The sequence below is a fragment of the Zingiber officinale genome, chromosome 7A (genome assembly GCF_018446385.1).
Source record: "Zingiber officinale cultivar Zhangliang chromosome 7A, Zo_v1.1, whole genome shotgun sequence".
Taxonomy (NCBI): domain Eukaryota; kingdom Viridiplantae; phylum Streptophyta; class Magnoliopsida; order Zingiberales; family Zingiberaceae; genus Zingiber; species Zingiber officinale.
The window spans coordinates 1,526,055-1,597,534 of NC_055998.1; the positions used below are offsets into that span (position 1 = coordinate 1,526,055).

The 71,480-nt window shown below is 39.9% G+C and overlaps 7 protein-coding genes across 7 annotated transcripts; 3 read left to right on the forward strand and 4 right to left on the reverse strand.

The window, feature by feature from the left end:
* Window positions 1–2,155: 2,155 nt before the first annotated feature.
* On the reverse strand, window positions 2,156–16,752 carry LOC122000710 (mediator of RNA polymerase II transcription subunit 33A-like). Its single transcript, XM_042555142.1, has 12 exons — window positions 16,389–16,752; window positions 16,200–16,310; window positions 14,249–14,599; window positions 13,242–13,549; window positions 13,029–13,120; window positions 12,570–12,933; window positions 11,353–11,560; window positions 10,448–10,562; window positions 10,047–10,211; window positions 5,007–5,679; window positions 4,527–4,733; window positions 2,156–3,726 (listed from the first exon to the last, which is right to left on the reverse strand). Exons 1-12 carry the CDS (start codon window positions 16,745–16,747, stop codon window positions 2,633–2,635), a joined length of 4,047 nt encoding a protein of 1,348 aa, XP_042411076.1. The 5' UTR covers window positions 16,748–16,752; the 3' UTR covers window positions 2,156–2,632.
* A 1,686-nt stretch (window positions 16,753–18,438) lies between these two features.
* Window positions 18,439–21,259, reverse strand: LOC122000711 (60S ribosomal protein L10-like). The gene is made up of 4 exons (XM_042555143.1): window positions 21,121–21,259; window positions 19,044–19,545; window positions 18,856–18,937; window positions 18,439–18,744 (listed from the first exon to the last, which is right to left on the reverse strand). The coding sequence occupies exons 1-4, from the start codon at window positions 21,128–21,130 to the stop codon at window positions 18,664–18,666; spliced, it is 675 nt and encodes a 224-aa protein (XP_042411077.1). The 5' UTR covers window positions 21,131–21,259; the 3' UTR covers window positions 18,439–18,663.
* A 7,586-nt stretch (window positions 21,260–28,845) lies between these two features.
* LOC122001931 lies at window positions 28,846–30,954 on the reverse strand. The gene is made up of 4 exons (XM_042556930.1): window positions 30,664–30,954; window positions 29,385–29,447; window positions 29,101–29,297; window positions 28,846–29,005 (listed from the first exon to the last, which is right to left on the reverse strand). The coding sequence occupies exons 1-4, from the start codon at window positions 30,952–30,954 to the stop codon at window positions 28,846–28,848; spliced, it is 711 nt and encodes a 236-aa protein (XP_042412864.1).
* A 984-nt stretch (window positions 30,955–31,938) lies between these two features.
* LOC122001932 lies at window positions 31,939–33,263 on the forward strand. The gene is made up of 4 exons (XM_042556931.1): window positions 31,939–32,052; window positions 32,290–32,542; window positions 32,761–32,880; window positions 32,980–33,263. Exons 1-4 carry the CDS (start codon window positions 31,939–31,941, stop codon window positions 33,261–33,263), a joined length of 771 nt encoding a protein of 256 aa, XP_042412865.1.
* Window positions 33,264–35,161: 1,898 nt separating this feature from the next.
* On the reverse strand, window positions 35,162–36,878 carry LOC121999836 (cytochrome P450 89A2-like). Its single transcript, XM_042554469.1, has one exon. The coding sequence runs from the start codon at window positions 36,866–36,868 to the stop codon at window positions 35,336–35,338; it is 1,533 nt and encodes a 510-aa protein (XP_042410403.1). The 5' UTR covers window positions 36,869–36,878; the 3' UTR covers window positions 35,162–35,335.
* A 22,592-nt stretch (window positions 36,879–59,470) lies between these two features.
* LOC122001933 (fatty acid desaturase 4, chloroplastic-like) lies at window positions 59,471–60,490 on the forward strand. Its single transcript, XM_042556932.1, has one exon. The coding sequence runs from the start codon at window positions 59,471–59,473 to the stop codon at window positions 60,362–60,364; it is 894 nt and encodes a 297-aa protein (XP_042412866.1). The 3' UTR covers window positions 60,365–60,490.
* A 617-nt stretch (window positions 60,491–61,107) lies between these two features.
* Window positions 61,108–63,085, forward strand: LOC122000712 (polyubiquitin). The gene is made up of 2 exons (XM_042555144.1): window positions 61,108–61,189; window positions 61,473–63,085. The coding sequence occupies exon 2, from the start codon at window positions 61,473–61,475 to the stop codon at window positions 62,844–62,846; it is 1,374 nt and encodes a 457-aa protein (XP_042411078.1). The 5' UTR covers window positions 61,108–61,189; the 3' UTR covers window positions 62,847–63,085.
* The last annotated feature ends 8,395 nt before the right edge of the window (window positions 63,086–71,480 follow it).

Below are 71,480 nucleotides of genomic sequence, written 5' to 3' on the forward strand. Positions count from 1 at the left end.
GAGCTTGTGATGTGGTCGGCCATGATAAGGGTTAAAAGGAAAGTTTAATTAAATTTTCCTTATTAACCAAAGACAAAGAATATAAGGGAATTTTAATTATAATTAAATTTTCTTATTTGTCAAGACCAAGGAATATAAAAGAGGGGGTAGAGGTGTCTCACCGAAAAAACAACTCTCTTCTATTTTTCCTCTCTCTTGTCTTCCTTGGTGGTGGCCGACCATATCATCTCCTCCTCTTCCTCCTTAGTGGCCGAACCTCATCAATCTCTAGGAGCTTGTTTTGGTGGCCGGATCTAGCTTGGAGAAGAAGAAGAGAAAGGAGGTTTTGTTTCCTAGCTTTTCCTTGGAGCTTGGTTGGTGGCCGAGACTTATAATCTCTTGGAGAAGGTTGCTTGACCGAATCTTGGAAGAAGGAAGAAGAAGGGCTTGGGTAGTTATCATCTCGGTAGATCATCGCCCACACGACGCCCGAGATAAGTAGAGGAATACGGTAGAAGATCAAGACGTTGTTGTTTACGAAAAAAAGTATAACTAGTAATTTCTATTCCGCATCATACTAGTTTTCTTTGTATAGTTTTTGAAATATGAAACACAAGAGGCATATGATTCTAGGTTTCGAATTTGTGATTCGAGTTTGTGTTTTTTTTCGAAATTGTGATTCGATTGTTCCTTTTGGTTAAACCTAGGGTTATATAAGGAAATTAAATATTAAATTTCTTTAAAAGGCTTTGTCTAGGTGGTGGTGGATGATCCTATACCTAAGAAAACCTAGTCCTCGCCATGCAGTCCTGGAAGCCAATTTTAGAAATTAATATTTAATTGAATTTATAACATGGGTGGATTTGTATCAATAATGTTAAGCATCGTTTGCGATCCAAATCTAAACCACTAAGAACAAATAAGTTAAATTTGGAATCAATAATATTAAGTTCCGTTTGTGATTCCTAATGTAATTTCTAAAGAACACAATAGGTTGTTAGTAAAGGTTCAGGACTTGTGCAAAATTTCTGTGTAGGGGAACCAGTATGATATTCCGCATAGCAACCAACACTCGGACAGTCACCCGCTCGAGCAGCCTCTCTGTCAGTCCGCTCTGCTGCTTTGCCGATCTGCCCGCTCAGCAACACAGACCTGCAGCTTAGCCGATTTGCTCGCTCGGCAACACAGACCTGCTTCTCGGCTGACTCAGTCTGCATTGCTGTTTGGCCGACCTGCTTGCTCAGCAATACAAATCTACTGCTCAGCCGATCTATCCGCTCGGTAACACAGACCTACTTCTCAGCCGATCTACCCACTCGACGACTTAGTTCGCTCTGTCGCTTTTCAACATGTAGTAGAAATCAGTTCCTGTTATTAGTCTGAGATTATCGATTCAGATCATCTCGGCTGTAAATTAAATTTAATTCAGTATAATTTAAATTTAATTAATATCCGTGAATATCTGAGAACGTATTATTTCTTCCAACAACTTTTTGTAGGTCAAGTACACGTATTTAAAAGTAAATCATTTTTTTTTTTAAAGATAGACGTATATTTTTTCCTAATTAGGACGATAAAAAAAAATCTATGACAGCTTTAAGTTTTTTTAAAAACATATTTAGGATGAATAAATTATAATCTACGCTTCAATTTGATAATTGTTAGTCAAAGTAATAATAAAAATTAATATACCAAATAAAGCAAAGAAAGAAAGAATTATAAAATTAAAATAACAAAAAAAACAAAGAAAATAACATAGCCACATAATAAGAAAACATCATTAAAATAACTTGCACCTTTGATATATTACTGGCATGTTATTGATGTAGGCGACATGCACCTTTGATATATAACTGACGTAGGCTACTTGCACCTTTGATACGAGGTTTATGTATGTACATTGCAAATGGGGAGGAGGTATATCTGACTTAGAGATCATTGAACCTGTATTAAATTGCTTTGTGGTTTGCTTCATTCTAACAATGTTGCAGAAACATCATAATGCAATCCAATATGTACAGAACTAGTGGTGACCAGGTTAAAAAGTACGTCAAGCGGTCAGAATAAATGGATAGTATTTGCATCCATGTCGTGTTGGATGATCATCAGGTGAATGGAAACATGAATTTTCTGTATACTATTTAACCAAGGCATTCGTTTTTTTTCAATGCAATGATTTCAACAACAAACATATTCAGATACAAACATTTGGGGTTTACATGATCAAAAGTGCCTTTCAATATATGTTTTTTAATAGTCTCACATCAGTAAATTTCAATACGTACTGTTGGCTAGGATCTACACTTCAACGACTGGATGCTACTCCATAAACAATATCCATAAGATCGTTGACCTTATGAAAAATTAAACGGGTATAATCATAAATTGCTTCTTTTAGACCTGAACAGGTCCAAAAACCAAGGCGTCAGCAAATCTTGATTTGGGTTTTCATCCGACACAAACTGATCTAGGTTTTCTTTTAGACCTTGTTATCTGGTGAAGTTTCCTTCTGGTGACTCGTTCTTTACACAATCTTGAACTAGACCAGATGTTAGGAGACCATGAACATGTGTCCCAGTCTGCAATGAGAATAAGACCAGGCAAACTAGATATTTACAGGATTAGTAGGCGAAAACAAACTAAGGAAAAAGGATCACAGCACAGACTCCACCACTGCCGTCATGGAAGAAGGACCACCTAACTCAAGGAGAGATAGAGCCAGATCACACTCCTGCCACCCTTTCAGACCACTGGCCAACTTATGCAAGGTCTCCTGCTTCACCTCTGGAATCCAAGCGGGTGCAAAATTCACCAGCAAGCCGACAAAGCACAATACGTATGCCTTCCATGTTGCTGGATCACACCCGAGCATTATATTTCCCTCCATGCCATCAGCTATCAAGTCCATATGGATCCCAATAACCCGGGCTCGTCTTGCGGAGAACACTGATGTGTGTGGGCAGGAGTTTCCTAATCCCCAAACCAAAGCTCCGCATAAGATCAACATATAGGCTAGAGCATAGCCTATCAGAATATTTACTATTGGTCCAGCACCGCCAAGTTTCACCGCTTCATCAGGAGACAGCAGCAGTGTTGGCACTGTTTCCTCATAAACTACCTGCACTAACTGCACCCCACCTGCAATAAACAAAAGGCTTGCCCCCAGTGTTGCTGCTTGTTGTATTCCTAATGCTGCAGTAGCAAGAGATGTCCTGCTTGATTTTAGGCGGGCAGGCTCACCAGAGCCCCATTCAATTGCTAGTTTGTGAGCATACTCGATGACCAGCTTGAAAATCACCTCATTGAAGAAGTGAGGGGCATGAAAGTTTCGGCACGTCCGGAGATAGAAGAAACCTGGGGCCATTGGTAGTCGAACACCTTGGTCAGCCATAAACTGACCCAAAAGACCAGTAACTCCCCGCATGGTGGTAGATTGAGAGTCTCGGGCACCCAATGGACCTAAGAAGGAGGAGAAGCAGCTCCTGATCAGCTCTACAATAGCATCCTTCTCCGTGGAAAAAGGAGAGCGTGAGCAGGATAGGACAATGAAGTCGTGCCACCTCCGCACCTTTTGAGTCCACAAAGCTCCTATTATTGGCATGCTTGGCCAGGTGCTGGCTGTTGCACAATTCTCAAGGGCTTGGCCTGCAATTCCATTGATGTACTCCAAGCTCTTGTCGAGCTTAAAAGTTATTGTTAAGCTCACAAGAGCAGCCATCGGTAATGGGAGCATTGGTGGCAAACCATCTGTGAGATAAAGTTTGTAACTTAGGATTAGAAAACAGACAATTGCAGAATAGATCTTCAATCAACAAATCTAATCTAATCATAAGGAAGTTTATAGATTCACAATGACAAATTTACCAATCTAACCTAGAACCTCATTCACATGAAAATGGTAACAGAGAAAATTACAGAACCGAAGAGACAAAAAAAGTTTAGGGCAATAACAGCACATTTATCTAAGTTATGGTTTTATGATCTATTAGTTTTCCATTTTGCATTTTCTGTTGGAGGCATGATTTTTTTTTTAATGTCTACATAGTGATCAATCACTTGACATAGGGGATTGCATCTGGTATCTCTAACCTCTTGAGATAACAAATCAGTGGTGCCCATTCAACAACCTGTTCGAAGGTTTATTTTCTTTTGCCAACATACACGGTTGACATGGTGATGCCCAGAAATATGGATCACTATCCTTTGTGATCCAGAGTTGCAAGAGTTGCAAGAGTTGCATTATATAAAGACTAAGAAGACAACTGGCCAGTCTAGCTTTAAGAAGAGTTGTGAAATCCCTCTTGCTAAATAACAAATGCAGTGCACCAAGAAAGACAAAGAGATCGTTTGGGCATCCCATGATAGCATTTGCCAGGATGTTTCAACTTATCACAAGCGAAATCAATTCTTAACAACTTTCCAGGGAAATAGACAAATTAAAAGGAGAAACACAAAAGTAGAGCAAGCTGCAGTGCTTATAACAACTAACAATAAAATTTAGAAATAGCAACAAATCAAGAGCAAATAACAAAGGATAGAACACATACGAGGATAAGAGCTCTTAATATGCACCCCAGCAGATGCAAGGATTTCCTTTATCTCAGACTCAATAGAAAGGAGTGTTGGAGCAGGGCTGGGCCAATCAGTCCCATTCATTGGAACTGGTTTCCAAATTCCACGAGTAATCTCTGCTGAAAAGTAGCTAATGATGGTAGCAAGAGAAGCTGGCAGGAAATCAACAAGGTCTCTCAAACCTACAGAAATTTGCAGTAAGTGTAGAGGAATAAGATGAAATGAAAACTTCAAAAAGGAAAAAAAAAACTAGTAACCAATTTACTGTGATATAGAAAATTTTAAAACAAATGTGGTAGTGTCATAACTTCTTTTTTCAGTACTTTCAATCTATTGCTACTAGACAGGATGAAAAAAATAGTAATAGCCTAAAGCACCAAGAACACTGAGAGGAAATGCAAACAAAAAAAAAAATGGAAAAGAAAAAGGGTGAAAAACAAATAAGTATATTAAACCTGTAGTCAAATCTCGGGATGAAAGCCTTCCATGGGCACATGCAGTCAAAATAGCTTCAAGAACAAAGGGAACAGCTTCCAAGATATCCCATGCAGGAACCATTGGCCTCTGGCAAGATTCTTCTGTTGTAGTTATAGTGGAAACATTTATGCTGCTGCTGGTGTTTGGTGTGGAATTACCAGAAACTGATTCACTTTTTGATGATTTCCCATAAACCATGTTCAAAATCATATTGGCAACTTGATGTGCAGGATTTTTACTACACATGCCAGAAAGAGTGGACGCTATACAGGCCTGATTCTGAAAATACCAAGCTCGAAGTTTTGGAAATGAGTCAATATAAACTGGTTGACTTTGTAATGATTTAAAGGGATCCAAATTATTATCCGCCCTTTTCGTAGAAGAAGAGTTTTTCAAAGCAATACGACTATTGCGCATCAAAAGAAGATAGTCCAGAGTTAATTCCATTCTCACAGAACCTTCACGACCTGCTACACAGTACTCCTGAGATGGTTTATAGAACTTCCAAAGGCGGAGAAGAAAAAGGAAAGCACATGAGAAGACAGAGTAAACAGAAATTTCCTCAGAATTGCTTGATCGATGAGTGGAAAGGGGTGACAAGGATCCAAAGGTCTCACAAAGAGGCATTAAAGCTGCAGCAACCTCTGGAATCTGAAGCAATCATGAACTTACGTCAGTGGAAAGGAGTAGATTATAAGAGATACATTTAGGCAGAAGCAATTTGAATGATCTCTGAACACAATCCTCTTTATAACCACAAAAACCAAAATACAGTGTACATCCCTTAAATTATACAGAAAAATGAGCTAAAAGCGAAAGATTCTGACCAATGTTCCATAGTTGATGGTTCAATATTTGCAAAGAGCCAAAAATACACTCCGGAGACATTATTTTATCCATATTAATAGAAGACTAAAAATGTAACCACAGATACATAGATTATGCTAATGCGCAATGAATATAACAAGCAGTAAAAGAAACTAACACTTAAAAGGGTGGAAAGGGAGGGTAGGGGCCAGCACATACTGGGAAACAAATATTTCAAGGCAGTATGGTTTGCCCCAAAATCTCGTTCTCTTATCAATCCCTCAAGCTCTTCATTCACCTGTCATTTCTCATTATCAATAGGCACTTTCACTAATCCCTCATTCTCCCCCTCCCACATCCCTCATGCAAACACAATCTCATTTTCAAATCTATAAGCTCTTAATTCTCCTGTTCATTTCTCATTCTCCCATAAGCTTATTTTCTATCTCTCACTCTCATAAGCTCAACTCCGCCCATGATGACCAGTCATGGCCGGTCCCAAGCCCGGATAAAGGAGGAGGGTTGCGTTAGGTTGCCAGCCAGCGTCAAACTATGGCAAAATTTCATGAATGAATCCATTAAACTATTGTGCTAATGCTAGGTTGTTCCCCGGAAGGAACGCGTTGCAGGGTCCGACTGTAACGTCTCGGCAAGGACCGCTACATCTCCAGAACTCGGGTGTAGTGATAAATATGCAAGAGTTCGCGTTACAGGGTCCGACTGTAACGTCTCAGCAAGGACCGCTACATCTCCATGAGAACTTGGGTGTAGTGTTAAATAGGCAAGAGTTCTCACACCATAGGTTAGATAAGAACAAATATGATAGGAAAACTAATAATCTAAGATTTGGAACATGGAATATAGGAACTCTCACTGGTAAATCAATGGAGGTAGTAGATATGATGATTAGGAGAAAAATTAATATTTTATGTGTACAAGAGACAAAATGGACAGGTGAGAAGGCAAAGATGATAGAGAACTCGGGTTTTAAGTTATGGTACACTGGAAAAAGTAAAACAAGAAATGGAGTGGGTATTATTGTAGATAGTTTGTTAAAGGATGAAGTTGTAGGAGTAGTTAGAAAAGGGGATAGAATTATAGCCCTTAAGATAATAGTGGCGAAAGAAACTATGAACATAATTAGCGTATATGCACCACAAGTAGGATTAGATAAAGCTACCAAATCAAGGTTTTGGGAGGACTTAGATGAAATATTACAAAATATTCCACCAAATGAAATGATTTTAATAGGAGGTGATCTAAATGGGCATGTCGGAGTGAAAACTGAGGAATATGAGAGAGTACATGGGAGTTATGGGTTTGGAACGAGGAATGAGGAAGGGAAAACTATATTAGATTTTGCGATAGCATATGACCTTATATTAGCTAATACGTTTTTTAAGAAAAGAGAAGAACACTTAGTCACATTCAAAAGTGGGAATAATAAATCGCAAATTGACTTTCTTATGGTTAGGAAGAAGGATAGAAAGATTTGTAAAGATTGCAAAGTCATCCCTGGAGAAAGCTTAACTACCCAACATAGGGTAGTAGTGTTGGATATACGCCTCAAACATAGTATCAATAGAAAGAAAATATATACAATTCCTAGAATTAAGTGGTGGAAGTTAAAGGATGGGAAGCAACATATATTTAAAGAGAAGGTAGAAGTACAAGCATTAGGTGAAATATACGATGACTCTAATACAACATGGGATAAGATGGTATCAAAGTTGAAAATAGTAGCTAAAGTCTTGTTTAACCTGAACTATTAATTAGATTTAGCGCTTTCAGCGAAAAAATTAAACAGTCAAGAGAAAGTGAGGAAAAACGAATAGCTTATAAGGAATTATATATTTGTAAGAACGAGGAAAACTTAAAAAAATATACAATAGCCAAGAAAGAAGCTAAGAAAGTAGTGAGTGAAGCAAAAAATGAAACTTTTGAACGCTTATATCAACAATTGGATACAAAAGAAGGGGAAAGAGACATTTATAGGATAACTAAAGTGAGAGAAAGGAAAACAAGAGATCTTAGCCAAATAAAATGTATTAAAGATGGATGTAATAGGGTATTAGTAAATGATGGAGAAATAAAAGAGCGGTGGAAGAGGTATTTTCATCAACTTTTTAATGAAGGTTTAGGTGACCAACTTAACTTAGGTGATTTAATTAGGTCAAATGAGTATAGAAATTTTAATTTTTATCGTAGAATTCAAACTTTAAATGAGATGCACAATGGAAAAGCCGTTGGACCGGATGATATTCCGATAGAGGTATGGAAGTGCTTAGGAAACAAGGTATTGAACGGCTTACAAAATTATTTAACATGATATTGAAAAAAAAATGCCCGATCAATGGAGGATAAGTACTCTAGTTCCCTTATATAAGAATAAGGAGACGTACAAAATTGTGCAAACTATAGGGTATTAAACTAATGAGTCATACTACGAAACTTTGGGAAAAGTAATAGAAAAAGATTAAGGAAGGAGACCATAGTGATGAAAATCAATTTGGGTTCACGCCTGGAAATATAAGCTATATATCTTCTTAGACAATTAATTGAAAAATATCGAGAGCAAAACAAGATCTACATGGTATTCATTGACTTAGAAAAGGCGTATGATAGAGTCCCAAGAGAAATTATATGGAGAATTTTAGAAAGAGAGGTGTTAGCAGAACATATATGAACTAATTAAGGATATGTATGAGGATGTAACGACCGGAGTAAAGACTTCAGTGGAGTAATCAAGCATTTCAATAAAGATAGGGTTACATCAAGGATCACTCTAAGTCCCTATCTTTTACATTAATTATGGATTAACTCACTCGAGCATTGAAAAACTGATGTACTTCTTGTTTCAGATGATATTATTTCGTAGATGAGACACGTGAAGGAGTAAATGCTAAGCTAGAATCTGAGGAAACACTAGAAGGAAAGGTTTTAAGCTTAGTAGATTAAAGACGGAATATATGGAATTTAAGTTTAGCAATATTAGAAGTAATGAAACAATTGTTAAGATAGAGAGGACGAGTTGCCTAGAACCGAGAAATTTAAATATTTAGGATCATTTTTACAAAATGATGGAGGGATTGAGAGAGATGTCTTACATAGAATACAAGCAGGATGGGTGAAATGGAGGGGAGCGTCGAGTGTTTTATGTGACCGTAAAGTACCTCTTAAACTTAAAGGTAAGTTCTATAAAATCGTAGCTGAATGTTGGGTTATGACTCGAGCACATGAGCAGAAGATGAGAGTTGCAGAGATGAGGATGTTAAGGTGGATGTGTGGACATACGAGGATGGACAAAATAAGAAATGAGAGCATTAGAGAGAAAGTAGGAGTTGCATCTATTGAGGAAAAACTCAGAGAGACACGTTTAAGATGGTACGGACATGTACTTAGACGACCAATAAATGCTCCAGTTAGGCGATGTGAAACTATGATAAACATGCATATAAAACGAGGAAGAGGAAGACCAAAAAAGACTTGGTTAGCAACAATAAAACAAGATAAAATTTATTTAAATATAGATGATGATATAATAGGAGATAGAGCTCAATGGCGTAAAAGGATTCATACAGCCGACCCCACTTAGTGGGAAAAGGCTTGGTTGTTGTTGTTGTTGTTGTACTCTCATAAGCTCTTAAAGTTTTTTTAAAATAATTCTTTCACGTTTAAAATAAAAAAAACATGTATTTATTTAAAAAAACATTTTTATTTTATAGTTCTATTTTTATGTTTTTATTGTAGTTTTAAATTTTTTAAAAAATATTTTGTTTAATAATCAGATAGGTCAGCCTAAGCATGGCCTCAGCTAAACAAGCCTGTGCCTAGGCTAGGCATAGTCCATGATCGATGCGAGCAATGCTCAGCCCATTGACAACCCAACGAATACTATGAACCACCAACTCTATGACTTAAAAGGTCAATATTTGTGTGGTTTAAGTTATTCATAGCTAGATCTTCATCGAGAAAACTCATACGGGTACTTTTGACGCCCTAGTATAAAAAATCTCACAAGAAATTCTCTCCATTCTTCTCTCCAGATTGCAGTTGTCACTTATTAACTGAGGAAGAGCCAATGGCATTTAATATCATAAAAGACCCCTTTGTATAACCTTCTTAGTCATATTAAGAATTCAAGAGAATTAACAAGGAAATAAATTGATATACATGAGACTAGCAATAGGGAACAGAACAGCTTCACTCACCATGCCATATAGAGAAAGGATATGAACAGTATCCACACAACAAACTCCAAACAAAACAGCACTTAGCACAGGCATGTGATCTATAAAATGATTCCTGGCCCCAGATGCAGATGAATCAGGAGGAGAAGGAGTCAGCAATTTAAAAACAATGTGCACAACATGTTCCTGTAACAACAATAAAGAGAAATGTATGAGTGCGGATAAGTACAAACTATTATATAGTCATTCCACTTATCTTCAGCCAAATTTAGATGAATAAGGTGAAATAGCTATACAGCATTCACAGACACAAGACATCTAAGACAGGGAAACCATACACTGCCTCCTTTTGTCTTTATTATTATTATTATTATTATTATTATATAATGGTAATGGATAGGACAAAGGGATGCACCACAGACCTGGATATTCCAGCCACGGACAAGAGATGCACCACAAAGAATCTTTGCAGCTGCAGACTTTTCTTCATCTGTTCCATTGACTGCAATGTGGAACATTTTATCCACTTCTGACAAACTAAAGAACAACAATATTAAAATCACGAATCTCATTAACCAAACATAATTTGACTAAACCAAGATGACAAATGAAAATCACTACAAACAGGCTATAGAGCATAGACCCTAAATAAATTCAATATGGTTGAATTTGAAATTTAAATGCTACTTTATGCCACACACACACACACACACACACACAACAGACAATTTTACACATTGGAAAATGAAGCATATCCTTCCCATTCATTTGGTGTCCTTAATACTTCTGCTAACTTTATTTTCTTTGTTTCTTTCTTAGAACAGTATAACCTGTGATCTTAGTGTGACCAGAATAAGAACAAGTTTGATGGAGTCAAGTATACCAAAATTCATTTGTCCAAATATCATAATCAAGTTGTTAATAAAATGAAGAAACTCACTGCATTTGGCATATAAGCATTCCAAGAAAAAGCAGTTTGAGGTTTCCATGAGATCCATATCAGCTCAACATGACCGCAAGTAAAAAATGTGATGCCAAAAGTTATTTTAGGAAGTAAAAGATTATACTAAATAAATATCACGAAGATTGATAAAATTAGTTTGAAATGAAATAATCTTTCATATTCATGTCCATCTAACTATGAAATAAATAAACCAAATATTTCAAACTTTCATTTGTCATCATAGGCTAATTCATAATAAACTACTAGCAAGACAGACATTATAATCAGGGCATGGCTCTGACTTAGTAAAACAGTAAGACACTTTTGCTATTGTTAATTTAAGTTTTTCAATAAAGAATTTTTCTTTGTGCCCCATGCCTGTACCTTGATGCAGGGGTCATCATAAGGGAGTTTTTTAAAGAACTTGTCAATGGAGCTCCCTTAAGGAAGGTTGACCAAGGGGATTCTTGAAATGAAGTTGAATCTTTTGGCAAAGAAGATGGGACAATATATCCAGGCCAAAAATAAGCAGATGTATCAATCAATTTTCTTGCAATACAGGCTTCAATTATAAGGTGCAGCATATTCCCAACTGCATGTAAAACAAAATAGTATAAGATAAAATTGACAAAACATTACCAAGCTTTATCTGAACAACTCATTGGTCAGAGTGGTAGATTATCAGTAAATAGCATTAAGAAGCCAAATTGAACTTAATTAGAATAACCAACGAATAGGGAAAACATTTAATTACCAAACTTTCTCTAAACAGTTCATTGGTCAGAGTGGTAGACTATCAATTCATAGCAGCAAGAAGCCAAATTGAACTTAATTAGAATAACAAATGAATAGAGGATCGGCATCAAGCAAGATTAGCAAAGCCATATTCTTTGACACATTTTTCCATCTCAATGAACAGAAATTTGTTGAGAAGGCTGAAGAAACAATAACATATCATCAGACTCAGCATCTGTTCAAGCCAGAAAATTAACAAGAAACGGTTGTGGTAAAGTGGGCCAGTGGGCCAACATTAAACTGTATGGGATAAGCTAAACTTGATTAGCCCATCAGAAGCAGACCTTAACTTGACCTAGTTCAACTGAACAATATAGAGCTCAGGGATTATAAATCAGACTAGAAACATTAGGCCAAGCTGAACTTGAAAGAACATTGGGATACAGTCTATGTTCAATTCTAACTAACTTCCTTTTATATCTAGAAAAACACCTTTTCCAGTAATATCAAAGACTGTAGGTTGGATAGTATGGGCAACTGAGCAAGATGACATCGGTTCCTTAGGTAGGAGTTTGATCACCATTGGACCTTGATGTGCATGTGACCTATACTCTACTTAATCCCTGAAATGAAGAAAATTTATTTAAAAATAAATTGTTAAACTGTTTCCAGAGCATGCATAAGAATGAAGATGAAAAGAGAAAAAAATGCAACCTCAAGAACATGCATAAAAATGAAAATGAAAAGAGAAAAAAAAAAATGCAACCTTCTACTGCCAGATCAATATCTCGGTAAATGACATAGGAAGTGATTAAAAAGTCAGTTTAATCCTGCATTATTTATTTAGATAATCTAAAAATACCAACCTGCTTTTATAGAAGAATCAGTACGCCCACCATTATGATTGCTATTCCCAGACTTTAGGTTGGACACAAAAATGGCTGCTTTTGTAGCTGCATTATTGGCCGCATTTGCAACTGATGGAGGAGGTGAGAGAAGCACTGAAAATTGGCCCAGTATCTGGAGTGATGATATCAAGCCATGGCTTCTAGATGCAATCTTATTTTGTCTATTTCCATGTGAACTCAATTTGGCAAAGCTGTTGCCGGAAAGAAAAGATCCTTCATCCTCTTCCTTGACAACTGCAGCAATTGTCAAAGGGACAATGGAAAGCAGCATGCATAATCGTGCATCGAGGTGCGGAACAGGCCCTTCCACAGGCTCACGATCCTAGATATGTACAAGTAGGAAGACAATCATTTACAAATAAATTATGCCGAAACTTTAGCAACAAATAAATAAGTAAAAAAGACAAGTCTCTTAACTCGTTGTACAAGTCGGAGAGCAGAAATCCAAAGAGCTTGAAATGTTTCCTGCCAGCTTGCCTGGTTAATTTCTTGTAAGGTCTTCGCCAATTCTGTTTAATGAAACAGAATCAGAGAATGTAAGTGAAGATCCTCGTATATACAGATTAAACTAAGAGTAAAACGAAAATAAAGCAAGCATGCCAAATGGGAAAAAAAAGAAAGTAATAGTACCTGCAAGAATCTCAACAGCAGATACAGCGTATAGATTCTTTCCATCCATTGCATTCTCCATAAAGACATCAATAGGAATCCAACAAGCATCTTTACCAGCCCCAAAACTGTTGGAGGAATTCAAGCTACACGACCGAGCATCAACTAGAGCCCCAAGAAGTTTATGTTTGTCCAAATGGAGTTCCTTACTGATTGCCTTCTTTATATTGGTGGACAATTTGTCAAAAACATGCCTAGAAGGTAATGTTGTTGATAGATTGGCATCTATAATTTGCAGTCTCCGAAGCAGATCATTAAAATGCTCAGGCCTGTGCTCGCGACAAAATGCTTATCAAACATCAAGAAATCAAATTGAAATTGTTCCTCATGTAAACTAAGTTAAAATTTCTAGGTGGTTGATATTAGACATTCTAAGCCATTTGTTTTAAAACATCAACTGTGTATCAAACATGAGAGAGTCTGAGGTACGGTTCAGTTGATGCTCTTAAGCATAGATCACTCACAGTTAACAATTAAGCTATTTTTAAGAAGTAAGAAGCTATGATATAAATTATAGAACTGATGAACCCTTGAGCATAGCACAAGAATCATAAACAGGACAGCAACCAGGGAGTAAACTACACTCCTCTCTATTATGGTCTACAAAATTGTAACCTATTTTAACAGCAAACAGAAGCAGTATCTGAAATTGCTCTCGTGCACACAAGAAGTAAACTAGCTATTCTAAAAGATGCTATCATACAACCTACATGATGCTAGCATTTTCCATTCTCCTTATGCCAATAACACAAAATATGCAATTAAACTAAAACATTTATGTAATGGTACTAAAGAAAATTACAATTCACAGCAATAAATTCATTCTTTTTGCATGAAAAATCTCATCACCATTACCTAGTTCCAAAATAAGTTGTTAATAAATCTTTTTGTATTTTCTAGATGATAATAGACATACATGTAACATTCAAAGAAAAGAGTGAATCACAAAGGGCTTCAATCATACATACATGTTGATACTTATGAGACGCAGAAAAGCTTTGGACTTTTTGTTTGAAGTAACCTTTTCAGCCACTTCAATAGCCATTAAAGCATTGCTCTGGCGCAAATTATCACGGCGCTCATTTATCTTATCGTTCAAACTTTTAACATCTAACTCAGTGGCTAGTTTTCCTCCATTAACAAACGCACTGCCATGTTTGTCTGCTGACACCAGTAAGCAACCACAATCTTCGATTGAACAATCAATCAAGCTTGAGATGACACTAAAGTAGAATAACACAATGACATGGCCGAAATCCATTTCTTGAACCTTGTATGTCTCTGAAAGTTTCATAGCATCATCAATCGCTTTTGTAATTCTGTGAAATTTTTGCAAAGGATTAATTATAATGAAGGCTAGAAACTTTTACTCAATCAAAATCTAGATATACACTTCAACATGAGCCTAGGATACCAGACGAGAAAAATTAGTAAATGGAAACTAAGGACTATGAGAGCTATGTCTCCGTAATCTAGAAAAGGTTCTCTCTAAAGGACAAATGTTGCAAACTATATGAAATTAGAGCAGTATATACAGTAGTAAGTTTCTAGCAGTGAGTATCTAGCCAGCCTTAGTTACCTATCATTGTCTCGTTGTCTAAGTTTGAGATTTCATATGTTCTAGATGAAGATATCAGTATGTCTAAGTTTAAGATTTTATATTCAAGATTAGCAATCAACTGCTCTTACCCTATCTTTTTTTTACTTCTTAAGGAAACATCAAGTCATTGTTAACAGTGCAGAAATCACAACCATCTTTCTTTAGAAAGAAATAAGTTTAATGATTCTTTTCAGGATTGACTGGCAAAATACACTGAAGCGCTCTGCCAGAAGGCATAAATGACATCCAACTATTGAGATAATAATATGCTGGCCCTGAATGATGGTTTAGACAGGTAATAAGCATGGCTCAAATACTTTTCCTGGGAAAAGACCAGCCCAAAGTTAATAATGCAAAATCTTGCCAATCTTTAATGAGCATCAGGTTGGTTTTTCATTTCAAAATGTATCCATAGCATGCATGGGCACTCTGCAGAAGGCATTATTACAAATTCCAAAGTCAAACCATCCGTAACAGTTTTTATAGCTTGAATCCATATGACAAATAAAACATCACAAATAAATTGTATTCTTGAGCTAAAATTAAATTCATTGATGTAAACCATACATAGCAACTCTTTATCCTGAATCACTGCATATTACAAATAAAACATCACAAATAAATTGTATTTCTTGAGCGAAAATTAAATTTACATTGATGTAAAACATCCACAGCAGCTCTAGATTTACTTGATCATTGTACCCATTCAGCTATAAACATAAACTAATTATCCAGATCAATCCTGGAGGTGGAAACTCTTGGTAAATAAGTCCACTGCAGTTTATAAACAATCACCAAGGCATAAATAACATAATTATCTATTCTTAAGGGGATTTAATTTGACAATCAGTTTCAGAAGGGCATTTCTATAGTTACTTTCGATCTGGTTGCTTATGGTAGAAGTGAAATTGTCATGAAAGTATTAGCATACTAAAAATAGTGGCAAATATCATGAGGGAAAAAAAGGATCAACACACCTCAAAACATAAATTCCCTTATCATACCATGTTTGCATATGCTTACCTTTGAGGTTTTTCCAGAGTGAACTATTTATCTTATAACTCTAAATGAAATATGCTAACAACGTAACCACTTACGCCTATTAACATGGCAAAAGCAATAGAACAAAGGAGGGAAAACTGTAGATTATCTCTAAGATCTGGCTATCCAAGCAAAGGTAATTTGTCAAATTAAACAACTACGAGTGGGAAAAGACGTTTACAAAAGTTCTCACAAAAAAAATGTAAAATGTATGTAACCAAAAGTAAATAAATAAATAATCATGAACATCAATTAGCTAAAAGGTGTCAAGAACTCACTTGTCTCTACAAGTCATAGCCTCGAACGAGAGCGTGGAAAAGGCATAGCGGGTAAGGAGTTCAAGGTAAAGCCGGTAGGCCTCCGGTTGTTCCCGTCGGCAGGGGATCACCCTAAAACGAAAGCAATGCGCAATTCTTAAAATGCACCAAGAATGAGAACTCACAGGAGTCAAAGGATCGGATTATTGCCTGGGCATGAGCAGCGCGATGGTGTGGATGGGGGAGACGACGCGCGAAGCCATCGCCTGGTCTAGGAGCTTCCACAGCGACGGGTTGTTGTTAGCGAAGCACAGATTCGAGACGAGGACACGAGCCAGTTCAGTGCTCGGGATCCCAAGCCCGGACTCCTGGAAGCAACGCGCTGCCTCCACCGCCCGCAGAAGCGGCGGGTCGCCCCGCTCCTCCGCCGCCTTGACCGCTGCCATGACCCGACATTCCAAATCGGACGGCAGGCCTCCTGCCTCCACCACCTCCATCTCCGTAGACGCTCCCCCCTCTCTCTGTTCGCCTGCGGCCAGTCGTGGTGGCCAAAAAGAGTTCGCAAACATCAAGCGCCTGCAAAGGACCGGCAACAGAAACGACTCTAATCAATTCGACCGCTTCAAGGTGGGGCCCATGTGGATCCCGAAACTAGTTTGAAGTCGTGTCTGGTTTCGCTTCGGTGTGGCGGCCGTGTCACGCGGTGAAGCTGTTAGTTTGCCAGGTCAATCCGAAATCGTAGTGTAAGTCGTGACGAGATGAGTGGTAGTGGTAGAGGGCCTGGGGGGGGGGGGGGGGTAAGTGAGTCGTCTGTTTTCTCCGCACCTAATCGCATTGAGGACGATCATCCGAGGTCAAAGCTTTGGCGTGCTTGGCAATATTTTTTGGTGTCCTCCGTGCTATCGCGCACGTTGAATTTGACTCTCTAGAAGCATTGGCGCACGAAAAATATTGCCATATTTTCACTCAAGCGTTTCATTTCGAACCCTTTATTATAATATTCTTTTTACAAATTTTCAGCATAGCTAAGGTTTATTTTTAAGGCAAAAGCACTTTTCTTACCAAAGTATCCTCTATCCCTACCAATCTAACATTAAGAAGCAGCATTTGTTTTTGATACGTCAATTATTATTTTAAAGATTAATCATCATTTATAATTTATTTTTTTCATGTTGAACCTAAAATGAATTAATGAAGGTGAACATTTTATTTTACCAACTTAAAAAGCTAAACATTTTATATTATTCATAAAAACAAAATTTAATATTAGTCAAAAATATTTTAAAACTGATTATTTTTTTTTATATTAGTGATAATTACTTTAAATTATTCTAATTTTAATTGAAATTATTCTAATTTTAATTGAAATTATTTTAAATTTAGTTCCTACTAAATTTGACAGTTTTAACTAGACTTAGAGTATATATAAAAGGCGGAAGTGACAGCGCGAGTAGTTGCTGAGTGGCTAGACTTGCTCCCTCCATGTCAACTGTTAATTGCAACGATAATAAGCAAAGGTGAATATGTTCGTCCCAACGTCCTTGTCAATTCATCCCAAGACCAACATAAAGAAGGTAAATCATGATGATAAAACAAGTGGCATGTGGATTGAGTTTACATAGGTTACAAGGATTACGCTCCGTTAATTTTAAGATTCAACCTAAAAACTTCAAGTGACAATAACCTACTATTTTTACCAACTCAATTAATCCCGTGGATGCAAGCAAAATCAGCTCTATGATTAAGAAGATCATGATTATCACATCCATCTTATCTAATAATGTTTTTTATTTGACTAAATTTGCTTAAATCAATTGCAAATTTTAAAATAATTTATATAATCTTTATCTTTTACGATGATTTGATTTAATTTATATTAAAAAATAAAAATAAATTAAATAATTGATCAAAACTACCTTATTAATTCCCCTCGCGGGATAATTACTCTGGATATTCATTGAAATTTGAAAGCCATCATCTTCTAGAGGACGATTTATGCAGCCATTCAAATATTAAACAATACATCAGAGTCAAAGCTGGAATCTTTGCGTCGAGCATGGTCAGAGCTGAAACTAAAATGTGGCTGGATTCTCAGGATCTGGCACCAACTACTCTCATCGATTTAAACGGCTGACAAAAATAAGCTCGTTGAATTTTCAAAGACAATAACTTTTTATTTGAAAAAAGGGAAAAAAAAAAGATGGTAAAAAGTCTGCTTCCGTACACACATCCAGATACGAATGGCGAATTGTGGGTTCCGTAAAGAAACGTAAAGGGATATCTGTATATCTAAAATTGATTGTACAATACAAGGACAAGGAGCTGGAATTCTAAGATAGTTTCCCCTCATAGAAATATTGTCCCAAGACTATACCTTCCAATATACATGATTGGATCAAAACTCAAGGCCATTTCAATTTTATTTAACAGTCCCAATCAGACTTTTTGTTTTAATAGTAGACATACACCGAACAATAGATATATTCTAAGAAGCTTTAGCAGCTGACGGCTGCAGTAGAGCTTTTCCAGGTTCCCGACCAGCAAGTGGACCGTGCCATCCAAGTAGCTGCATCAACCAGACAATGAAGAGACGAGTTTTATTTCAGATGAGACATCAGATAGCAATGACGCTGCATATACACAGTAGTTACTAGTGTAGGTAAGAAATAGAAAATACCTTAGCATTGACACCATCTGGGACGATTCTGTTTTCACTTTTCCACTTCATATAATCAGCCCGGCTAAACTTGGTAAAACCCCTGATACAACATGAATTAAGAATGTCAATACAACATACTGAGTCCATATATCATCGTGCTAGATTTAGTTATAAGGGAGAGTATTTAATTTCATTTCTATGCATACCATTTGCCGCTGACAATTATCTTTTGGCGTCCGGGGAACTTGAACTTAGCTCGTCGTAGTGCTTCTTGTGCATGCTGGTTATTGCCATCCTTGCAACGAACGGATAGAAGAACCTGCCCAATGTTCACCCTGGCACATGTCCCCTGTGGTTTTCCAAAGGCACCCCTCATCCCTGTCTGGAGCCTATCAGCTCCAGCACAGGATAGCATCTTATTGATTCGCAGAACATGGAAGGGATGAACTCTGACTCTTAAATGAAAAGCATCCTTCCCTGCAAACTTTGTCATATACTTGTTGCATGCGATGCGTGCGGCTTCTAGTGCCTCACTAGATACATTCTCCTTCTCCCAGCTAACCAAGTGAACACAGAAAGGGAATTCATCAACGCCTTTCTTCTTCATCCCCACATCATAGATCCTAATCTTAGGATCTGGAACACCACGGCAGAATCTTGACTTTGGATATGGCTTATTTTTAATCTGGCGGTAACATCTTGCAGGACCTGTATGGACAGCAATCCAATCAGTTATTCAGATATTCCTATTTTTCAGTAAGAGAAGAGCACCCAAAAATAAATTCTTTTAGAATAAGTAGAACATTGATCTATCTACATGTACTACTGAAAACTGACCACATATTCACACACCAATACCATGGCTAATTCACTACATTTATACCATATCATGCATGTAACAAGGCACTTCTCATTCATTTGCACTGTTACATGGAGTGAGAATTTGGATCAATAAATAAGAGTGAGATTTTATAAGTGTCATATTGATCATATTCTATACAAATCAAGTCATTTGGATCAATAAAAAATTATAATATACTATTTTAAAAAATATGTATAAAATTAACTAAAGTTATTAATGTTCTATGAAATGCACTGGCTTCATAAACAGCTCAATTCGTGTCAACCAACCTATTATGTATTCAAGTCGTGTTGTATCACTTTCAGATTTCATCACCGTCATATTTTGGATTAAACCGGGTTTGGGACAGATCGACCATTACCAACTCTACCAATTAGCAACCAATATAATTAATGCATTCATTTCAGAGCTGTTCAGTTAAGATATGTGCTAGCAAATAACTACTTAGGTATTGTTTCTATATTTTGTTTAAAACCCCTAACCATTTAACTTCCTGTCTATTTAGATCTCGGAATCTAGTAAGCTGATCAATTCTTTTTCCCCTTCCTGATGATTCAGCAAATTAGATTTAAGATTCTAATTCAATGCAACAATATCCACGCACGCCTAGTCTTACTCGAACTTATCAAACGCCAACTATTGATGGGAGCACGCTCATTTGTACTCAAAAAAGCAATTTCCTCCCTAAAATACGCTTAATTCTAATCTTCACTAGGAAGACATGCTAGTACATCAACTACCAAACATGTTAGAGCATAATTTGTCAAAAAAAAAAAAAAACTAAATTTTTTTCAGAACAGTTAAGATATTAGAAAAGAACCCCGGTGTGCTTAAAATTCAGGAATACAAGGAACTGAAGCACCCATCTAAACTTGAGCTAGTTGCTTCATAAAGATAATGTACTAAAGCGCCAGTAATATTAATAATGTAAACAATCCTGTTCCTCTGAACATTTGTTGCACAGTTACCACAATATTGGACTTTTGCCAGAGGTAATCCATCTTCCATTATATGAATCCAAGCAAACTATAAAGTAGTAAATTGGTTATGCCAATCCATTTCAGAATGAGAAACTAGGAATCTATGAGCTATCTCTTATTTTTCATGGCCAATAAAGATGTAGTGATAAGTGCAAAATTAATAATAATCAACAGAATATGCCTTTACGAAGAAGACAAGACCAACGAAACGCATATGTCCGAATCATGGTGGCCAGAAAGTTAACTATGAAGGTAGCAAAAGTAATTAGGGAAAATGCATCATTTCAACAAAAAGGGAACGCTGGACTTTGAAAATCCTTCGATCTTGTTCAATAGACAGCAAAATCGTTCGACCTTATTCCATTGCCAAGGCAGGCAAAATATGACAATCTAACTCAAAAGGAAAGAAAAAGCTTAAGATTAGTGAGAAAGCCGACTTACGTCTCCCCATGGCCGCGCGCGAAGAGAAAACCGTGCTGCGAAAACCTTGCGAGATCAAAACACCAGCCTTCGCCTTGCCTGTGTATTTATAGACAGCGAACAGAAACGCGCAAGAGCGTGAACCGTCGAAATGGGAAATCATCTTGGAATGTTACGTGGACCGCGCTCCAACTTGTAGACTGAAGTCGAACCGAACCGGGAAAAATGTTTTATAAAACGCGTTTCTCAACTTGTCAAGCAGATGAATAAACGGTTCATCTGGACCGCTATTTCGGTTTGTTTCTCCAGACCGATTCCGAAAACTCAAGTTGACGTGAGTGCTTGCGTCACTGATCGCATCGGGTGTCATTGCATACGGTGCCGAAATCCTGCGGCTGTCGTCTCGTGTGGTTAAAAGTTATGTGGGACCATCGGTCAGAATTAATTAAGATGGGGCGGACTTGACTTAAAAGAGATTAAACTCAATCTAAAAGGATTCGGATCTAATAAAATTCGTCATTGATCAATTGCCAATATCAATTCGTTTCGGCTGCATTTTCTCTGTCTTAGATCCCAATACTCTCCCAAACTCAACATCCTTTTACTTTCTATTTGAATAAGGTGAGTGAAAGTTCATTAACAATTTCAATATTTTTTTACTTTTTAGGAGAAGTAAAATATTCATATTCTCCTTATTTAGGAGAGAGGAATGTTCACTAACATAAAAGAGAAGTAAGGAAAAGGAAGTATAAGTAAAATATTTATATTCTCTTTATTTAAAAAAAAAAGAAGGTTCATTAACATAACATATGTTATCATATTTGGGAGGAAAGGAAAAATAATAAAAGTTAAATATATAAAATTATCAAATTACCCTCACTTTTTAAAATATCATTTAAACTATAAAAATTATTTTATAATTTTTAAAATCATCCAGTATTATTAAATCAGTGGCAGTTTAAAATCTTTTATATTGATACACTAGTTTATGTTGCTTCTAACCAGTAGTAATTTTGTTGGACTGTAAAAGTTGTTAGAGTGTATACTAAAAGTCTAATTTTTTGTATAAACATTTATTTAGAAATAAGAATCACATTGGTCAAATGTCTACATTTATATGCTAAGTGTAGTTGTTCAATTAATTCATATTGTAGATAACATGGTGTGTGGTGTCATACGCAGAAGATCATGTTATCAATTCCTTATAAATTATAAACAGTAAATCACGACTAAAATGGAAAGGAACAAACCATTGGAATAGTCGTAGTGTAATTTGATATTAGTTTATCTTAACTATAAAATTACACTAGTACACTCTGAGTGTTTTGAGCAGGACCATTTAAGGTAAGTTCTTTTTATGCTGACTTAATAAAAGAACAAGACCTTAGTTATTATGGAAGTATGTGCTCTTAATCCTAATATAATAACAAACACATATATTTAGTATTTATTTCTATGACTTATCAAAGGGTGAGATTTAGTTCGATAAATCAAAAGGCCCGATAAGTTGAGAAATGATATTACTTATAGTGTGTGTTGTTGATTATAGAAGGAAACTGTGTCCTAGTAATCTAGGTTGATAATGTCTCCAAGAGAAGCTCATAAGGATTGTCATGTTAAACCCTGCAGGTGGACTTAGTCCGACATGACGATGAGGTTGAGTGATACTACTCTTGGACTAAGACATTAATTAAAATGAGTTGTCAGTAACTCAATTAATTAGTGGACATTCGATATTTTAAACACAGGGAGATTAACACACTCATAATAAGAAGGAGCACATAATGTAATTTGGGATTGGTACGGTAGTTCAATAATAATTCTTTAGTGGTATGAATTATTATTGATGAAATTAAGTTGGGTGTTCGGAGCGAACACGGAAAGCTTAATTTCATCGGGAGACCAAAACCAATTCCTCCTCTCAGTCCCTATCGTATCATCTTGTATATAGAGAATTATACCCACCGCATACCCACTTCTTACCCACCCTTAGGTGGCCGGCCAAGCTAGCTTGGAGCCCAAGCTAGGGCCGGTCAAAGCCAAGGGTGGAGCCAATTTAAGGTGGTCGGCCAAACCTTGGATCCCAAGCTTAGGTGGCCGACCACTAGAAAATAAAAGATATTTTATTTAAAATCTTTTCTTATGTGGATATCATGGTTTTAAAAGAGAGAGTTTAAAATTTAAATCTTTCCTTTTATAGCTTTCTACAAAAGATTAAGTGAAATATTTGATATCTTTCCTTATTTGTAGTTAAAAGGAAGATTTTAATTTTTGATAAAACTTTCCTTTTTTGTAATCATGTTCATGTTTAAAAAAGAGTTTTAAAATTAAATATTTTGTAGATTGAAAGAATGATTTTAATTTTAGAGAAAACTTTTCTTTTTGGAAATCATCCACATGTTTTAATAGAGAGATTTAAATTTATAAAATTTCCTTTTATAACCAACCATGAAGGGAAAAATTATTAAAGAAATTTTTATTAAAAATTTCCGAAAACAAATTAGGAAGTTTTAATTCTTGTGTTAAAACTTTCCTTGCTTGGAGCTATGAGGTGACTGACCATGTGGATTTAAGAAAAGAAAATTGGTTTTAATTAATTAAATTTTCTTTTTCATGGTAAAGAAAATAAGAAAGTTTTTATTTAAATTTTCCTTGTTTGCCAAGACCAAGGATTATAAAAGAGGGGGGTAAGGGTGCCTTCATGGGTAGCAACTCTATTCTATTTTTCCTCCCTCTCTTCCTTGGTGGTGGCTGGCCCTAGAACTTACTCTTCTCCTCTTCTCTTCTTCTTTAGTGGCCGGTTTCATCCCTCTCTTGGAGCTCTTGTTGGTGGCTAGTTCTAGCTTGGAGAAGAAGGAGAGAAAGGAGGCTTTGTTTCTAGCATCCCTTGGAACTTGGTGGTGGTGGCCGAAACTCTTCATCTCAAGGAGGAGTGCTTGGCCGAAACTTGCAAGGAGGAAGAAGAAGGGTTTGGGTGGTTCTCATTTCGATAGATCGTTGCCCACACAACACCCGAGATAAGAAGAGAAATACAGTAGAAGATCAAGAGGTTGTTGCTTACAAAGAAAGGTATAACTAGTAATTGTTTTCCGCATCATACTAGTTTTTTCTTTGTATGAATTTCAAACACAAGAGGCATATAATTCTAGGTTTCAAATTTGTGATTCGAGTTTATGTTTTTTTTTGTTTTTCGAATTTGTAATTTGATTGTTCCTTTTGGTTAAACCTAGGATTATATAAGAAAATTAAATATTAAATTTCATTGAAAGACTTTGTCTAGGAAGTGGTGGTTGCTCCCATATCCAAGAAGGTCTAGTGTCTCGCTATGTTTAACCTAGAAGCCGATTTCTGAAATTAATATTTAATTGAATTTATAAAATAGGTGGATTTGGATCAATAATATTAAGTATCGTTTGCGATCCAAGTCTAAACTATTAAGAACAGATAAGTTAAATTTGGAATCAATAATGTTAAGTTCCGTTTACGATTCTGAATTTAATTTCTAAAGAACACAATAGGTTATTAGGATAGGTTCGACACTTGTACAAATTTTTTGTACAGTGGAACCGGTACGATCTTCCTAAGACTAACCAACAAAAGTGACAGATTTGAGTAATCAAATTTAAATTTCAGGAACAGATCAACATTATATTCATTTTCTCATGTTTGAATTGTTTGCACCTGTGCCATCTCTAATTAATTGACAACAAATAAATCATCCAAAAAATACAAAGTACATAGCATCCAAAAAAACACAAAAGACACAAAGTATAGATAAATCATCCAAAATCAAATAATAAGTCTTACGTTACATAATAATAATCCAACAAGTATTCAAAATCTTCCAAGTACATAGCATCCAAATGCATAATACATAGCATCCAAATATTTATATCTCACATAACAAGTAAAAAAACTAATCATGTCATAGATTTTCTCCATCCAACATTTGAAGTAACAGGTCTTTACGATGTTCAAAAGGGCATCCAAGTAAAACTCTCAACATCTTCGAGCGTTGAACAAGAAACAAATAGCATATAGAAGTTATATGTTGCTCGATGCCTAATTGATTCAACAAACTCAACACTTCATGTTCAGGAATAAGAAGTTTATTTGACTTAATCATTTCATGTGTTGAACTCATAATGGCTTGAGCTACATGATCAATTGAATTACTTATATTCTCATCAACTCTATCTTTCTTTGCACTCTTGTTCTTTGATGATGATCCAAAAAAATGTCAGCTTGAGATTTAGATGATTCAGTTGGAATTTGGGCATCCTTATTAACTGCATCTAAATTGTCTAAATGAATTTTCTATTGAGAAATCATAAATTCAACTTCATCAATGATTTTAAAATTATGTCTACCAACATTATTCTCTACTTCTATGCTAGCTCCTCTTTTTTGCATTTTTGATGCAGTTTCAGCATATTGTTCTGTAGTCCTATCTTTTCCATATAATTGAACTAACTTCTCATAATTTTGAATAGGCTTGGTCTTCCATTCGGCAACTACTAATTCTATCTAGAAGTTACAATATAATTGCATTAAACATTCATTTATAGATAGTATCATAGAAGAAAATCAAATATAGTTTTCCAATGCATATTATGAAATACACCTCAATTAGTTGTTGTTAAACTTCAGGTTCAACAATGAAGAATTTTGTGATCGGATCCCATCCAAAATCACTCATACTATTCTTGAATATATCATAATATGAAAACCAGTATCTTTTAATATGTTTCATGTGATTTTGAATATTGTCCTTATCGATAAGTTTGTTGGGAAATTTTACTTTCAATTCACTCACAATATTTTCAAATGCATGTGTAGTAAAGGTTTCACCAACCCTATTGCCTATGTTATGCTGATTCAAATATAAATCAATAAGAGCATCATCCATTACTTTAATCCAAACACACTGATTATTCACCTTGCTTGCACTAGCATTTTGCAAGTCATTTTTTCGCATCCTTAAAAACAAAAATATATTAATAATGAAACACAATAACACAAATAGTCATATGATATAAAATCCAAATAACATAATAAATTAAAATGTCAACATTCATAGTCATACAAGAGAATTTATCTAAAATCATTAGATAACAAATAAACATAAACATAAATATCACATATTATAATTTAACCACACAATCACAACTATGGAATGCCTAAGCAATTCTCCATTCTTGCATCGTCAATACCATCTCTATACTATGATTTTCCTCTTGATGTTCACTATTATTATTAAGTTTAAGGTCAACCTTGACAAGCAAACCCTCATCTGGATCAGAATTAATCAAGTAATTGTGTAAAATACAATAATAGAGAATAATTTGTTTTTGTGTTTCAATTCCATAATGTGGCTCCATTGAACTTCTTATAATAGCAAAACTCCAAAAGCTCTTTCAATTGCATTGCGCAAAGAAGAATATCGAAGATTAAATAACTCTCGAGCATTTCGTGGTGGATTACGGCTATTCAAATGATAACATGCTCCTCGATATAGTGTAATAAGATAGCTTTTTAACATGAATCCAACATCAACAAGATAGTATTTTTCTAACAAAAAAGTTGTGTTATTAAATTGTAAAAGTAAGGAAAGTCTAATCACAATATATGTCATTTAATTTACCTTCAGGAATTTTAAGACAATTTTATTTGGTTAATGCATTTTTTATTATTCTCGAGTTAGATGTTGTCCCTTTCTACCCAGCTAAGACATAAGTGAATTTTAAATCAAATGTACATGCTGCTAAAATATTTTGAGTTGGAAAATCCTTTCGACCATGAAACTTTGGGGCATAAATGGGAGAAACTTTAACACGAATATGTGTTCCATCTATTGCTCCAACACAATCCTGATATACCATATCTAAATTATTAATAATTTTGAATATATAGATATGCAATTATACTAATCAAAAGATAAGAAAAATATTTTTACCTTAAAAAATAGATAGAATCGATTGCTATTGAATATTTTTGAAGGAACATGTGACCCATCTGGTTTATTGAGAAATTTATCTTCTAATTCAATTATAGCTCTTAAAACATTTGAAAATGACAACTCACTGTTTCTCCCGATCGATAGAAAAAGAAGCCAAGTGTACGATTTGTAACATTGTGACCTGGTAAATAGAATGATTTTGCTACTTGTTCTTCCATAGTGATTCTTGTTGTAGGTCGTAAACTACCTTATTTGACAAAAAGATTATACAATTCCACAAATACAGAAGGACTCATTCTAATTATATTACGACATTGATCATTAGTTAGCACTTTTGTCATTAACTCATTTCGAACATGTTCTCCTTGCACAACACGAGAAATTTGACTATTTTGTTTGTGCCTATTTTGTGCATACCAAGCTATAACTAAACAAACAACTTGTGCCAATGCGAGTTGATGCATACGATGCAGCTTAATGAAATCATTACGTTTACCATTTTCATCACCCATCTATAATCAAATAAATGGAAAAAATAAATAAATTATAAACAAGTAATATCTATGCTTTAAACCATAACAACTTTAGTCTTACTTCAAAAACACATCGATATTACCACACATACAAAATAGATAGAATAAGCACACATACTACCTTTGCTTGACTATTGGATCAATAGTTTTATAACTCAGTTTAACATTTAAAATTTAAAGATAAAGAATTTGTGTTTACTGATGTGGTATTAAGTTTAGTGTGCAAAGATTCAATAACCACTCATTCCTAAGCCAAGATAAAAATTTGAAGATCTATTTTAAAAGGAAGATGACATCTTAATGTGGGGCTCTCACTATTCCTTATTTAAAATTTTGTTGTCCATTTTGATCTTTATTACTACCTCCTGTTAACCTTCCCACCCTCTCTCTCTACTACTTTGTTATATTTGTATGTTAAGATCTCTCGTTAAACTGTATTGTATACCAAATCTATGTATCTTGTTATTTCATTAAAATTTTAGAGGTAAATCCACTTCTTAAAAAAAAATCAAATTACTTCTAAATTTAGAATGTGTTTTTGACGCTCCTTTTGCCGAAGTTAAGCATGACTATTATACCTTCATAAATGTTAAAATTTAACCTTTTGGATTAGGTATGATACATCAACATCAAAATAAAATTGATAAATTGTTTCATGTTGAAGTTTTTGTATGTATAATTTGTAAGCAAATTATATGGTGGTAAAAGGCGAATACGCTCGCCCCCAGCGTCCCCGTCAACCCGCCTCAGGGCCAATTACATGACTATATGACATGATAACAACAATGTGAACTTATATCATCGAGCATTGATCATCAGTGAAAATAGAGGAACCAGTAAAGGAAAAATTGCTACACAGTAGATAACAGAAGTAGAAGAAAAGATTAGGGTTACCTGTCTTTGGAGAGATATGCTACAAGGGTCGGCGTCGGCACAGATGCTGTGGAGTGCGAGAAGTTGTGTAGTCACCTAGTTGAGCAATGGAACGAGGAAGATGAAGCAACAGTGTAACAAGAGGAATAAAAGAAACCTAAAATACCACTTGGGAATTAATATTATGAACAGGGATAAAATAGGAATAAAAGTTTTCTTAATTCCCCTTACTCTTCCTTACACCCTAATTTGGGGTGTAAACAAATCTTTTATTTCATAGGTAAGGATGGTTAAAACTTACCCTTCCTTACCTTTCCTTTCTTTGGCTCACCCCCTCCCAAACAAGGTTAAAATTTTTTCTTCCCCTTATTTCCCTTTCCCTCACTTGCTCCCAAACAGAGGGTTCGTCTCAAACACCAACTCCATCTCAATATTGGTTTTAGTCGCCGACATCGTTTCTGTCATGACTCCAGATCCTGACACCTTCTCAGTCTCAGTCTCCATCTCAGTCGCCAATATTGCTTTTGTCTCAACCTCGCATCTTTATACCTTTCCAGACTTAGCCTTAGATCTTGACACCCTCTAAGTTTCAACACCAACTCCGTCTTAGTCTTGGTTTCGGTCTTATTCACTGACATCGCTTTAGTCTTGGCTCTGGATCTTGACACTTTCTCAGTCTCAGCCTCAAATTCCGACACCCTCCCAGTCTCAATCACCGACTCCTTCCCAGTCTCAGTCACTGATATGATCACTTTTGTCTCAGCTCCGGATCCTAACTCCTTCCCGGTCTTAGCCTCAATTGCCAATATACCTCGATGTCTCGGTCTCAGTCGCTGACACCCTCCACATGTAGTATTCTGGCATCGTCTCTGTCTCGACCTCAGTTGCCGATATATTCACTCAGCCTCAATCATGGATACATTCCACACTTCAGTCTCATATCTTGCCATAACATCTAACTCAGCCTCAGTTGTCAACACCCTCTAAGGATCAACATCGAATCTCAACTTGTCCATTCTCAAGGCTACCCTGCATTAGCCTTATTCCTTCGTCTATCCTTGGATCAAACTCATACTCCATGTGGCCTGTTGAAAGCACACGAGGGGCACGTGGATAAGGAGACAACATAATTGTCTCCTTTATGATTTTGCTCCTCTATGAATATTCTAGAATATATGACACCATCTAAATCGAGAGAGAGTTATGAGGTTATCAGATCTAATCCACTATATGCATTCTTCCAAACATGTGGTATTTGTTGAAAATGGGAAGTAACTAAAGGTTATATTGTCAGATCTAGTCCATTGGCTTATATAAGGATGATGGAGGAGTACTTAATGCAATGTCATCTAACAACTATATAGACCTTAGACCATCTTTAACCAGTGCCCTTTTACACCAAAATGGTGTAAAAGGGACACCAAATCTCCTAAATGGAGACCCCAAAACTTGCACAAAAATGGTGCAAGTATGGATTTTTTAAATATAATATATTATAATATTAAATTTATATTTAAAATATTCTTAAATATTATAAATTAATATTATTTAATTTAATTGAAATTATTATGTAAATTTTATATATTATAAATTTATATTAGTTATTAACTTAAATAATTAATATTTAAAATATTTGTTATATTACTAAGATTATAAATATATTAAAATTTACAATATTGGTAATTTCATAACAAACACATAATTAAACATTTAAAATTTCAAAATACATAACATATAGTCCATCATACAATTTAAAGATACCACAAACACTAAAATAAGTATACATTTAAATAACTACAATAACATTGCAATACTAAACAAATCAATGTTTAATATTCTGAAAAATCACCTCCTAATAAACCATCGAAATAATCATAAAATTTACCGGAACCATTCAAAGGATCTTGAGATCCTTAGTTTGTCCTTCTTCTTAAGACGAATTGATCCTAGATCCTTCTCCTTGATGTGGAATTGATTGAGATTTTTTATTTTCGGTCCTCTTTTGCATAATTCTGACTTGTTCACCGTGAATAAATTCACGCATTATCGAATCAACAATGGTATTCAAATCTTTGAATACAATTTTATTTCTTCCTTGAACATAGCAACATTGGTACTTCGATCCAATGCCACAACAAGTTCGTCATTCTGTGAAACCATTTTACTGAATTATTGTTTATTCTTTCTCTTCAGTTTTACTTTCTTCACCCCAATAGGTCGTTTAGTTGAAGTACCACCACTGTCTGAATCAGTGATGTTAAGATTAAACGAAGAGACATGTGGAGATGAAGGTGAATAAACATCTTTCTCGAGATTATATGATTGAGAATAATCAGCTTGAGCAATTTGTCGTTGCACTCTCGTAGATGCAGCTTTGATGTTGTCACTGTTGAATTTTTCAATACCTTGAAGAATGCTCCACACATGTCCAAATTTGAAGCCCTTTGAGTAATTAGGGTCTTGTTCTAATAACATTTGAGCACGATTCATCTGTAAGAAAAAAAATACAATTATAAAACAAAATTAATAACTAAATTAGATATTGAAAACAACTTGGATAGTCTACAAAAGAAATAATGAAAACAACTTACAATATCTTCTTCTGATGCTCCACTTGGATTCAATTATTCGATTTGTCTTATGCAACCCTTCAATTTGGAAACAATAGCAATGATAGTATTCATTCTTTTTTGTAATGATCTTCTCGGTCGCTCTGAATTTTTAAAATTTGGATCTTGATTATACTCTATCTCAACTCTTGCCCAAAATTGATCCTTTTTTTGGTTGATTCCTATGATTGGATTTTGAGGAATATGAAGATAAACATGACATAAATGTTTATCTTCAACAACTGAGTAGAATGATGAACGAGAATTCGAACTCATTTTTTTCAAGAGTAAAGGTGCATTGTGATGGTCCTGTCTAGTATGCCATTATATCGGAAAAAATTATGTGCATTGTATAAGATTTGTGTGTACATTGTGATGTCCCGTCACCTGCAAAAATAATAGTATTGTGTGTGCATTGTGATGTTCTATCTTCTGAAATAATTATAATAGTGTGTGCATTGTGATGTCCCGTCATCTGCAAAAATAATAGTGTTGTGTGTTCATTGTAATGTCTCGTCTCCTGAAATAATTATTATGATGTGTGCATTGTGATGTCCTGTCGCTTGTAAAAATAATAATGTTGTGTGTGCATTGTGATGTCCCATCTCCTGAAATAATAATAATGGTGTATGCATTGTGATGTCTCTTCATATGAAAAATAATAATATTGTGTGGCATTGTGATGTCCTATCTCCTAAAAAAATAAGAGTGTTATGTGTTCACTGTAATGTCTCATCTTCTGAAATAATTATAATAGTGTATGCATTGTGATGCTCTGTCATCTACAAAAATAATAGTATTGTGTATACATTATAAATACATACCATAACTGAAAACAATTTAATCACATTCTTTATCTCAAAAAATGAGTGCTAGATACGAAGGTACATCAAATTTATCATCCTCAAGCTCTGAAGATGATGATATATTTGAAGCACACAGAAGGCTTATCACTCAAGCGATCTACGGAAACAATCAGGTTATTTTGAAACATCTGAGTGAAGAAAGCAACAAAGGCAAACATCAAGGATCTATTCCTGGTCACATATTGATCAATCATAATAGAGAAGCTGCAGATCATAATCTATTCAATGATTACTTTGCCGAAAATCCTACATATAATGTTGCAATGTTTCGAAGAAGATTCCGAATGGGAAGAAATTTATTTATGTGTATTTTTAATGAGGTTAGTAATCATGATAATTATTTTGTGCAGAAAAGAGACGGAGTTGGAAAACTTGGTTTGTCAGGTTTACAAAAAATGACAGTTGCATTTCGAATATTGACATATGGTGTACCGGCAGACGCTACTGATGAGTACATCAAAATAGGAGAATCAACTTCCATAGAAAGTGTGAAAAGATTTTGCCGTACTGTTGTTGAAGTATTTGGAGGACAGTACCTACGATCACCCAATGCTAATGATGTTGCCAGACTTCTTCATATTGGTGAGCATCATGGTTTTCCTGGTATGTTGGGTAGTCTAGATTGCATGCATTGGAGGTGAAAAAATTGCCCAACAACATGGGCTGGGCAATATTCTAGTAGTAGTGAAAAGCCAACAATTATTCTAGAAGTTGTAGCTGATTACGATCTTTGGATATGACATGCATATTTCGGTTTACCTGGATCTAACAATGACATTAATGTATTGGAGTCTTCTCATCTTTTTCTAACCTTGCTCCAGGTATTGCTCCCCCTACTCGTCATGTCATTCAAGGAAAAGAGTACAATATGGGTTACTATTTAGCTGATGATATATACCCAAAATGGTCTACACTTGTTCAAATAATTCAAGATCCACGCGGTACAAAGAATAAGTTGTTTGCAATGAAATAAGAGGCATGTAGAAAAGATGTTGAACGAGCATTTGGAGTGCTCCAATCATGCTTTACAATTGTTGCAGGACCTTCACGTTTTTGGCAGAAAAATATTTTTCATGATATAATGACTTCATGTATTATTATGCATAATATGATAATTGAAAATGAGCGCGATATGAATACCTCAATTGTTGATCAAGATAAAGTCTCGTCGGCTGCAGATGTTGATACAACAGTAGATGACAATACCCGATTTCAAAAGTTTCTTGCTAGATATGAAGGAATCAAAAATAAAAATGTTCACTTTGCCCTTAGAAATACATTAATTGAGCATTTGTGGGAGCAATTTGGTAATTCTGATAATTAAGGTTATGTATTATTGATGAAGTGTTATTTGTTTTATGAAAATATTTTTTAAAAAATTATCTAAATTGGTTATGATTGTGTATTATCTTTAAATATTAAATATTAGTATGTTTATTAAATTATCTCTAACAAAATTACAAAATACTAATTTTAATTTTCTTGTAACTAAAAACATAATATCATAAAAATTAGTTATCATGTACAATAAAATTTTTAATTTTAATAGTAATTATTATCGTAATAAAAATATTTAACAAATTAATATGTATGTTGAATAATAAATTATAAGATGAAAAAATAGAATATTCTAAAGAATATTCCTTTTAGTGTAGGAAATGATGTGCATTGGTTGGAGTTGAAAAATTTTTTGGTGCTCAAATGACACTAAGGTGTCGTTTGGTTTTTTCCTAGGAATCGGAATGGAAATGAGTATCATAGTATTATGGAATGAGAATGGGTATGAGCTTGGGTATCATTCTTAAAAATCATGTTTGGTTAGTTGAATATTTTCAATCGGAATGAATCGCGCGAAATTTTCTTTTTTATCCTTAGAGGAAAATAAGAGAAAAAATTAGATGAGAGGGAAAGTTGAATGTGAGAGAAACATATGATGAGAGACAATGATGAGAGAGAAAGTATGATGAGAGAGAAAGTGTGATGGAAAAATGAAGAGAGAGAAAGTATGATGAGAGAAAATGAGGATAGAGTGCGTGATAGGAGAGATTAAGAAGAAAAAAATATGATGAGAGAGAAAGAGTGATGGGAAAAAAATTAAGAGAGAGAAATTATGATGAGAGAAAATGAAAGATTGAAGAAAGAGAAAGTATGATGAGAGAGAAAATGGGTTGAGAGAGAAAGAGTAATGAAAAAAATGAAGAGAGAGAAAGTGTGATGAGAAAAATGAGAGTTTAAGGAGAGAGAAAATATGATTAGAGAAAATGAGGAGAGAGAGTGTGATGTGAGAGAATGAAGAGTGAGAAAGTGTGATTAGAGAAACTACGGAGAGAATGGTAAGAGAGATTGAGGAGAGAGAAAGTATGATAAAAAAATAGGAGAGAGTGTGTAATGAGAGAGAAAGTGTCATGGAAAAGAATAAAGAGAGAGAGAATAAGGAGAGAGAGAGTGATGGGAGAGAATGAAGAGAGAGAAAGTGTGATTGGAGAAAATGAGGAGAGAATAGTAAGAGAAATTGAGAAGATAGAAAGTATGATGAAAAAACGATGAGAGAGAAAGTGTAATGGAAAAGAATGAAGAGAGAAAAAATAAGGAGAGAGAGTGTGTGATAGGAGAAAATATAGAGAGAAAATTATAGAGAATGTATGATAAGAGAGAAAGTATGTTAAGAGAGAAAATGTGATGATAGAATGAGGGGAGAGAAAATATGATGAGAGAGAACAAGGAGAGAGAGTGTGAAATGAAAAAAAAATTGAACAAATATACTAAGGATATTTTTGTCCAAAACTTAATTCACATTCCTATTTCATCAAACCCCAAGGGAGGGGATGAGTTTCATTCATACCTAAGTTTTTGATTTTCATTTCAAAATCTTGATTTCATTCCCACCAACCAAACACAATGTTTAGGAATGAATTCATTCCCACATTTCTAAACCCTTAAACTAAAGCCACCTAAATTGATATTTAAAATGCACTAAAATAAATTTTATGATTAGAGATGGTCTCAGAGAGAGCGTAAGAGCCCAGGATTTTAGATTCTCTACACCTCCACCGTATTATCCTTTGTTTTTCTTTCTTTTAGCATTGTATTTCAAATAAATCTTGAATGTCAGAGACTCTACACCAGTATAACCATCTTTTAAAAAGCGTCTTTCCAGTTCGTTGATCCTCTGTGAGTCAGCCTATTCGTTGACCGATGATGTAACTATATTTGATGAAACAGTAACAAAACTACATTTCATAATAAATTTTATCATGATTAAATTACTCATTTTCCTGGACATGGAAAACTAAATTGTTTATTAAAGGAAAGTCAACCAGCAAACCCCCTCCTTTTATTTTTTACTTTATAAATTAACGCAGCACTTGTGCCCCTCGTTGAAGGATGAAGCTTCTCCTACTTTCTCGGAATGATACGAGCTCTCAGAGGAGTCTTCATTACAGTGGTGAATGCTTCCTTCTCCGTTAAGTCCACTTCTCCTTCTGCTTCCCACTCGAACTCCTTCACCAAATTCGCTACGAAGTACTCGAGGTGTAGCACGGCCAGTCCCAGCCCAGGGCAAATCCGCCTCCCCGCCCCAAACGGCATCATCTTTATCTCCCTGCTCCCTGTGATGTCCACCGCCGCCCCTTCGCCGCCCTCCAGGAACCTTTCCGGCTTGAAATCCATCGGATCCTCCCATACCTTCTCGCTCCAGTTCATCCCCACCACCAGGAAGTTGACCTCCGTCCCCTTGGGGATGTGGTACCGCCCGCCGCACAGGCTCACGTCCTCCATCGCTCTGTGCGGCAGCAGATACTGCCCTGGCGGGTGGCGCCGCAGCCCTTCCATGACCACCGCCCTCAGGTACGGAATTCGTTGCAGCTGATCTTCTTTCACTGCCTCGTCCGCGCTGCTGATGCGAAGAATCTCCTCCCGAAGCTTCGTCTGGATCCGCTGGTGCTTCACCAGGTTCGCCATGATCCACTCCAGCGCCGTCGAAGTCGCGTCCGTGCCCCCGTTTAAGAACTCGGAGCAGAGCGCCACTATCTCGTCAACCGTCAGCTTCCGGCCTGCCTCCTCCGATAGCTCCATATCCAGAAGAGAATCTACGTAGGAGTGCACGAATCTATCGGATGTTTCCTTATCCGCCGTCGATCCCAGCGCCTTCTTGCTCTGCTTTCGTGCTTCGATCAGGGGAAGGTACACCTGCTTCTTTTTTAAGAACATTTCCCTCGCCCTCCTCAATCTGTTTCGAAAGAGGTACGCCGTGATGCTCGGTAGGAAGAAGAGCACGTTCAAGTTCTCCTGGTAGAGGAGCAATCTCCGAGTCTCCGCCTTCACCTCATTAAGCTTTCCCTCGTCCAACTTCTCGCCGAAGCACATGAGCACGAGCAAGCAAAACATGGCGAACTGGAAGCTGTCTTTAACTACGACCGCGCCGTCCTTGTCTTCGGCCCGATCCCGGAGGTTCCGGACCAGCACGCCGAGAACCCACTCACGACCGCCAGCGTAGATCTTGACTCGCGAGGGGTGCAGGATGTCGGACACGAGGTTGCGGCGGAGGTGGCGCCAGAGCGGGTCGTTCCCGCCGGAGGAGACTGTGTGCTGGCCTGCGCTGACGAAGCCAAGGGCAGGCAGCGGGGGCGGTCGGTCGGCGAGAGCGGAGCTGTGCTCAATCAGGGCTGCGTGGGCGATGTCGCCGTCCGAGATGAAGACAACGGGCTCAGACCCAATGCGGAGGGTGACGACGGGGCCGTAGGTGGCGTTGAGGTCGCGGAGGACAGCGACGAGGTCCACGAGGGAATGGCGGAACCAAATGAGGTTGCCGAAGAAGGGAATGTAGGGCGGACCAGGCGGTAGCGACTTCCGACTGCCATGGCGGCGAAGGAGGCAGAGGAAGAGGAGAGTGGATGAGGCAAGGGAGAGGAAGACGAGAAACCAGTACATCTCCGTGGCGCGCTCTGTTTAATTCATACAAACGCCGTGTATTTATACTAGCACGCACACGCTACGATCGAAGCTCGAAGAAAAAATACTAGTAAATGGTGGGATTAATTAATAATTCTGAGTTAATTCCATGAAAAATTACTTTTCAATTCTGTGAGCGAAATTGCGTGGTGCATTCGTAGAGAAACTGAGTCAAGATAATGTTATTGAAGTGTGGTGCGTACGATCGAAGGAATGCCGTGGTCAGCGGTTCGTATCCCATTTAAGGTGGGACCGTCCCCATCTTAATAATCTTAATACTTGATGAATTTTTAATAAAAACTTACAGTTGACAAAGGCACGACTCAAGCTTTTAATATTAACGTTGCTACGTGAGCTGGAGGGGGAATTCAAGTTCCGAAGCTTGCCGACGAAGCAACCGATGATTGACTATTTTTTGAGACACTTAACTTGCAAGCGATGCTTGAAATACATGTAGATGACGTACTAATTCGTAAGTAGGGTTCATAATTGATAAGGTGAGGATGAAGGATCCCATCTTATTATTATGGTAGAGATTAAAAGGAGATTAAAATCAAGACGGAGATGATACCGGTTAAGGATCTCATCCTATTGTCATGATGGAGATCAAAGGAGGTTAAAGTCAAGGCGGAGATGATATCGGTCGGTCGGGTGAGGCATGCCTCGACGGGGAAGGCGACTCCGACTTGTCGTTACCTTCGATACGGGGAGCAATCAAACAACCGACGCTCAAGGGAGACAATGTGTAGAGGTCGAGCCGAGCAGCTGCCCGGCTCAGCCAGACAACAGAGATATGAAAAGTTCAACTTGGCCGAGCGGCTATTTCACTACCCCTCGCATGTGCAACAGACTTCGATTGAGTAGCTACCTCGCTCGGCCCGACGACGACCTAGCCGCGCAGAGTCCACAGGAGGTCAACGTGAGCACCACATCCCCAACTTTCCGTCTCTTCGACTTTCGGACAGGATTATATTTGGCGTCATCTGTGGGAACATTACTTGCATCCAAGCTGAGAAGATGGAGAACGCTGAACGACTGACCACCATAATGCTCACCCAAGAGGAGCTTAAGATGCTCATTCAAGCCCGAGCAGCAAAAATGATCGAGCAACAACAACAACAAGCGTTAGCCGATCGGCTAGCGCCACAACCTGCAACATTGGCAGCCGATAGGCGAGCGAGGCAAGAAGACCGAGCGGAGCAACTCTCCGTATGGGGGCAGAATAGAAGGCTGACAGCACACAGGGGGAAGCACCACCCACACCGATCCCCTTCCATCGCGCCTTATTCCAAACCCCCTCGGAGATAGCCCAAGCGGATCAGGAGTGGGGATCATCTTCAGATGATGCTCTCGTTCGGGATGCACGGAAAGGCAAGGCGCCCCGAAACAACGCATCTCCCGAATAGATCAACCGTCAGTTCTCAGAGGAGATTTTACAAGACCCTCTGCCCAGACACTACACCCTGTTGGCGATCGGGACATACAACGGATCGATTGATCGAGATGATCATTTGGATCGGTTCGACAATGAAGTCACGCTGTACCAGTACACGGATGGAGTAAAATGATGAGTCTTTCTCACTACGCTCTCCGGATCGGCACGACGCTGGTTTCGAAGACTGCCAGACGTCTCAATTTGAAGCTTCAAAGATTTCCGAGCCGCATTCTAGCATCATTTTGCCAGCAGTCAATGCTACCAGAAGACGAGTGTCAACCTCTTTGCCCTGAAGCAAGGGTCCAAGGAAGCGCTCCGAGCGTACATCCAACACTTCAACCAAGTAGCCATGGACATCCCCTCGATCTCGTCCGAAACAATGATGAACGCCTTCACCCAGGGGCTCTCCGAGGGAGATTTTTCCGATTGCTCATTAGGAAGTCGCCCAGGGATTTCAACCACATGTTCAAGAAGGCCAACGAATATATCAATATGGAAGAAGCCCAGGTGGTTAGAAGAAAGGAGATGTTGACCGAACATTCGGCGTCGACCGAGCGCCAACTGTCAAGCAGCCATCAGCCACCCAAGGGTCCAAGGGCTGAAGGAGCACGACTACACCAGGAGACCAGGGCGCATGTCGTATAGCATGTGGCATCCGGTCGACCGAAGGCGTCGAAGGACAAGGTATGGACGCCGATGTTTTGTTCGTTCCACCAGTCGACAACCCACAACACGCGTGACTGTCGCGGTATAACATCAATTGTTAGCCGGCCGGCACCATGAGGATACCGTCGCCGATTTCCCTCTCCCGATCGGCGACAGAGACATAGATCCACTAAACGACGGGAAGACGGCAGAAGGGGTGCCTGAATGCCATCACCAACAGGGGCGGAACCAGAAAAAAAAATTCAGGGGGACTAAATTGTATAGATATTTTTTTGTGCGACTAAATAAAAATATTTAATAATTAAAGTTTTACATCAACCCTTGCATAATATACGATACTGCAAAAACTATACACATGAAGTCTGAAATCTAACTGACAAAGAAGTTAAGCTCTAGCCTATTCATTTCCAGTGTGTTGATCCCTCCAAGGCTCTAACTCTTGCATAATATACTTTGTTGCAGAAACTGCAGCCAAATAAACATGAACGTCACTCACATAAATCATAATATGCATGAAATTTTCATGACAAATAGTGTAGAACATAGCAAAAAAAGAGATTCAGAATTTTGAGGAATCAATGATGAACAAAGACCACTTTAATAGCAAATATTTGTGCCAATACAGAAGCAATAAGAAATAGTTGTATATCTTATTTTGTAACCTACTTGATGACTAACAACATGAAACACTCTCCATGCAAAAAATATTAGCTTATTAACTTAATCGCAACCAATTGATCTTGTTGAATACTTAGGATTCTCATTTAAACCATATAACAAATTGCAATACTAATACTTATAATATGTGATTGAAATGATATTGTTAGAATTTGCCAAGAGTCCAAGAGACTAGAACCTGAGAGCCTTTCCCTTGTCCCACTTAATACTTGACCGAATCTCCATAACTTGATAAATTAATATTGAGAACATTTGATCTAACTTGTAAGAAAAAAAACTTGGAAGTTTAGGAAAGATTAGTCTACCTTTCTTCCATAGGTGAGCTTCATTTCCAGGTTGGCACAGAAGTCTACGACGGCCGACGAGTCGGTACAAAAGGAGATAATTAGATTCTACGAGATTGCATTCGTTGAAAATGTTGTAATATTTGCTCATTTTCAATTGTAGAAAAAATATCCTTTTCAATATATACAACTAGACTGTCATTCATCCATTCATCTTCCATTCTATTGCGTAAATCAGTCTTCACAGTCTTCATTGCAGAAAAAACTCGTTCAACCGAAGCAGTTGCAACTGGTAAAACTAATGCCAACTCTATCATACGATAAACCAATGGGAACACCAAATGTTTTTCAGTCTCAACCAACTTCTGAGCAAGAATTCTCAAGTCATCAATTGAAGAAAAGTAAGGATCATCCCGCAGATTATAAAAGTAACTCATAAGTTGTTGTTCCAAAAATAAAAAATTAGTACCACAGAAGTCCTCGGGATAAAAATCAACAAGATGGATGAGTTTGTGAACATCAAATTGAGAGAAAGAATTTCTTAGATGAAGACATGATATGCAACCAAGTAATTCAGTACTAACTTCTGAAAAACTATTATTCATCTCTTGTATAATTAAATCAACAACCTAGCATTCAAATTTGCAACCATGGTAACATTAATAATCAATGAAATCTCTTTAACAAAAAAAAAATATATTTTTAGAAATAATACTTGACAAAAAATCTCCACACGATAATGATGAAAATTGGTGATGAGTTGCCCTCTACGCCTGCCATGACCACGAGTTAGCATGTTGTCCTCCAATCAAGTATTGGAATCATATTCAATTCACAAAATGTGTTAACTTGTTCCAAAATTATCTGCCATCCATCTTCCCTGAAGTCTTGTAGTCTACATTTCACACTTCTAACCAAGGACATGGCTTGAACAATAGTTTGATACCCTTGTTGTAGGGAAAGTGATAACTCATTTGTAATTCCCAATATATACTTCATCAAATGTAACACAAAAACAAATTGATAACTCTTCATCTTTTCAATTAAACCTGCGACAATACCTTTATTCGCAGAATAAGAGGCATCATCATGTACATTTCCTAACACTTCTATCACTGAAGACCACATAGAGCATAAACGAAGTAATGTTAAGTAATGTGATCCCCTACGAGTATCTCCAGGTCTTGTTAAACTAGTTTATTGATTTTTTCCTTTTCCACCAGTAATTTCTCCACTTTCAAATTCAAAATCTTTCTAAGTTGATCTCTGCTCTTACAAGATGCTCCAGATATATTCACAATCATGGTTATATACCCAAAAAATTCACTCACGGTAAAATTGTCATGGGCAACAGCAACAAGAACTAATTGGAGTTGATGAGAGAAACAATGAACATACATTGCAAATGGATTTTCTTGTAGTATCAGGGATTTCAATCCATTAAACTTGTCATGCATATTTGAAGCTCCATCATATCCTTGGTCTCTCAATCTAGATACTGATAAACCATGTTGCACAAATAAAGCATCAATAGCTATTTTCAAAGAATGAGAACTAGTGTCAGGCACATGCACAACCGCAAGAAATCGTTTAATCACACATCCTTCTTTATTCACATATCTCAAAACAACTCTCATATGCTCCTTCACTGAACTGTCCTGAGCCTCATCAACCATCAAAGAAAAGAATTTATCTCCAATATCATTGATTATAGCAAGTGTGATCTCTGAAGCACAGTCACATGTTAAATCCTTTTGAATTTTTGGGGAAGTCAATTGATTGTTTGCAGGAGCATTTTGTTTTATAACTTTAGAAACCTCTTCATTTCGTTGACTATACCATTCAAGCAACTCAAGAAAATTACCTTTATTTGAAGAACTAGTTGACTCATCGTGTCCTCGAAAAGGTAACCCTTGCTTCAATAGAAAGCGTGTCACATCCAACATTGTTGTTAAACGAGTGCGATAATCAATTTTCATATCATGACTATGTACTCGTAAAATATTCCCCATACTATGCCTTTGATCTTGAAAAGCCTCAAATTGTATTCTAGTTTCATTGTGACAGCTATTCACAGTCCCCATATGACGATTGAATCTTTCTAATGCCCTTTTCCAATTGTTGTATCCATCTTTTATAAAGGCATTATCTACATTTTCTTTATTTAACGGTTTGAAAAGATAACACTAAAAACAAAATACAGCATCTTTTGATATGCTATACTCTAGCCATGTATATTTTTTATACCAAGTTCCTTGAAAACTTCGTTCTTGATTACCAAAAGTTATTTTCGGATACACATGACCATTTGATTGACAAGGCCCTCAGAGCACATACTCTCTTCGAGCTTGATCTCGAATAGCAATATCAAATTCTTCAATTGGGTTTCGTAATCCCAGATCACTAACAATATCATCCAAATTTAATTCTACACGGGATTGATTTTCCACTTGTTTAATAACATTCGGCTCATTAGAGGAGCCAGAGCCGGAACTACGAGTTTGTTTAAAAAATTTCTCCATATCCTACACAAATAAATAACTAAAAAAAATTATGTAATGGAAAAATATATGTTGAACTAAAACTTTAATAAACTACCACTACTAAGTACCAATATAATAGAATAGTAATGGAAAACTAAACTACAAATGTAATTCTGTACATTTTACAAAAAAAAAATCAAATAATAATGGAAAACTACCAATCTAATAGAAAACTAAACTTCAATGGTAAAATGGTATTCTGTACATTTTCAAAAAAAAAAAATCAAACTTTAAAAAAAAAACACAACAAATCTGAAATCTAAGTTCAAACCTTATGGATAAATGGCGCTGGAGCTTGGAAGTTGGATGGAGCCTTAGAGATTCGGTTGCCGGTTGGAGAATGGAGACTACTGTCGTCTGCCGCCGCTTGCCGCTTGGCTGTTCGCGAGCGAGACCGCGGGTCCACGACTCCACCGAGGTTCAGAGACACCGACTACCACACTTGGAGACTTGGTTGGAGGATTGGAGCCTTGGACTCTAGAGCCTTGGAGTAGACCTGACCACAGTTCGGAACCGACGGTTCGGAACCGCCGGTTCGACGGTTCCAGGTAGGTCGACCAACCCTTAACCTTAACCGCCCAAGACGGTTACGGTTCACTGTTGAGAACCGCCGGTTCACGGTTCGGTTCACGATTCGTTACGGTTCGTCACGGTTCAAGATTAATATGTTAAAAAAATTAAAAATTAAACATTAAACATTAAACATTAAACATTAAAAATTAGAAATTAAAATTTATTAAACAAAGGGCTTGCACTTATTTAAGTTGCCTACGTATCCCTTTAGGGGAATCAAAGCCCACGTAGTTCTTTTACATTTTTTATCCTTTTACATTTTCATTCACTTCCATTTCTTGTTCTTGTCGTATTTGTTCCTTCAGTATCAAAATCTTCAACTTCGTCATCTGAAAGTTGCATTCCTTGGATTCTTTTCTCCGCTCTGGTCCAATCGTTCAGTAATGCTTGGGCTTCCAAGCAGTCGGGAGACAAAGTTGATCGTCGTTCATCTAATATGTTGCCGCCGGCACTGAACGTTTGCTCCACAGCAACAGTTGACACTGGACAAGCTAAAATTTCTTTTGCGATCACGGAGAGAACGGGAAAGCTTTGAGCCTTCTGTGACCATCACTTTAAGATATCGAAATTTTCGCTATCTGCTTCATTAAAATCAAAAGAAGTCGTAAAATAATTCTCAAGTTCCTGTGTGGAACTTGAGGATCCCCGTGGACGTTTTGTCCGTTCTTTTAATAAGAGTTGTGCTTTTGTAAGTTTTAAATTACTACTAGTAGTTTGTTGAATTTCAGAAATATTAATTTGTGTTCCATATTTTGCATAATATTGATTATAAATATCATATAAATAAATTCTAACATTGTATATAATATTAGCTGGATCAGGGGAAGAAGAATCTTTAATTGGAATTAAAGCATCATAATATAAAGTTAACATTTCTTGTAAAACTTCTAATTTAAATCTAGGATCTAAAGAAAATGCAATTAAATAAATTTCAGGAATTAAATAAAAATATTTTTTCCATTTAGTTTTCATAGCTAAGATGCAAGGAGATAAAGATTCATTATTAATATGTTCATTTAAAACTAATACTATATTAGAAAAATTTTCTAAAACTAATTGAGCAGTGGGATAATAAACACCGGAAAGTTGTTCGGTTGCATCATTAAATACTTTTAAAATTTCACAAATACTACTACAAATATTCCATTGTTGTGAAAATAAATATATATTAGTATTAGTGTTTTGTGCAAAAAATGAACATAATAATTCTTTATATTGAAATGAATCTTGTAATAATTGGTATGTTGAATTCCAACGTGTTGGTACATCACGTGGAAATTTTTAGGTCTCATTCCATTAATTTTACAAAACCTACCCCATTGTTTCATTATAGATGGATGAGACCATAAATAAGAAATTGCAATTCTAATTGGTTTAATATAACTTTCTAAAATTTTTAAACCATCTTGAACACATAAATTTAAAACATGGCATACACAACGAATATGAAAAAATAAACCTCCAATAATAGGTTGACAAACAAATTTTAGATCATCTATACAAGCGGTATTAGAACTAGCATTATCTAATGATATTGAAAATATTTTATGAGTTAAACCATATTCTTCTAAAATTAAACATAATAATTGTGCGATATTATGAGCATTATGTGATTCATCAAAAACTCTATAAGCTAATAATCTTTTTTGGAGGTTCCAAGAGTTATCGATCCAATGGCAAGTCACACCCATATACGAATGTGTTTGCCAATGATCACTCCAAATATCGGAACATAAAGAAACTTTATTATCTAATTTACTAAATTCATCAATTAAATTCTTTTTTCCTTATTTTACTAATTTTTTAATTGTACGAGTAAGTGTAGTCCTAGGAACACGTTTAGCACATGGATTAAGAGATTCTTTACAAAAATCTTCAAATGTGCATTTAGATCCAAAACTAAAAGAAAGATGTTCTACGGAAATAAATTTAGCCAATGATTTTCTTAATTTATTATCCGAATATAAAAGTAAACCGGAATCGGTACTACCACTAGTTGAAGAAAATCTTGATAATTGTGTTTGAGAACGGTCGAGTCCATATTCCGTCGGGTGCTTCGTTTCTACATGTCGTTTCAACGACCCATAGCCGCCGCCGGCTTGGAATTTGTAGGAAGCATTGCAGTGCTTACATTTTGCACGTATTTCTCCCGACGGAAGAGTGACCTTCTCAAAATGTTTAGTAAAAATAGAAGACTTTAGAGGAGGAAGTTCCCGAACCTTAGAAGTAATTGCATCGGTACTTCCTTGTGTTTCGGGTGTCGGATTCAGAAGATGCTCGATCTCATCATCGGTGGATTGAATGTTGTGATCTTCCTCCCGCGGATTCATTATTTGCTTTCCCTTCCGAGCTCGAGATGATGCACCTCCGCGGCCTCCTTCCATTGTAATTGAAAATTGAAAACGAAAGCGCGTAGAGATTAGAGAATACGAAAATGAGATTAAGAGTAGAGAAAATGTGTGTGAAAAATGATGAAATGAGCTCTCTATTTATAGAGTTTTGATAGTAACGGACACTAAATCATAGTCATTGATCAAAAAACGGTCAAATGATCCTAACCGTTGAAAAAAAATACCTAAAAAACCCTCCCAATGGCTACGAACCGCCGGTTAACCGGCGGTTCTAACGGCTATGAACTGCCGATTAACTGGCGGTTCAAGCCGTTTTAAAAAATAATAATAATAATTTTGCGGCTGAACCGCCGGTTCAACCCATCGGTTAACCGGCGGTTCGCCAGTTTTTACACCCAATGAACCGGAACCGGCCTGGCGAACAGGGTCAACAGGCAACCGGCCCATTGACCCGGTTACGGGCCCGGGCCGGGTCCGGGCCAGACCCGACCCGGGGTCGGGTCTACCTTGGAGGAGAGTTAGAGTGAGAGAGGAAGAGGTTAGGGATTTAGGGTTTCCGTTGCCGTTCTACGAAGCAGAAGCGATGAGGGCAAACTGGCAAAGAATTAAAGAAAATAAAAGGCAAAGGTCGTGTTTAATGTTTTTACTTTTTTATTATTATTTCATTTATTTAACGTTGGGCCCACTTACTAAGTTATATATTATTTAATTAAAAATGCTAAGAATACGAAAACAAAATGCCTCGTTCTTCTTCGGCACGCACCGCACAGACGCACAGTGGCATAGGCGGATAGGCGAGCAGTGCCGCAGGCCCGCAGCAGCACCGCCGCATCGGTGCACGGCGCGCTGCGACACTGCGCCTACACCGGCATTGGCAGCAAGTGCCGTGGGCAGCGTCCAGGTGGGGGAGGCTGAAGCCTCCTCATCCTCTTGAGTCGCTCTGAAATTTTCTAGTCGCCTGACGATGTCAGTGGACGGCAGCCACGCGGGGGGGGGGGGATGAAGCCTCCCTCAACCCTCCCAGTCGGTCCGCCACTGATCACCAACATCAGCGGAGGGATAACATTACCCCTCCCGAGTCCCCGTCGAGCGAAATAGGTCATCCACTTGGGAAGAAGAAAATAGAAACAATGTTTCTTGAGGAGAGATAGGTATGATAGTCGGAGGACCAACTGACGGTGATTCCAATCGAGCCAGGAAGTCATACGTTCGCCGGTTAGAGATCCATGCCGTGGGATGCAACAAGGAGAAGGCCGAAGGGCCCCATATCAGCTTCGACCCCAACGACTTTGGGGGGGGGGTGGAGATCCCCCATGATGACACGTTGATTATCCGAGCAGTAATCGTTAACTACACAATTCACTAAACTTTTGTTGATACAGGGAGTTCGGTGAACATTATTTTTAAGAAGGCGTTCGATCAGTTGCAAATTGATCGAAGTGAGTTGCTGCCCATGACGACTCCGTTGTACGGCTTCACAGGGAATGAAGTACTGTCGCTCGGACAAGCCTGCCTGGCCATCTCGCTCGGAGAAGAGACATTGAGGAGAACCAGGACCACCAACTTCATCGTGGTGGATGTGCCGTTGACCCATAATGTCATATTGGGCCGACCGGCTCTCAACGAGTTCCGGACTGTAGTATCTACTTACTGCCAGAAAATAAAGTTCCCGATGGATGATCGGGTGGGAGAAGTTAAGGGTGATCAGCTGGCCACTCGGCGGTGCTACGTGAAATGGTCAAGTCCAAGGCTAGGAGCGCTCGGAAGACTCCGCGACTGGAGGTAAACGCGATCATTGAATAACCCCCTATCTTGGTATACGAAGAAAAGGAGGAGGTCCAGATCCACCCCAGCCGAGCGGAGGCAACAACCTTCATTGTCGTCGACCTGGAGAAGGAGAAGGCAGAGTTGGTCGCCTGTCTTAAACAAAATCACAATGTATTCACCTGGTTGGCACACGAGATTCCCGGCATTTCCCTGAGCGTGACTCAGCACGAGCTTCATTATGGCCAACGGAACGTACTGCTACAATCTCATGCTGTTCGGACTCAAGAACGTTAGAGTCACTTACCAAAGACTGATGAACAAGGTGTTCCGATGACAGATCAGCCGTAATATGAAGATATACGTCGATGACATATTAATTAAATCCCTCCGAGCTGCTGACTTATGCACAAATATCAACGAGACTTGCCGGGCGCTGAGGACTTATGGGATAAAACTGAGCCCCGATAAGTGTCTGTTCGGCACGAGGAGTGGCCGCTTTCTGGGCTACATAGTGACCGAGCGGGGCATTGAAGCCAATCCAAGCAAGGTCAAAGCTTTGCAAGACATGCCTCCGCCTCGGAACTTGATGGAAGCTCAAAGGCTGACTGGTCGAATCACGACACTGTCCAGATTCATCTCCAAGTCATCCGATTGGAGCCTATCATTCTTCAAGGTGCTTCGTCGAGCCATGAAATTCCAATGGAACTCCGAGTGCGACTGGGTGCTGGAAGAGCTGAAGGACTATCTAAACTCCCTGCTTATATTAGCCAAACCACCAGTTGTTGGTGAGCCACTTTTGATTCATCTATCATCCAACGAACATGCCATTGGATCGGCTCTGGTTAGGCAGAACGACCAAGAGCAGTAGCCTGTATATTTTTTGAGCCATAAATTGAAGGATGCTGAATCTCGCTACACCAGTCTCGAAAAACTAGCGTACACTTTGATTCTAGCCGCTCGGAAGCTTCGTCTATACTTCATGGCACACACAATCATCGTGCTGACTAACAGTGCCCTGTGACAAGTCCTTCTCAACCTGGAAGCATCAGGGAGGCTAATCAAATGGATGACCGAGCTGAGCGAATTCGATATTCAATATGAACCCCGAGGGGCAATCAAGGTTCAAGCCTTGGCGAATTTCATTATAGAAGTCCAGAGTGACGAGCCGATGGTAACATGGAAGATATATATGGACAGCTCATCCATTCGACGAGGCAGCGAAATCGGCATACTGCTTATCTCACCATGGGAAGACCAGATGCAGATCTCCGTTCGGCTAGACTATCGAGCCATTAATAACACAGCAAAATATGAGGTGCTGATAGCCGGCCCGCAGGTGGCTTGGCATGTGGGAGCAGTTAAAATTCTCATCCACTCGAACTCCCAGCTTGCCGTCCAACAACTATCCGGGACATTCGAGATAAGCAATGCTCGGCTAAGGTTCTACGCAGAGGCTTTCGAAAAGTTGAAGGCCAACTTCTAGGAGGCCATTATATAGAAGATCCCCCGATCGAAAAATCAAGCGGCGGATGAGTTAGCGAAACTAGCCAGTTCGTTAACGTCGATCGTCATAGTTTGGCCGATCGAACAAGTCTTGCTTGTGGCGCGTATCTACTGAATGGAAGGAATAACCTTCCCGAGTGACTGGAGACAACTCTGACGAAGTTTCTTCGTTCGGGAGCTACACCTTTTGATTCGGAAGAAGCCCGCTTATTGAAGAAGAGGGTCGGGCGGTTCACCTTGATCAGGGACCAGCTTTACAAGAGAGCCTTCTCCAAGCCCTTCTCAAGTGCGTCGGATCGGAAGACGTCGAGTACATCCTGTGAGAGGTCCACCAAGGCTTTTCCGGAGGCCATCCGGGCGGCCGTGCATTAGCCCGAAAGATACTCTTGGCCGGATATTTTTGGCCAACTCTCCAAGAGGATGTCGCTCGGATGATGGCCATTTGCTTGTCCTGCCAGAAGTATCACAACATCTCACACCGACCGACCGAGGAAATGAAAGTGTCCACGGTATCATGCCCGTTCGACCAATGAGGCATGGATATCGTTGGCCTTTTCCCCATGGCGACCGGTCAGCAGAAATTTCTACTCGTAACGGTTAACTACTTCTCTAAGTGGGTGGAAGCTGAGCCACTGAAAAGAATCACCGAGCAGATAATCATTAAATTCATTTGGCAAAACATCATTTGCCGGTTCGGCATCCCACGTCGACTCATATCCAACAATGGAAGACAGTTTGTCGATCAGAAGCTCAGATAATGGTGTGAGGGCTATGACATCCAACAAGTCTTCACCTCGGTGGCCTACCTTCAGGGCAACGGGCAGGCCAAAGTCGCCAATCGAGAGATCATCAGAGTCTTATGTGCTCGGCTCAACCACGTTGGAGGCAGCTGGGTTGACGAACTCCCCAGCGTGTTATGGGCCCTCCGCACGACCCCGAAGGAGGCAACCGGTGTGACCCCCTTCTATTTGGTATACGATTGCGAGACAGTCGTCCCCGTGGAGGTCGGAGTAGAATCCGATCGGGTGCAGTACTATGACGAGAGAAACACCGAAAGGAGGCTTATGAAGCTCGACTTGGTGAATGAAACGCGGGCGAGAGCAGTAGTTCGGCTAACGATGTACCAGCAGCGGATGAAACAGAACTACAACCGGAGGGTGATCCCGAGGTCCTTCCAAGTGGGTGATCTCATCTGGAAGAAAGTGAAGCCGGTCGGCGATGTCACCAAACTCGAGGCTCCATGGGAAGAGCCTTTCAAGGTCGTGCAGAAGCTCCGTTCGAGCGGTTACTATCTGGAGGATGAAGAGGGAAGACAGCTCGAGAGGCTATGGAGCGCGAATCACCTTTAGCTGACAAGTCCCAGCAGCGTGTTCACCTTGGGACATATAGCTGCGTCCGAACTCCGCTAGGTTTAGCTAATCGAGAAGAAGTTTCTAGTGAAAAAAAACGAGGGATCGGGATGGAAGGAGATCAAATCTTACGCGAGGATCCACTTGCCGTTGAGGAGGGAGAGGGCATCGGTGGGGACGGGCGTGGGGTTCTTGGCCTCGAGCTGGGTGATGAGCTCCACGACCTCCGGCCTCGTCTCGCTCGACGCCTTCAATCCCCTGTCGGTGCCAGAGAGCAGATCGATCAGCTTCTTCTTGAGTTCGGCCGTCTCGTCCGGCTCCGTCGCCACCGGGGGTTCCACCACAGCTACCCCCGATCCCTCCGGATCCTCGCTTCTCTCCTTCCCCCACTCGTTGTCGTATATGGCAGCCCGGGGGAGGAAGGGGGCTGGGGAGGAGAGGTACTAGTGCCTCCGCCCGCTCGTCGATTTGGCGGAGTTGAGGAGGAGGGGGGAGGAAAGCGCAAAGGACGATCGGCGACCGCGGCCGGCGGCAGAGGTGAACACCGCCGGAGGCGCGTTGATGGTGAAGGAACTCCAAGACGCAGAAGTGCCTACCATGGCATTGCGTACAACACGAGGAAGACGACGATTTTACGCAACTCTGCCGTGCGGGGTCGCTCTTGTACGATTTATAGGAGTCCAAGCAATCCTAGCGGCCATTGCCTCATGGACACGTGTATATTTGTCCTTTACTAACAAGTCTTTTCAAGGGAAGCTTCGAGAAGCATGTTCACCTTGGGAAGCATGTACGCATGCTACCGGAGCTCTATAAAGGGGGGGTCCCAACAGCGGCAAAGGCATGCGATATTCATTATTTACGTATAGTAGTCTTCTTGTTGCTCCACTTTCTACTTCATCACCGGTGACTGACTTGAGCGTCGGAGGGCCAACATCGAGGACCCCTTCCCTGGCTCAGCACTGACGTAGTCTGTATTGTAGGTGTTGGTGCAAGGTGCACCAGAATCAAACCTGAGTTTTGATGTTGTCAAAGGTTCAAGTTAAATCTTGTTATGATCTGATGATTTGACTAAGTGTGCAGGCTATTTACTCAATCGAGAAAGTCCTAATCACGACCAGACAATAAAGTCCAAACAGGTCTGGAGGACCCAATGTTTGATAGGTAGGTTGAGGTAAATAACTGGAGCGACAGTGAAGTTGGGTTCTGAAGGGAACAACCTAAGGTCGTTGATTCAACTGAAGAAACCGGGAAGGTTTTCAAGTTGAGATCAAGACAGTCCTAACTGTTATACTCATGCATATTACTACTCATGTATTATAACTGTGTTAACTTTCTTTTGCAGGAATATTATTGTTATATCGAACTAACTTTGTGTTGCAGAATCATATGACCCCTTGAACTTCAAATGATCATAACTTTTGACTCAAAACTCAGAATCAGGCTCTGTCAGTAGCCACACGACCAACACTCAGAAAGCTTCATTTGACCAAGGGTTCGGTCGACTGAACAGGAGGTTTAGTCGACCGAAAAAGGCTTTTTATCAGTCGACCGAACAGGCAAAAATGACAAAGCAAATCAGGATCGCAAATATGGCATCACAGCATGATCGGTCGACCGAAAATGAGGTTCGGTCGACTGAACAGTAAAAGCATTAATGGAGCATTAAGTGTGAATCTTAGCGAGAAGGAAAGTCCACCGTTCGGTCGACCGAACAAGGTTATCGGTCGACCGAACCATTAAAGATCAGTTAATGCTCGAAGATCAGATCTCAGCGAATCTCAGCACAGAAGGAATGGAGCGGGTTCGGTCGACCGAACCCAGGGATCGGTCCACCGAACATCGACGGTTCTTATAAAAGAGAGCTTGAGGTCCAGGGCTGAAGGACACGGTTCTGGTTCAAAGTTAATCTCTGTGCTAGCTGCTATTGTTCGTGCTACTGCTCTACAACTCTTCTACATGCAAGCAAGTGCCGACCGAGCTTCAACTTTCACATATTGTCGGTATATTTTACTTTTGTATTGCACTTAAACTCATATAAGATAGTAGCCTTGTTACTATCTTATATTATTGTATTTTGTACGCATTACTTCTTTCCGAGGTTTTCGGGAAGAAGAATCTTAGTGGATTGCTCATCGGTGCAGTCAAGGACTGCGAGCCTTCGAGTAGGAGTCGAGGTAGACTCTGAACGAAGTAAACGAACTTGTGTATTTATATTTTCCGCTGCTTACTCGAATTGTTTTGAAATATGAAAAGAAAAGTTTTTAAAAGAGTGCGATATTCACCCCCCCTCTATCGCACTTAATCGATCTATCAGCAGGTCCGCATGGAGTCAACAGGAGGTCAGCATGAGCGCCACATCCCCAGCTTTCCATCTCTTCGACTTTCGGACAGGATCAATAATATAATTAAAAAACACTAGAACGTAGATCGTTGTCGACAACGAATAGGGAGCGAAAAGGAAGAAGAAAATATAAAGAAGGAAGATGGAGGCTGAAACAAAAGATGATATAGTGTAAGAAAAATAAAGGCTCTACAAATCTTATCGGGAGTTGTTTGAGATCGTTCGATTAAGGGTTTAAAAAAAAAAAGATTTTATATATGTTGTCAAATTTAAAAAGATAATTGTCACATTGAATCCTAACCAGTGTCGTACCTGAGATTTTGACGGCCTAAGTTGAACTTCAATAAAAAGGGCTCCTTATACCATTTTACTACTATATTAACTTAAAAAATCATCTACACTTCAAAATATAATCCTCCTTTAAATATACGATCAAAATTTTTTAGCTAGGCTACAAAATATACAATAAAATAAAGAGTTGAATAACATGAATATTTCAAAATAGAATAAAAAATAAATATTACTAGTAATCATTTAATACAATACGTCTTAGCTTCCGTTTTAGCTATAAAAGTAAAATGTATATTGCTATCATGTTTTAGTGAGCCTGTAACATGTAAAGTAAAATATGAAATTAAAAAATATTTAATTGCAAATATATAATCAAATAAAAATATAAATATTACCAATAATCATTTGAATACAACACGTCTTGCTATTTTAGCTGCAAAAATATCAATTACGTTTGTATAATCAAGATGTTCAACTATTTTCTTTTCAATAGACAACATTGCCAATCCATTTATTCTTTCTCGTGACATGCTTGATCGAAGATATGTTTTAACCAAATTCAACTTGGAAAAGCTCCTTTCTGTAGATGCCATTGTAATTGGCATGGTCAATAAAATTCTGTATGTAACATGAGTATTTGGATAACAATCATCCATATTTTTCAGATAATTCAAAACATCTATTGCTTTTTTTGCTTCCACCGGTAAAGACTGTTTCAAGATTGATAACTCCATATACAAATCATCTCCATTAATATTTGACTTGCCATTATATCTCAATGTTTCTTCGAGATTTTTACAAGATTTCATTAGATTATCATCATTAGCAAAGTTTAATCTCTCTGGATTGAACAAAAACCCAAATGTTTCTTCGTACTTTTGAAATTGTTTGAATCAAGTTTTTAGTGAAGAAATAGCTTGATCCATTAAGAAAATAAAATAATTAACTCTAAAAGATTCTTCAGCTGATTACATCACATATTCACTATTACTTTCATCGAATTGTTTCTTTCTTCGGATAATGTGTTTTTCTTTAAATGTAGCTTCAATCTCCATTTCTTTTGCCATTTGCTTCGCTTCTATCATGGCCTTATCAAATCCAATCTTTCGATACTCCTCAAAAATAAGAATAAGTCCTTTTAATTGTTTAATTGCAATATCAATATCCATATTTTCACCTTGAAGAAATTTACTCACAGTATTGATCGCATGCAACAACTTGTACCAACTTGTACTAAATCAAGTAAAGCATCTTTAATTTTTGATGTTTGTTCTTTTATAGCTTTCACACTTTCAACATGACTTTCCCAACGAGTTTGTGATAATGGCTTAACTATCAGGCCTTCTACGTGATCTTTACAAATTTTCCAACGCTTTGTAGAAGAGGAAAACAATGTATAAATACGTTGTATTACTCCAAACATAGATATAGCTTTAGAACAACAATTAGCCATATCACATAATGCCAAATTCAGACTATGACATCCACAAGGTGTATAAAACGTTTTATGATTTATTTCAAGTAATCTTTTTTGCACCCCATTATACTTTCCTTTCATATTGGATCCATTGTGTACCCCTATTCTCTTATGTCATCAATATTAAGCTCGAGATCATTCAACACATTTTTTAGTTTAGTAAAAAGTCCAAATCCAGAAGTGTCATCTACTTTCAAAAAAGCTATCTCGTATTCTTCAACCATAACAGAATTTATTGAATTATCCACAAAATGTATTACAAAAGACATTTGTTCCTCGTGACTTGTGTCTGGAGTGCAATCTAGTATAACTAGATAATATTTTACTTCTTTGATTTTTCTAAGAATTACAGTTTTTACTTCATTTGCCAACATCTGAATCAGTTCATTTTGAATTTTTGGACCAAGATATATATAATGAGTCTCATGTGCTTGAATATGTCATATGTGCTCTTGCATTATTGGATCGAACTTAGCAATCATTTCAATCATTTGCAAAAAATTATCATTATTCTCAACATAAAGCTTTTCACAATTTCCTCGATATGCTAGATTATTTTTTTGCAAGTTTATAGGCAACAACAATTAACCTCTTTAATACTAATCTTCAATGCTCTTTTTCTTTATTAATTTCTATCTGAATGTTTTCACCAATTGTCTTGTTTTTTTTTTCAATCTTTTCTCCAATTCATTCCATGTTGTCATACAACTAATATGTTCCTTACTTCCTTCATGCATTATAAGACATCGAGTCAAATTATGCCAATCCTTGTAGCATTCAGTAGTTAATTGACTAATTGTATTCTTGTTGTTGTGATTTATAAACAACTTACAACAAAAGCAAAATATTCTATCCAAGGAAGATATTTCTATCTTTTTTTCTCTCCATTTTGTAGTATTCGTTCATAATGCAATGCATCAAAATATCTACCAGCTTTATCTTTAGGAAACAAGATGTCATCAATTCTAGTTGGACCTTTTTCCACTAAAAAATTTCTTAAATTTTGATCAATTTTTTCCCATTTTCTAGGATCATCTATATTCAAATGTGAAATAATCTCTTGATATATAGTTTTAGGCTGTATATCAAAAATATTATCATTATCTTCTTCATCCAAGTCATTCACAATTTCTTGTTCAACATCCATCGTGTTTTCAATCTTTTGTTCCATAGTCATTTTGTTATTGGTATTAAAGTATTTATTAATATCTCATACCTGACTTTGAATAAGTGTCTCTTCTCTTTGTTTTCTTTTTCTTTTTTGAGATCTAGATAAATATTTTGGAGGCATGATTATATATTATACCTAAATAATATTAAAAATCAATGTGTAAGAAAATAAATAAATAATAAGAAGGGAAAGGAGAAAAAGTTTAAAGGATAAAAAAAAAAAAAAGAGAGCTAAAGAAAGATAAGAAAAAAAACACTTTCAAGGTAGAAAAGAAGGGAATTTTACTTGAGGGCTTTCGTCGTCGTGGTAGTTTGGGAAGAACTCTGCGCCCCTTGGCTATGCCAGATTGGTCCACTTCACTTCCCTTGCAAGTTCTGGACAATATAAGGACAATAAGCATTTGGAAAAGAACGTATCCAAATCGAAAAAGCTCAATTCGTAGTGTGAGGTAGACATAACTTTGTGAGGGATATCTATCAAAAGTATATCTAATTAGAAGTAAAGAAATGTTCATTAACATCCATTCAATCCATCAAAGAGGGAACAAAAGGAAGCCCTAATTAGAAATAAAGAAACACTCATTACAGTAGCCAACTTTTGTTGCTCTCAAAACTAGCCATGAATTCAAAGACATAGCAAACGACTCTAGTTGCACTCATAACTGGTCACGAAAATTTTATGCTGCTACAATTCAAGTGTAGCACAAGGGATCTTGTTCATTGCTTCTTTTTGCCGGAGAAGTTAATTCAATTAGGTCCTCCTTTACAATGACAAATGAGTATAAAATGATATCAAAATGGAAGGTTGGAGCCAAAGAGGAGCCAAAAAGCTAAGGTCAAACAGTTGAATAGGAAGAAAACAACTACTTACATCTAAAAAAGTCATCTTAGCATATCTCCTGCTTCAGCGAGTTCACAATCAAATTTTATGAGTTAACATTCTCGTACTTGGGGCCAAACCAGTCCAAAGGATTTGTTTTGGGCACAAGAAATTGACCAATTGTTGCTAGAAAATTTATCAATTTATCTTTATTTTTGGTATATTTAGTATTTAATGCAATGAGCATTAGTGATCAGTCATGCAAGACCCAATTGAATTGTTAAATGTGGATTTACTTGTTAGATCTCTCATGGTCTTCTTACGAAGGTGCAAAATCCTTTTTTCAGCTCGATTTCGGATGTAAAAAGCTAACTAATTTAATGATACAAACTAATTGAATCAAATTGGATGGAGTTAATAGAAATTAAGGAGCAAGAGCAGAGCGGTAGAAGAGAACAGGAAAAATCAGCTTTGCTTTTGTCTCCCTCTCACCTTTTTCCTTGCTTTTGTAACCGCACAAAACACACAACAATTCAAAAGCAACAGAACTAATGTTGCAAGCAAGAACAATGAAGTTGATCAGAAATAAAAACTACACAGATTAAACAGAAACTTACCAATATGAAAGATTAATCAAAGAGGCTGGCAAGCTGCTATCGCCGGCTGTGTAGAAAACTAGAAACGACCATCCTTGAAGAGGAGACCTCATGGCGAAATTAGGGTGAGGATTGACACTTCACGAAGGCGAAATTAGGGTGAGGATTGTCACAGGGGCACTTCGCGATGACGAAATTAGGGTGAGGATCAGGCGATCTGCACAACGTTAATGACACTTCGCGACGACGAATTTAGGGCTAGGATAAGCCAATTGGCAGAGAGGCACTTCGCAAATCGCGATGGAAAAATTAAGGAGAGGAATCGAGGATGCAAGTTTCATTAAAATTAAAAGATAAATATTAAATTACATAATACATTAATAATATTTGGGCCCCTCTTAGAACTAGGCCTAAGGCGAGTGCCTCCTGGGCCTCACCTCAAGTACGTGCCTGATCCTAACAGTCATGTATCACATCAAACTTTTGGCGACATAAGAGTATGACACGTGGTAGTCAATCACGGGATGTATTTATGAGGAATGGAGGTGATTAGTAGGCACAGGATGAAAAAAATATGTTCGACATGTTTGTATTAATGGTAAAGGATTTGATTAATTTTCGATAAATTAAGATGATGTTAACCGTGATAAAAAAAAATACTAGGCAAAATTGGAGGCCGCTTGGGAAAAAGAATCATAGGGCGATAACATCTAAGTGTCGTGGGCTTGCGAGCCAAACGACCGCTTACTACAAAGCCCCCTGGGAGATAGAGAGTTCATGGAGCAACTATCGATAAGAGCAGTGTTCGGCTAAACCGAGTGGAAACCGAGTAAGCAAGGCCCCTGATCGGAGATGAAAGTTGCAAATAATACTAAGGGTCCTGTTAGTTGGACTTGCAATCTTCTTGAACTAGATTTGGAGGGGAGACTTATGATACGGTGATAAAGGTGGACCCCAACAAAATTGGGTCAAAATGGGAAAGACCGGCTAATGTAGTAGTCAAGTTAAGAAGAGGTAAAAGATACAAACAATAGTAGGGGCGTGTCTAAAAGGGCCACTTAGTCGGTCGAATGTGAGTGTCCAGTTGAGCCTCCTGCTCAGCTGGACTTTGTGTCTCAACCCAGGTTAGGCAAGCCAGTCTCGTTGCGGAGCATTGAGTAACCCAACAAAAAACTTCAGCCGATGGAGGATGTGAGTCGATCAGACACTCTATTCCTTTATGGCTAAGGAAGGACTGAGTGAAGACCGAATCATTGGTGGCGACCCATAGGGCTGAGTCGACGGTCTCCCTGAGTGACCGCCGGTTGGCCTAATATGGGTCACATGTTCTCGCCATATCTTACTCTTTTGTAAGTTTGTACTACAATGGATATAAAATATACTACAGGTAAATTGTACTTTAGAAACTTCTAGCCATCAAATCATAATTTAGAAGCTTTTAGCTCATTTAAGGAAAGATGTCAAAAGCACTTTATGACCTGTCCTTTCTTATGAACGCTTTGGTAAGCATGCAAATGTTTTGAGATACATGTATAAATATAACAATGACATTATAACAGGGGGGTCTTTATTCACTGGTGAAGGTATGTGATGCTCTATAATTTTACATGCTTATTTGTTGTTGTTCGTTTTTACTATTTCCTCTTCACATACCTATCATTGATCTGAGTGTCGGAGGGCCAATATCGGGGACCCCTTCTCAGACCCGACATTAACTCTCTTTGTGTTATTAGATAGCATGGAATCTTCATTTAGTTAACAGGAGAGTCATGTCCTCAGTTCATTGTTTTCATCGATTTCAGATAGGATTAACCTCTATGTGTACTTTTTTGATTTATCTAGGTGACCGGTATTAAATTTTCATGGGATAAGACTGACTGCCAACTAAAAAAATAATCATATTTAGTAATGAGTGATTTCTATATTTTTTTTTCAAAATAAGTATTCTAAAAATTGAATCAAATAATATTAAATTATATTTTATTTTTCATAACTTTAATTATTTGATGATTTATAATCGCCAACCTTAAACCAAACACACTATTGCATTTTTTTTTTCATTCTAGCTTCGTTTAATATTTTTATTTCTTATTTTCTATATCCTTTTATACTGGCACATCAACCTCGAGATCTCTATAAAACATCTTAATAAAGCAGCTAAACACCTTACAACCCTTAATCCTTCCGTCATTTAAAAAATAATCCTAAATTTTTTTTTCGATCTGAATTTTTTATTTAATATTATTACTCAAGATAAAAATTTTATTGACATAAAAACAAAAAATTAACATTTCGTTCCTCGGACGTGTAGGCCATCAACGGCGAGTCTGTCTTATATTTTGATTTATAAAATATAAAATTACATATATAAAATACTCATAGAATATTTATTAAATATGTTAACATGATGATGATATTTAAAATTCAATTAAATAAAAATTTGGAGATGTAACCCGCTTCGCAAAAGGTCTCCTCCCTCGTCCAGCCGCTGCTAACCTCGTCCACAGAAGAGAAGGAACGGCCATAAAACACCTACAGATTTGTGTGGCTCATCTATCCTGCCGTCGGAGCTGGGCGCTTCATCTCCAATAAACTTCATGCAACCACGTAATCTCTTCCACCACCACAACCCGCCCCTTCCACTGCGATCCTACTTGCCGGCGGCGCCGCTAGTTATCCGCCATTTTGTTCAACAACTTTAATTTCTCGGTTCCCCCGATCGATCAAAGCCGCCAATATGTACACCCTCACTCCACATTCCCTTTCCACGGCTCCTGACGCCTTCCGCCTCCGCCGCCGCAGCCGCCCTTGCCGCGCCGCCATCGCCACCCGGCCCTCCACCACCTCTCCTCACCACACCGACGACACTCCCATGAAGCCTACCAACGTCGCCATCGACGACCCGACGTCCCTCCGCTCTACGTGGTCGCAAAAAGCGTGGGTCGCCTCCGGCTTTGTATCCATTCTCACCCCCTTGGCCAAGTCCGCCGTCGCCGCCGCAGACTCCGGCTCGGTCTTCGAGCCGCTCCTCGCCGCTTACGCCGGCTACGTTCTCGCAGATCTCGCCTCGGGAGTCTTTCACTGGGCCGTCGACAACTACGGCGGCCCCTCCACGCCGGTGTTCGGTTCCCAGATCGAGGCCTTCCAGGGGCACCACCGGTGGCCGTGGACGATCACCCGCCGCGAGTTTGCCAATAACCTACACCCGCTCGCCCGGGCCGTGATTTTCTCCGTGCTGCCGATCGAGGCCTTGCTCGACGTCACGGAGGCCGGCGCGGCGGCGCACGCGTTCGTGGGAACGTGCGCCGGGTGCGTGATGCTGAGCCAGCAGTTCCACGCGTGGGCGCACGAGAAGGCGAGGCGGGTGCCGAGGGCGGTGGCGGCGCTGCAGGCGGCGGGCGTGCTGGTGTCGCGGCAGATGCATGGGGCGCACCATCGACCGCCGTACAATATTAACTACTGCATCGTGAGCGGCGCTTGGAACGGGGTGCTGGACGAGTACAAGGTATTCGAGGCAATGGAGATGATCCTCTTTTTCAGGTTCGCAGTGAGACCGAGATCGTGGAGCGAGCCGCGGCCGGAGTGGAGAGAAGAAGAGGAGGAGGAGGCTGAAGAAGCGGCGGCACTATGAACGATCTAGCGAAGATTCGAGAATCGTGAAGCATATTCTTTCGGGCCGATTTCCGTTGCCGTCGATGGAAAGAAATGGGCTTTATTATTAAAATTAATTATTATGGTAATTTTTAAAATGCCTTTAATATTAAAGAAAAAGAAATAGAAGATTTTATTTATGGTAATGCGCACTTGATTTTTTAAATTTTTTTGTAAAAATATTTACCAAATTTTATGTGCTTTCTTTCCTTAAAAAAAGCTGCCGGAAAGTGGAAACCAAGATATTATATGGGAAGCATGCGGTTTAGGAACCACAAATATTTATGGAATATTCAATGAAATCTGTATCGATAAAAATAATAAAAATAAATAAAATAATATCGAAATATGATCCTAGTCGGCAGGCAGACGCATCGGGATACATCTAGAAAAATTGTAGCTAACGGATGAAACGGGCCCGGATTAAACGCCGTTAAATTCTGGGCGAGAGAGAGGAACTAGGGGACGAAAACGTTCCTTAGTTTCGACGCTGTTTCATGCAGGGCGACGCGTACTCGGATTTTGGTTGGGTCTAGAAACGTAAGCTCCCATACAGAACGGAGGGTAAAAACTTGGAAGAGGAATTTTAGTAAATTTTAAACGACGCCCAGAAATATCAAACCGGCCAGCTGTAGAATACACATCCAAGCCTCATTGGTGACCCGTGCGGTAATCTCACCACTCGGTGATCATATTCGTTCAAATCGCTATAAATACGGTCTCTTGGGTTGCAGACCAAACCGTGTATTTGATCATCTCAACAAATCAACAGGCTCTCAAGGCTCCTTTCTTCTCTTCTTTCAAGGTATCTTTCTCTAGTTGTTCTTTTTGTTTGGTTTTCTCAATTTCTTTGCTTTGTTTTTTCTATTTTCTTCTTTCTCGATATGGCTTCGATATGTTATTGTTCTTTTTTTTTTGTGTTGTTTCTTCTTGTATTTCTTTTTCTGATTCATTTATTCTTTTAGATCCTCTTATTCGATAACTCAAGTTCATGGTATTCTCTGCAATTTGTTACACGGATTTCTATATTTTTTTGGATAATTTTTGATATGTAATTTTATGCTAATCCTGTTTGAATCATCAATCAGATGCAGATCTTCGTCAAAACCCTAACTGGCAAGACCATCACCCTTGAGGTTGAGTCTTCTGACACCATCGATAATGTAAAGGCGAAGATCCAGGACAAGGAAGGGATCCCTCCGGACCAGCAAAGGCTGATCTTTGCCGGAAAGCAGCTCGAGGACGGCCGCACCCTCGCTGACTACAACATTCAGAAAGAATCCACTCTGCACCTGGTGCTCCGTCTCCGCGGTGGCATGCAGATCTTCGTTAAAACTCTAACCGGCAAGACTATTACTCTTGAGGTCGAATCCTCCGATACCATTGACAACGTCAAAGCCAAGATCCAGGACAAGGAGGGCATCCCCCCAGACCAGCAAAGGCTGATCTTCGCCGGAAAGCAACTCGAGGACGGCCGCACCCTTGCCGACTATAACATTCAGAAAGAATCCACCCTCCACCTTGTGCTCCGTCTCCGTGGTGGCATGCAGATCTTCGTTAAAACCCTAACCGGCAAGACTATTACTCTTGAGGTTGAATCCTCTGATACCATAGATAACGTCAAAGCCAAGATCCAGGACAAGGAGGGCATTCCCCCGGACCAGCAAAGGTTGATTTTCGCCGGTAAGCAGCTAGAGGATGGCCGCACTCTGGCCGACTACAATATCCAGAAGGAGTCTACTCTCCACCTTGTGCTCCGACTTCGTGGTGGTATGCAGATCTTTGTCAAAACCTTGACGGGAAAAACCATCACCCTTGAGGTCGAGAGCTCCGATACAATTGACAATGTGAAGGCCAAGATCCAGGATAAGGAGGGCATCCCCCCTGACCAGCAAAGGTTGATTTTTGCCGGAAAGCAGCTTGAGGACGGTCGCACTCTGGCCGACTACAATATTCAAAAGGAGTCCACCCTCCACCTAGTGCTCCGCCTCCGTGGTGGCATGCAGATCTTCGTCAAGACCTTAACGGGCAAGACCATTACCCTCGAGGTGGAGAGCTCAGACACCATCGACAACGTGAAGGCTAAGATCCAGGACAAGGAGGGCATTCCCCCGGATCAGCAAAGGCTCATCTTTGCAGGTAAGCAGCTCGAAGATGGCCGCACCTTGGCCGATTACAACATTCAGAAGGAGTCTACCCTTCACTTGGTGCTGAGGCTGAGGGGAGGGATGCAGATATTCGTCAAGACCCTCACTGGTAAAACCATCACCCTGGAGGTAGAGAGCTCGGACACGATTGACAACGTTAAGGCGAAAATCCAGGACAAGGAGGGGATCCCACCGGATCAGCAGAGGCTCATCTTTGCAGGGAAGCAGCTGGAGGATGGCCGCACCCTGGCGGACTACAACATTCAAAAGGAGTCGACGCTTCACCTGGTGCTCCGTCTCCGCGGAGGCCAGTGAACCGCAGTCCTGCTTAACGCTACATATGGGTCTTTTGTTCAGCTCCAGATGATCAGTGCCCGTATAATATTTAGTATGTTTGCCTTGGTCTGTGTTTGTGCCCCGATTCTACAACTAGTTATGGTTGGTTCGGAACTATGCTATATTTCTCGTTCCAGTAAGTAGTGTGCGATGCAGCTATGCATCGAGAATAATTCAATCTGTGCTTTATATACATATTGTTTCTGGTGTTCTTGTTCTGTGTCTGGATTAACATAAATAATTTTTATTTCTGATGCCTGTGCTAACAGAAAAATAAATCGGTGTTTATATTCGTTTGAAGGACGATCGAATCATGAAAGCAGCTATTCCATTGAAAATATTGCAATGTTTTTCGCTCCTCGTTGCTTAAATGGCTCTTTTTGTACTGGTTCATAACCATTGTCCTACACGTTTCCCAATTTACATCGTAAATTTGAAAAAATGGAGCATAGATATTTTCAGAATATGAGGCTGCATTTGAAGGATTGAATCCCAACTTTTTGGCTCGGTTTGTAGGGGTGGTAGGATTAGGATTTGGTTTCAAAAAGTTATTAACATGTCATTTGGTTGGATGGATTAGGGGTAAGATTAGGGTTGATTAGGAGTGAGATTCACAATCCCTAGACATGAAGAGTGATTATTAATCCTACCCCCAATCTTATCCTAATCAACTCAATTCTAATCCTATCACCCTATCAAACGGAGCCTTTATATATACATCTATATGATATAGGAGTCAAAGTTGAGTAGAGATGGATTTTGTTTTTCGCCTAGTGGTAAGGCCTTCAAAATGAGTATGTCCGGTCTAGGAGCCGATTGAATTTAAGGAACCTAGCGTCTATTCTTATATTAAAACATCTATCATATATCCGGACAGTTGATAGCCGATCGAATTTAAGAGATATCTAACCTACCGCAGATCTAGATGGTCATACATTCAGCCGAAATAAGGAGACCTAGCTTCCCACTCAGTATAAGTCTTTTAGCATATGATTAGTTGACCCCACTGTCGATCGACCTTATGAGTTTTCTCAAATATTAGCCCTCCTTCGTATAGCCAGTCGATATTATATAGCTCAAAACAAATTTTCGTTTCTCATGTTCTCACTCCAAAGGACCGACGGCCCTAGGAGATTTAACTTTATATTACTTCCAGAACAGATTTCCAACACCACCCAGTGCATAATCGAATAGTTTAAAGGAATAACGAATATACATCCATTTAGTTTATAGATCCAACCGAGATATACTCAGTAGACAATATGGTTACAGAATCACAACTTGTCAGAATAACAACCGTTTTGTCAGATATCTTTTATTGTTTTATACTCATTCACTAGAATCTTCTTCGAATGTGATAACACTTTTCATCATCCAACAACTTATGACAACATATTCCTTCAACTATCTTATTAATGGTGTAAGTTACAAAAGACAAAAAAGGTGCATATATGGTAACGAAAGATTCCTCGAGCGGTTACTGTATGATCCGGCGGTAAGAATAGGGGGCCCACCCTCTGAAGGGTCCCAGCCTAAGGACGGATGGAAGGCTGGTCAAGCGGGTAATGGTCCGAGCGGAGCTAGAGATAACCCATCCATGGGCTTGGGTTTCCGACGCCAAGGCAGGAGGATCGAAGGGCCGAGCGGGATCCCGATCGGCTGGGATCGAAGGGCCGAGCGGGTGGTCCGTTCGGCCAAGATAAGGGCGAGGGTACAAAGGTAGCCGAGCGGCCTATGCGCTTGTCTCGAGATATGGGATGTCAGAGAAGGCATGTCTGATGATTAGGCCGTACATAAGATTGCACGATGGAAGATCTCGCCGTCACATCAAGGAGAGGTGGATACAGTAGCAGTATGGCCTCATATATGCTCTTCTGACAGGCCCATACTTGGGTATGGTCTAAAGCAGATGACTGCTTCGATTGACGTGCCTGGGCTCTTTCGATAGTTCTATATAAGGCCTCCATTTTTTCACCAGAGGTACGAGAGTCTTCTACTTCAAAGCCACTTCTTTGCTATTTCCTCGCCTGACTTGAGCGTCGGAGGGCCGTCGCCGGGACACCTCCCCCCGGCTCGGTTTTGTTGCAGGTTCACCGGAGCATCTGAGGATCTAGTAGGGAGCGCCACGTCCCCAGCGTTCGTTGACCCCTGGTTCGGACAGGATCAATTTGGCGTCGTCTGTGGGAACGCACCTGCATCCGAACAGAGACAATGGACGAGGCTGGAAGGATACACAATGTGGCACTCTCACAAGAAGAGTTGGACGCTCTGGTCGAGATGAGGGCCGCCAAACTTGTGGAGCAGAAACAGAAAGAGGCAGCCGAGCGGCAGGAGCAACAAGCAACATCTGCGTCGGGTGGCCGAGCGGAAGCACCTCAAGCCACCGTGGCGTTCCATCGGGCCTTATTCCGCACCCCTGAAACCGTACCAGCTCGGAAAGATAGAGGATCTTCTTCCGACGAAATGCCTAGGCGAGACGCCAAAAAGGGGAAAGCTCCTCGAGCAGATTCATCTCCCGAGCGGATCAATCGCCAATTCTCGGAGGCTATTCTACGAGACCCTTTGCCCAAGCATTACGTGCCTCCGACGATCGGAGAGTACAACGGAACAACGGACCCGGATGATCATCTGGGTAAGTTTGATAACACAGCTACACTCCATCAGTATACAGATGGAGTAAAGTGCCGCGTCTTCCTTACAACTCTCTCGGGATCGGCTCAACGGTGGTTTTGGAGGCTGCCGGACGGATCCATCACTAGCTTCAAGGACTTCCGAACGGCCTTCCTCCACCACTTCGCCAGCAGTCGGCGTTATCAGAAGACAAGTGTCAGCTTGTTCGCAATCAAGCAAGAGCCAAGAGAATCACTTCGAGCTTACATCCAGCGATTCAACCAAGTGGCGATGGATATTCCCACAGCCACATCGGAGACAATGATGAATGCCTTCACGCAAGGCCTTGTGGATGGGGACTTCTTCCGGTCGCTCATCCGAAAGCCGCCCCGAGATTATGATCATATGCTGCACCGGGCCAATGAATATATCAACGTGGAAAAAGGAAACTCCTACCGAGCGGGCACCTATTCATGCCGAGCGGAAACAGCACGCCGCTCAGCAGCCACCTAGAGGACCGAGAGCCGAAGCAATACGATCTCCCCACGCCAGGTCACACGTACAAGAAGTGGCTGCCGCTCGGCCCAAGCCAAAGAAGAGATGGACCCCTATGTTCTGCTCCTTCCACCAGACGGATACGCACAACACGAAGGATTGTCGAAGTCTTCCCTTCGTGGCCAATCCCGTTCCTAGGAAGGCCGAGCGACGGTCACCGCCCACCGACAGGAGACAAAGGACTCATGAAGCTGACCGGACCCGCCCCGAGAGGCGACATCAACAGACACCCGATCGGCACCGATCTCCGAGACAGGATAATCGCCGGGCGTCCCAAGAACGGTCACGACCGTCCGCTCGGGAAGAGGAGAATAGAAGCAATATTGCCAGAGGCGAGATCAACGTTATTGCTGGTGGGCCGACCGGAGGAGATTCCAACCGAGCCAGAAAGGCAGGCGTCCGGCAGCTCCAGATCCACGCAGTCGGTTGCAGCCAAGAGCGGGCAAGTGGGCCGGAAATCACTTTCGGGCCCGGGGACTTAGAAGGAGTCGAAGTGCCCCACGACGACGCCCTGCTCATTAAAGCGGTAATAGCAAATTACACTATTCACCGCATATTTGTTGACACAGGGAGTTCGATCAACATCATATTCAAGAAGGCGTTTGACCAGCTGCAAATTGATCGAGCCGAGCTGCTTCCCATGACAACCCCGCTCTACGGGTTTACGGGTAACGAAGTTCAGCCGGTCGGACAGATCCGGCTGGCTACCTCGCTGGGAGAGGAGCCGCTCAGGAGGACCAGGACAATAAATTTTGTGGTGGTTGATTCTCCCTCGTCCTACAATGTCATTTTAGGCCGACCGGCGCTCGGAGAATTCCGAGCAGTCGTCTCAACCTTCCACCAGAAGATGAAGTTCCCCGTCGATGACAAGGTGGGAGAGGTACGGGGAGATCAGTTAGCAGCTCGACGGTGTTACATAGAGATGGTCCGAGCAGAATCCAACTCCGCTCGGAAGGCGCCTCGAATCGAGGTAAATGCTATCACTGAAAAGCCACCCACCTTAATTTATGAGGAAAAAGAGGAGGTGCAGATTCATCCGACCCGATCGGAGGCCACGACTTTTGTTGCCTCTGATCTGGAGGAGAGGCAGAAGGAGGAGCTGATCCAATGCCTCCGGTGAAATCATGATGTATTCGTCTGGTCGACACATGAATTGCCTGGAATCTCGCCGAGCATAACACAGCATGAGTTGCATGTCCGACCGGACGCTCGGCCAGTAAAGCAGAGAAAAAGAGATTTCAGTGCCGAGCAGAATGCCATCATCCGGGCGGAAGTAGAGAAACTTCTGGAGGCCGGCCACATACGAGAAGTGCAGTTCCCGAGCTGGCTGGCTAACGTAGTATTAGTCTCCAAGCCGGGCGGCAAGTGGAGAGTCTGCATCGACTTTCGGGACCTAAACAAAGCATGCCCCAAGGATTTCTATCCTCTGCCCCGGATAGATCAGCTGGTGGACTCTACGGCCGGCTGCGAATTAATTTGCATGCTTGACGCCTATCAAGGATATCATCAAGTGCCGCTCGCCCAGGAAGATCAAGAAAAAGTAAGCTTCGTAACGGCCGACGGCACATATTGCTATAATGTGATGCCGTTCGGATTGAAGAATGTCGGGGCCACCTATCAGCGCTTGATGAACAAGGTGTTCAAGGAGCAGATCGGGCGTAATCTGGAAGTCTATGTGGACGACATTCTTATCAAATCCGTCCGAGCGGCCGATCTCTTCAAGGACATGGAAGAAACCTTCCGAACTCTACGCAAATATGGAGTCAAGTTAAATCCCCAGAAATGCTTGTTCGGAGCTAAAGGGGGGCGTTTCTTGGGATATATAGTGGCCGAGAAGGGAATTGAAGCCAATCCCAGCAAGGTGAAAGCTCTGCAAGACATGCCACCTCCCAGAAATACAAGGGAAGTGCAACGGTTGACCGATCGGATAACTGCTTTGTCCAGATTCATCTCCAAAACCGCCGACCGGAGCTTACCATTCTTCAAGATCCTGCGCAAGGCCACTAAATTTCACTGGGACGAGGAATGCGACCGAGCATTTGAAGAATTGAAGACATATCTTAATTCTTTGCCTATACTAGCCAAGCCGATCGGGGGTGAGTCACTTTATATTTATCTGTCGTCAACTGAACATGCTGTCGGCTCAGCACTTGTGAGAGCGAGCGGCGAAGAGCAGCCGGTGTATTTTTTAAGCCATATTTTAAAAGATGCTGAATCTCGTTACACCGGGCTCGAGAAGTTGGCCTTTGCTTTGGTTCTAGCTGCTCGGCGCCTTCGACCCTACTTCTTGGCTCACACCATCATCGTCGGGACAAACAGTCCACTAGGAAGAGTTTGTTAAATCCAGAAGCGTCCGGACGGCTCATCAAGTGGACGACAGAACTAAGTGAATTTGACATCCAATATCAACCCCGCTCGGCGATCAAAGCGCAATCCTTGGCTGATTTTGTGACCGAAGTGCAGAGGCCAGAGCCGGAAGCTCTGTGGAGAATATATGTGGATGGGTCTTCCACTCGGCTCGGAAGTGGGATTGGAATACTGCTACTCTCACCCCAAGAAGAAAAGATGCACTTATCCGTCCGGCTGGACTACAAAGCCACCAACAATGAAGCAGAGTATGAGGCCCTCATAGCCGGACTGCAGGCAGCACGGCATGTAGGAGCCGGTCGGGTGACACTCTATTCGGATTCACAGTTGGCCGCTCAGCAACTTTCTGGCACCTTTGAAATCAACAGCATTCGGCTTAAGCTCTACGCTGAAGCCTTTGAAAAACTCAAAGCTACTTTCCGAGAGGTCCTTATTCAAAAGATTCCCCGAACGGAGAACCAGGCAGCCGATGAGTTGGCCAAACTAGCAAGTTCTATAAGGCCGGTCGCCATTCAGCAACCAATTGAAAAAGTACTGCTGGTGGCGCACGTCGACCGGATGGAAGGCCTCACATTTCCAAGCGACTGGAGAACACCCATCATAGAGTTCCTCCGCTCGGGAGCCACACCGGCCGATCGGGATGAAGCCCAGCTGCTCAGGAGGAGGGCCGGTCGGTTCACACTCATCGGTGATCAGCTCTACAAGAAGGCTTTCTCTCGCCCGTTGTTGAAGTGTGTGAGCTCGGAAGATTCGGCTTACATCCTCCAGGAGGTACATCAAGGATCGTGCGGAGGACATCCGGGCGGACGATCACTAGCCAAGAAGATTTTGCTAGCTGGATACTTTTGGTCGACCTTACAAATAGATGCCGCTCGGACAGTATCTACATGCCTTTCGTGCCAGAAGTATCACAACTTCTCCCATCGACCGGCAGAGGAGATGAAGGCATCAACCGTCTCATGTCCGTTCGATCAATGGGGAATGGATATCGTGGGTCCATTTCCGATGGCGACCGGGCAGAGGAAATTTTTGCTAGTGGCGGTCGATTATTTCTCCAAGTGGGTGGAGGCCGAGCCACTAGCCAAGATCACCGAGCAGATGGTCAAGAAATTCATCTGACAACACATCATATGTAGGTTCGGTATACCTCGCCGATTGATTTCCAATAACGGGCGGCAATTCACAAGGAAAGTGCTGGAAGATTGGTGCAAAAGCTACGGCATCGAGCAACGCTTCACGTCCGTGGCTTACCCCCAAAGCAACGGTCAAGCCGAAGTAGCCAACCGGGAAATTCTCCGTATTCTGCACGCTCGGCTCGACCACGTGGGAGGAAGCTGGCCGGATGAAGTGCCGGGCGTTTTATGGGCCATTCGAACAACTCCTAAGGAAGGAACGGGCGTTACACCTTTTCATCTGGTATACGGCGGTGAAGCGGTCATTACGGTTGAAGTCGAAGTCGGCGTCGAGTCCGTCCGGGTCCAGTGTTATGATGAAGGCAATGCCGAGCGGAGGAATATGGAGCTGGATTTGGTTGACGAAGAGCGTGTCAAGGCATCCGTTCGGCTGATGGCATACCGTCAACGGATGAAGCAAAACTACAACCGGCGCGTCATTCCCCGATCATTCCAGGTCGGCGACCTTGTCTGGAAGAAAGTCAAACCGGTCGGCGACGTCGGCAAGCTTGAGGCTCCGTGGGCAGGTCCCTTCAAAATCATCGAAAAGCTTCGCTCGGGCGCGTATTATTTGGAGGACGAGGACGGTCGGCAGCTAGATAGGCCGTGGAGCGCAAACCACCTCCAGCCTTACCGGGCGGGATGAAAGGTGTACCACTGTAAATCATCCTGTGTATTTTTTTTTTTTCGATTGAATACTTGAAATGCAGAAATGAAAAAGCAAAAGAACAAATACAAGACATCGTCATCAAGGAACGAAGGCCCCGCGCCGCTCGGCCGGTAGTAAATGGGTCGAGCCAAGCGCTCGATGAACGAAGGCCCCGCGCCGCTCGGCCGGTGGTAAATGGGTCGAGCCAAGCGCTCGATGAACGAAGGCCCTGCGCCGCTCGGCCGCCGGTGGTAAATGGGTCGAGCCAAGCGCTTAATGAACGAAGGCCCCGTACCGTCCGGTCGGAGGTAAATTATCCGAGCCAAAATGCCCGACGAAGCAGACCCTGAGCCGTTCGGCCCGAAGAAGTAGAAAGATGAAAGCACATTGAGTATTTTCTGCTGAAAGGAAGGCCAAGGTCGCTCGACCTGGTAAGGAGTTAGCCTTAAAGGCCGTCTAGCCCAGACGTTAAACCGTAGAGCCGCGCCGACCGGCTATAAAAACCGAGCGGAAAACCGACGAGCTCTGTCGTTAAAGATCGAGAGCCGCGCCGACCGGCTATAAATAACCGCGCCGTCGAGCACCGACGTTAAAAATCGAGAGACGAGCCGGCGTCTATAAATCCCCGAGCGGAAGACCGACGAGCTCCGTCGTTAAAGATCGAGAGCCGCGCCGACCGGCTATAAATAACCGCCGTCGTTAAACATCGAGAGCAAGAGACGAGCCGGCGTCTATAAATCCCCGAGCGGAAGACCGACGAGCTCCGTCGTTAAAGATCGAGAGCCGCGCCGATCGGCTATAAATAATCGCGCCGACGAGCTCCGTCGTTAAAGATCGAGAGCCGCGCCGACCGGCTATAAATAACCGCGCCGTCGAGCACCGACGTTAAAAATCGAGAGACGAGCCGGCGTCTATAAATCCCCGAGCGGAAGACCGACGAGCACCGTCGTTAAACATCGAGAGCTGCGTCGATCGGCTATAAATAATCGCGCCGACGAGCACCATCGTTAAAGATCGAGAGCCGCGCCGATCATGATCGTTCGCAAGTACCAGACTGATTAAGGCCGATCGGCCGTCAGTTTGCCAACACTTCGCATTCACTGAAGGCAATTAGTATAGCCAAGCGCTAAACGATTCTGAGGAAACAAGTCAATTGGTTAACCCGATCGGTCGTTTAGTAGGAAGCTAGGGGAGTCCAACTGATTCTACGAATAAGCCGCAACACACTAGAACGAGACAATGAAGGGCAAACAAAAAATG

Bases quoted from the DNA above. Each gene is read 5' to 3' on its own strand.
- LOC122000710 (XM_042555142.1), bottom strand. From the start codon at position 16,747: ATGTTTGCGAACTCTTTTTGGCCACCACGACTGGCCGCAGGCGAACAG. The intron at 4,734-5,006 runs GTTTAATATACT...AAATTTCTGTAG, and splicing joins ATCCCGAGATTTGACTACAG to GTTTGAGAGACCTTGTTGAT. The intron at 3,727-4,526 runs GTATGTGTTCTA...TTTATCTCACAG, and splicing joins TATTAAGAGCTCTTATCCTC to ATGGTTTGCCACCAATGCTC.
- LOC122000711 (XM_042555143.1), bottom strand. The intron at 18,938-19,043 runs GTATGCATAGAA...ATGTTGTATCAG, and splicing joins ATAATTGTCAGCGGCAAATG to GGGTTTTACCAAGTTTAGCC. The intron at 18,745-18,855 runs GTATTTTCTATT...TGGTTGATGCAG, and splicing joins CAGATGGTGTCAATGCTAAG to CTACTTGGATGGCACGGTCC.
- LOC122001931 (XM_042556930.1), bottom strand. From the start codon at position 30,954: ATGAATCGTGCTCAAATGTTATTAGAACAAGACCCTAATTACTCAAAG. The intron at 29,448-30,663 runs GTAAAACTGAAG...GTTGATCCTTAG, and splicing joins GACCTATTGGGGTGAAGAAA to AGGGTGTTGACAACTGAGGC. The intron at 29,006-29,100 runs GTCAGTGAATAA...AAAGGTATAAAG, and splicing joins AGAGCCAAGACTAAAGCGAT to ATGCGAGGTTGAGACAAAAG.
- LOC122001932 (XM_042556931.1), top strand. From the start codon at position 31,939: ATGAGTGCTAGATACGAAGGTACATCAAATTTATCATCCTCAAGCTCT. The intron at 32,053-32,289 runs GTTATTTTGAAA...TATTTTGTGCAG, and splicing joins CGATCTACGGAAACAATCAG to AAAAGAGACGGAGTTGGAAA. The intron at 32,543-32,760 runs GTATGTTGGGTA...ACCTTGCTCCAG, and splicing joins TGAGCATCATGGTTTTCCTG to GTATTGCTCCCCCTACTCGT.
- LOC121999836 (XM_042554469.1), bottom strand. From the start codon at position 36,868: ATGTACTGGTTTCTCGTCTTCCTCTCCCTTGCCTCATCCACTCTCCTC.
- LOC122001933 (XM_042556932.1), top strand. From the start codon at position 59,471: ATGTACACCCTCACTCCACATTCCCTTTCCACGGCTCCTGACGCCTTC.
- LOC122000712 (XM_042555144.1), top strand. From the start codon at position 61,473: ATGCAGATCTTCGTCAAAACCCTAACTGGCAAGACCATCACCCTTGAG.